The following is a 72089-nucleotide window of genomic DNA, read 5'->3' as shown; positions in this document are numbered from 1 at the left end:
TAATTTTCATCAGGCAAGTAAGTTGAGACAGCTACAGTATACGGCCAAAATTGCTATAGACAGTGTCTGGCCAAAATACTCACAAAGTCTTAGATTTTATAATATTTATATTTTACAATAGATAATTATATAGTGTGTATTTTATAACCTTTTGCAACATTTTGTTCTATTTAGAGCTACAATAATTTTGGGCTGAGGTCTTGTATTCATATCAGGAAATTTGGACCACTCCATTAAGTCTCCTCCAGCCTTTTAATTAGATTATGGTCAGGATTATGACCAGAACAACCGCTCGTTCACAACTGGAGCACCAGCAATGTTGGTATTGTTTTCCAGGAATATGCCCATGCAACCAGGAAAAAAAGAATTTGATCATTCTGATAAATTCTGATCATTTAGCACATTCAGGTAGTCAGCTGACTAAAACCTGAAAGGTTCCTAATGAAGCACAACCTGTTTGTTATCTTAACAAAATGTCAGGAGTGTTACTGTACAGTAGGTCACTGTTGTAACTATAAGTTGAGTTAAATTGTTCTCTCTTCACTATGCATTTTATAGGATATCATTTGAGCCTGGCTAGTTCCTTTATTTGCTCTCAACATGTTTAATTTAATATATAAGAGTGAGGTGACTTTGGTCAAGCAGAAGAGTTATATGACGGAATTAAGCTGAACTTATTTTGTTCAGTTTCATCAGTGTTTCATCATACTTGCACAGTTCTATTTCTGATTCTCATCCCTGTCACCTGTGCACGCTAATTAAACCCGCCAGTTGTTTTACTGACAGAGACAGAACAGTATATTGCACCTTGGTCAGTGTGGGGCAGAAGTTGTAGGTACGTATAGTAGAGGAAGTAACTGAGTTCAGGGCATCAGTGTGGCTTGTTATATTGTTACAATATGTGCCTTAATTATTCTTAGTGAATAGAAATGTTTGTTTTGTAGTATGTACTGTAGAGTGTCCAATACTGGGGTGTAATTATGCCACTTATTCCACTATGTGCATACGTCATTGATTTAACTTTTGTGTGCCGCGATCCTCTTGCTCCCTTTCACTCAAATATTTTTGCAAGGACTATCAGACCTTCATGAAAATTACTATAGCCTAAAACACACATGCATGCACACATCCTCACACACACACACATGCAATGATTCACACTTCATCTTTTTCTCTGTCTCACACAAATGCACATTGAGAGCAGGAAAATAACAAGCTTGTGCTCTGAGACAGACTCCTTTGGCCCAGTGAATGCTGAGACACCTTTCCACGTACCTAATTACTGCTGTACACAACTCAATTCACCTCTTTTAAAGCAGAACTAGTAATGGGCTATTAGAGCTAACAAAAGGAGAGAGCAACAGGACTGAGATTATAATGGTACAATGTTCCAGGCACTTACCATCATCAACATTGCAGAAGAAGCAAAAGGCTTTTTTGGATTACAAGCTGGACTTCCAACTGTATCTGACTATTGACACAGATCTTAGGACATTTATTGCGGACTTTGCATAATCATCTGCACAATAATAATCATAAACAATCATCTGCACGATCACTAGAACAATCATTTGCACAATTTGCACAAACCATTGCAGCTTTTCCATACACTTGCATAATTTGCACACTATGTAGACTGATTACAGTATTGATATTCTCATTTTATATTTTTATACTTTCATATTCTGCTTTAATTCTATGTTTGTGTGGTCAAGTGGGTAAGTTCCCGCCTATGATTTACCCCATTAGCCTATTAGAGCTTGGTACAGGTTATATAAAGGCTGCACCTAGGCTACCTGGGATGTGTCATTGCTAGCTCTGCCCCCTTGGTGTGTGGGGATCTCTGGTTAGCAGGTAGGTTTAGCCATTTGGCTAATGTTGCAGTGAGTTTGTGCATTTCAGTTATTTTTTTTTTTTTTTTTTTGGAATAGCATCTTTGCAGCTTCACAGCAGTGTGCAGGATACCAGGGACATGTCATTGTCAGCTCCGCTTTTGGGGTGTGTGGGTCCCTAATTAGCAGGTATGTGTAGCTGTTGGACAAATTATGTAGTGAGTTTGTGCATTTTAGCTAACCACGTTGTTTATTGTAGCTGGAATAGTATCTTGTTCACAACTTCAGGGTGGTGTGCAGGCTACCTGGGATGTGTTATTGCCAGCTCCACCTTTGGGGTGTGTGGGTCCTTGTCTAGCAGGTAGGTTCTAGCTGTTTGACTAATGCTGCAGTGAGCTCATGCATTTTGGCTAACCATATTTGCTTATTGTTTAGCAGCAGCAGCACCTTGTTTCCCGGCTTCGCAGTGGTGTGCAGGCTGTTTGTTTCCTGGTGGTTTGAGTCGGTCACCTTTGACTATACTGCAGAGATTTTGGCTGTGAGCAACTGTTTGTCTGGTGACTAACATCTGCAGAACAAATTGGTTCATTGGGAGCGCCTTTTTATATAGAATAGGATAACAGTGACTGTTTTCTTGCTACTCTGCCTTGCTACTTTGTTGCTACTCTGCTTTGCTATTTTGTTTTTTTTTGTTTGTGCATTTGGGTTTTGGTTGCTTTGGTTGTATGATTTCTAACGAACTTGTGCCTGAGTTGATTTAGTTCTGCTTACTGTAAAGCGGTGGCGTAATCAGCAGTAACATGTTTCTTAATGCTCTGGGTGTTCATAGTGAATGTGGACCCCTGCGTGCCCTCCGCCACAATCGATATATCTCTTTTTATACCTATTCTTTTTAAATCTATATTTGTTTTATTCTTTTTATGTATTTTTTGTTTTCCTTTATAGTGGCATTCATTCGGGGACAGCAAAGGAAGAATTTCACTGTACAGGGAAACATGTTTCTTTACTGTGCATATGAAAATAAAACTTGAAACATCTTTATTTCACCAAAAATGTGACACAGAAAATCTCATCCAAAAATGGCAGCTGTTGCACATTTTTTTTTTCTTTAATTATTTGCTGAAATTGCAAAATAAATGTATTAAGAAACCAAATATTGGATCAATTTACTTTATAACTCTATACTACAGATTATTCTGTTTTGCAAATCTGCTTTTACATGCATGATGGGTATGAGATATTCATCAGCACATACATAGTACAGTACTTAAGATAACATTGTCACATTCTTATGTGCTACATTTATTCCATCACACACAGCGGAACTGGAGTGAGTTTGTTAATACTCCATCAAGGTGCAGAGGCTTATTGATGGTAATTTATATGAAACACACAAACCATCACATCAAAATTTACACATCACATAACGTTAATGTCAAAGCTCTGCTCAGTTTTATGCCTGAGTATCTTCCCATAAGTGACAAAGATATTTTTTCCTGAATTGACTAATTACAGTGGGGCAAAAAAGTATTTAGTCCGCCACCAATTGTGCAAGTTCTCCCACTTAAAAAGATGAGAAAGGCCTGTATTTTTCAGCATAGGTATACCTCAACTATGAAAGGCAAAATAAGAAAAGAAATCTAGAAAATCACATTATAGGATTTTTAAAGAATTTATTTGCAAATTATGGTGTAAAATAAGTATTTGGTCACATACAAACAAGCACACTTTCTGGCTCTTTTTCTTTAAGAGGCTCCTCTGTCCTCCACTCATGACCTGTATTAATGGCATCTGTTATCAGTATAAAAGACACCTGTCCACAACCTCAAACAGTCATACTCCAAACTCCACTATGGACAGGACTAACAATCTGTCAAAGGTAATAGGTAAGCAGCAATAGGTAAGCAGCTTGGTGTGAAGAAATTAACTGCAGGAGCAATTATTAGAAAATAAAAGACACAAGATACAAGACCTTTGATAATCTCTCTCGATCTGGGGCTCCCACAAGCTCTCACCTCGTGAGGTCAAAAAGATCACAAGACTTGTGAGCAAAAATCCCAGAACCACATGGAGAGACCTAGTAAATGACCTGCAGAGAGCTGGGACCAAAGTAACAAAGGCTACCATCAGTAACACACTGTGCCACCAGGGACTTAAATCCTGCAGTACCACACATGTCCCCCTGCTTTAGCCAGTACATGTTCAGGCCCATCTGAAGTTTGTTAGAGAGCATTTAGATGGAGCATTTAATCCTCCAGAAAAGGATTGAGAGAATGTCATATGGTCAGATAAAACCAAAATAGAACTTCGTGTTTGGAGGAGACAGAATGCTGAGTTGCATCCAAAGAACACCATACTGTACCTACTGTAAAGCATGGGGGTGGAAACATCATGCTTTGGGTCTATTTTTCCGGAAAAGGACCAGGACAACTTAACCATGTAGAGGACAGATTGAATGGGGCCATGTATCGTAAGATTTTTGAGTAAAAACCTCCTTCCATCAGCAAGGGCATTAAAGATGAAACATGGCTGGGTATTTTAGCATGGCAATGATCCCAAACACACCGCCTGGGCAAAGAAGTAGTGGCTTCGTAAGAAGCATTTCAAGGCCCTGGAGTGGCCTCGCCAGTTTCCAGATCTCAACCCCATAGAAAATCTTTGGAGGGAGTTGAAAGTCCGTGTTTCCCATTGACAGCCACAAAACATCAACAAGATTGGGCCAAAATACCAGCAACAGTGTGTAAAAACCTCGTGAAGACTTACAGAAACTTTTGACCTTTGTCATTGCCAACAAAGGGTATATAACAAAGTATTGAAAAACAAATTTTGTTATTGACCAAATACTTATTTTCCACCATAATTTGCAAATAAATTCTTTAAAAATCCTACAACTGGATTTTCTTTTATATTTTGAATATCATAGTTGAGGTATACCTATGCTGAAAATTACAGGCCTTTCTCATCTTTTTAAGTGGAAGAACTTGCACAACTAGTGACTGACTAAATACCTTTTTGCCCCACTGTATATTAGTAACACCTTTAACACAGTGACTTCTGCTTTGTGCAGCCACACACGCTGGCAATGCATCCAGTGACTGGGAATCAAACCCATGCCCTCTGCATGGCCAGGAAGAAACGTACCATGGGACCACAAATGCAATAACCATATAGCTATAAGGAACTAGGGAAAATGAATATTATATTGTCTGAAATGGTAACGTGGCATTTCACATCATTAAAGAAAACATATATCAAGCAAGAGAATTTATTCTCATTAGGAACTACTGTAAGGAAACTACTGTAAATCCGAGGAGAAGATGGATGTTTAATCAACCCAGCATAACCCATGAAGGGTTTGCATGACCTAATTTTAAATACACTGACTTGAATCCCATTGAAGCTACGAGTCCATCAGCATACTCTCCATAACCTCAGGAAATTAATGTTCAATGGCCAAGACGAAAATTCACTCAAAATGCTGCAAAAAAAAAAGTTGCTGACCATTAAGTATGTCTCAACGCTCTAAGATTACTTATTTCTCTTGCTTGAAGCTTTTTAGAAAACATACCTTTTCATTGCTTAAAGGGGTCATACAGGCCTACATGCACTTTTTTAAGCTGTTTGGACTGAACTGTGTGTTAGGAGAGTGCGTACACAACCACTCTACGATGATAAAGAGCCGCCCAGTGATTTTCTTTTCATTTATTACAAAAACATGCCCCTTCTGAAATCAGGCCAATCGCAAATGCCTGTCACTGTGACGCCACACCACAAGAGGCCGCTCCTACACTAGTTGATTGACACTGGTGTTTTAGCAAAGACCCGCCCCAAGTGAGAAGAAGCTGTCGGCCATTGTTTTTCGCCGCTGGAGCAAAATGGCGCCTAAGCGAGTGTGGTGTACAGTTGTTGGGTGTAATAGCGAACAAAGCAGTCATCTAATCATTTTTCACCAGACTGCTTTATAAACGCGGGTCAATATAAAGCAGATTTTACTAGGAAGCTGCTCCTAAAAATGGATCTGTACTAACGCTTCGTGTTCCTGCTTCATCTTCACCAGGCTCAGTGAGTAATTCCTTTTTCTATGAATCTTTGCAGATCACCTTTTCTAATAATCACGATGAATGCGGAGTGTAAGTTAACTTATACTCTCATAGAACAGCGTTATGGCTTTTTCTCTGTGTACATCCGTCTCTATATAATCCCTAATCGCCCGTTTAAAATAAAAACAATGGATTAAGGTGATTGTCTAGTTGCAAACTGTGTACGTAGTCGGAAAACTATATTATGCTTACCTTTGTAACGTTAAATGGTTTATGACGATGTCTGTCAAAGATTAAGAAGTCATGTAAATCAGTAAACACATCGCGTCCGTATCTTTCTTAGTAAGTTTCTCCGCTTTATGTTGTTGTTGCTCGCAGCAGCGTAACAGCCCGTTAATTCATGCCCATGCAGCGATGAGAAAGACAAATCGAGTCGATGCATGTCCATTCTTTTAATTTCTGCGTTGTCAGGCGATATTACAAACTTCTGCGTAGGTTACGTACTTAAATCAAACCAAAAACTACTTAAGAAAACAGGCTCGGGCTCTATATTCCAGCGTTTTCCAGTTTGGACTGCATTACCCACAAAGCACTGCGTTGTGGGCAATGCTTTGTGGGTAATGCAGTCCAAAGCATTGCCCGCACTGGACTACACTCACGTGGCTATACCCCACGTGTGTTGTGAAGACACGCCCCACAGAACTGAGGGGCGGGCTCAGCAGAGATCATTAGCATTTAAAGGAACATGCACTGAAATAGGTTGCTGAGAACAGAGCTAGTTTTTACCAGTAAAAAAAGTAGTGTTTTTTTTACACAACCATTGAGAATTTTTTATTAAATATATTACAAACTTTTCATTAGGACCCTAAAGATCATATTAACATTTAATGAAGAATGTTTCTGGATGATCCCTTTAAGAATACATACTATTACTATTTACACTATGAGAAAAAATATACAGTACTAAAACTTGCAAATCTCAGACATGCATGTGTCAACAGGGCAAATATCCAATCACACATACTGTATTCCCAGTAGTGAAAAGGAAGTTGTGTTGTGTTTGGAAATGCATCTCTTGACAGGGAAAAACTTATTCACAGTTAAGTATTATTTCCGCTTGTATGGAAGTGGTCGTAAATGGGGACCGAGTTTAAAAAAGGTGGCCGAACAATTAAATCCCATACCCGTCACAATTCTCTGATCCAACCCCAGTTGATGCCTACTTGTGGGGAATGTTAAAGGAGAGTGTGTTCAACTGTGCAGATCCGCCTCATCAAGCAAAGAGAACATGTAATAACATTACTGGAATTTGATTTAGAAGAATTTTATTTTAAAGTAATTTAGTTTTTTTTTTTTTTTTTACTAAAAACTAAGACTAATTCCACAGACAAGAACCCAAAGGATTTGGATTAAATAGCTGTGTCACCATAAAAAAACACTTTTTAGTGAGACTAATCAGAAAAAAAAAGCATCAATTGATGAATAGATATGTATGGCATGCATAGACAAGGATGACAATGCCAAGACATGGGGCTCAAATTGAGAAAAAACGGTTCTGGGAGAATGAGGCATCATTTCCCTCCATTGGTCCCATCATCAAATCAATATCTCCGACAAAATTACCACAACTCTAGATGAAAATAAATGTTATGATTTTGTATGATGGTGAAGGTACTCAAAGCTAAAGTCAACCATATACACATCATACCTGCAGATGATATGGATTAAATCAAGGGATAAACAGAATGTGATCTTGTGAACTGTGATTTCGCTCTCACACTGCCTAATGGGCATTAAGCCCCTTTTGTACATACTGTACAGTAGTCTGATAAGAAATCTCCCAGAGAGTTTTCATGAGAGAAAATTTCTGTACCCCTGGAGATTTTCTGGAACTCCTGGCTTCTAATAGGACTCTCTTCAAACTCCCTGAGCCTCTCTTCAATCTCACCAATCACAGCAAAAAGCTACAGAGTTATTCAACATGTCAATTCTTTTCCATAAAACTTTTCACACGCACTATCCTGGAACTTGTAGACTCACTCCTCAGGTACTCATGGACACTCGCCTAAGTCACAGGGCTCTCCAGGTTCTTATAGATCTATTGGATGCAGGACGACGACATTGAGATTAAGGAGTGACTGAAGAGATTGAGAAGTAAAGTTAAGTTTATGTTCTATAAAACCATGTTCCGGTGAGAATCAGGAGAACGAGGAGTGCATTGGTGAGTGAGCTACGTATTCTGTGGGGCCATAGACACATGCATTGCTAGCATCATTCTCTTGTGCCTTGCTTGTGACACTCCTTCCAAAATTTCCTTTCAGTTGCAGTCCTTTGTCAAGCAGTCCTCACCTCTCTTTGTTCCCATACAAGCATTCCTCATTACTATTTGCAAACCATTTATATACTTGCCTAGAACTCCTAGTTCTCATCAAAACTTTCCTCAAATCCATATCCGCCTGATGTAACAGCTTTTCTAGGTGATCATTTTGTCACCAAATTGCTCTCTACAAGATTTTTCATTGGACTCTTGTATGTATGAAAGGGGATTTAGTTAAGGCAATAAAGGCAAAGTGAGGAAACTTGCCCAAAAAAGTTTAAATGTCTTGCAAAAACTCATGACTCATGTACATTACATGCTAGTTGTAAAAAATACAATGAATGAAATTGATGTCATCCTATTTTTTCCTGTAAAATTGGCCCCAGTCTGGCAAATTACATTTCAATGGTCCATTGATGAGCGTGTAATCCTAGCTATTTGCAAAATGTCTTATGTCACTTTTTTCTTAAAAGACATGCCCTAAAGAATCTAAGAACTACAGGCCACCAGCTCTCGCTTAAAACTTATGAAATGCCTAGAAATGATTCTGGCTCAGCATCTTATCAGATGTATAAGAGTAGGGCTGTAGCTACTGTATCGAATATTTTAGCGATTGAGTATTCTATCAAAAGTTTTACCGATTAACTGAGTAATTGGATAAAATGTACTTTTGCTTAATTAAACAGCAATGTAAAATGTATAAGAGAAACAAATATTAATTGGTTTTCTTTTTGGAAAAATGTACTTTTATTTAAATGCATGCAGCATTTTATCAAAAATAAACATTTGTCATTATTTACAATAGAACGAATAGCTTAAAGTTGACTGTGATGAATTAAGTGCATTATAGTACCATACATTCTTATTTTAAAGCCTTTTCTTAGATGCTAAAACTAAAAAAGGTATTTCAAATGACTAATTATAAAAAAATCTAAGGCTCACATTAAATTAAATATTTATACAAAAACACTAAATTGTGCAACTTAACTTTCAGGACTAAAAGTTTCTAAATTTACAGCTCAGGCATAACATAAGCCTTTACTGACAATTTCTGTCGTTTTCTCTTGCTGGTTACTTCTTCTCTTGGCTCGCTGATAATTTTATCGCTCCCTTCTATTTTGCAGCCCACAACAGAACGCTCCCTCAAATCAATACACAGCTAACTGTTGGTGACATAAGCGCTTCTTCTTAGTCTGTGTTTACTGCCAGCTTGCATCCGGAAGCATGCTGTGTCACGCCAAACAAATAATTGCGCAAAAACATAACGCAAGGCAAAAGATTTTGCCTTAATTATTTTTTTGTAATCGAATTACTCGAGGAATCGTTTCAGCCCTGTATAAGAGGTAAATTGAACCCCTGTACATTTGCACATATAGGGTGGGCTATGGTATGTCAGCACACTAAAACATTTAATCAATGAGCATTTAGACAGACCACAACACACATACTGTATGCAAGATCTCTCCATGGAGATTTTTCATCTGCCTTTAATACAATGCAACCAAGCATGTTACCAAATGAGATGCACAACTTTGAGACCAATCAATGTCTAATTTGTATAGCACCTTCTTGATTACCAGACACAATGTATAAAATTAAACATTTGTCTATTAGTACACTAACACTTATTCTATTGCTCTTCGGTGATGTGTTAGTTGTCCTCTTTTCAGCACATCTACAAAAATTCAGTTAATTCCTGAAGAGAGGCTGATAATATGAGGAGACAAGAGTTGACCACACAAAAAAAATCCAACTAAATAAACACTGAATTAATTTATTTATATAATATTTTGTGGACTCTTTATTTTGGGTAAGTATTAATTTATTTATTAACTTACTTAAATAAATTAAATATGTTTTAGTTAGCTTACAGGTATTTTAGACAGTTGACATTATATACATGTCGGTCTGTTTTCAGTTATCATTATGCTGAGGCACCCTGACATTACTGAGGTAAGCTTAGCTAATGTTTGTCTTCATGTTATCGCACTGTGCAGGAGTTAGGGAGCTAAACATTTATAACCGTAACTATCATTTTTCCCCACTTTGCCTTGACTTTTGACTTTTGACCCAGCAACAGCGTCCTGCTACACCGCAGAACAAGGCCGCGCAATGGCTTAACTGACAAAAGTTAAATTGTTAGGAAATAGTCTGGCTTCAGTACTCAGTAAGTTAAGGGATATAAAAAAGTCCATGTTTTTTAAAGTCGCTAATACTCATCTATTACTGTTATATCTATTAATTTATTTGTGTGAAAACAATATGCCGTTTTAACCCTTTATTAGAATTGCAGAAACATTTTTTTTCACACTGTTACATATTATAACTAGATATTCTGTGAAATTTATATATCTTTGTCTTTACAATACTTCTCTTATTCTCTTTGCCCAGAGCTCTGCTATGGAGGATTGTGGTGTTGAAGTTTTAGTAGTCCTTGAGTGCCTGGGTGACTATGCAGCAGCTTTAGGTGTGATGTTTGGACAGGTTTGTGCTCTAAACATTGAATTCCAAAAGGACTGAACAGGTGCTTTTGATTTTTTACTGGACTTGGAAAGACATACTCCCCTCAGATTTACATGTTGGGAAACAAACTCTTGTTGCCATAGACACTTTTTTGTGTCTGAGACAAAAAAAACTGTTCATCTTTGCTAGTTTTTAAAAATGGTTATGATATTGCAGTATAAAACAATCAGTAAGATACTGATAAGCAGCAGGTGTTATAAAGGTATTTTATTAACCTTTAAGCAAAATAAAAAGTGCTTCCTTTTGTTTTATGCAAACCACTGTTTTAACATTGACTAGTTTTGGAAGAATAAGGTTTTTTTTGTTTGGGTGTTGAGCCCACAACCAATCCTACTCAAGCTGACTTAAATGTTTGAATTACAAGTTAAGTCAAATTAATATTGTGAACTGGGTACTTGTTTTGTCAGCTAAACATGTGAAATATTTAGTTTGGCAAGCGAATTTCTTTACAAGTTGAATAAACTGTGCAATTTGTTACTAAACTTTTTTATGTTGAGCTAGCAGGTTTTTTTTTTTTTTTTTTTTTTTTTTTACAGTATAAGGAATATCTAACAATAAAACTGGGAAAATTATACTAATACTATTTGTAGATGCAATATTTTTATGGGCATATGCATGAAGGCTGTTTATTCGGCTGAGAGCAACAGCATATTTACTTTCTCTGTAGACTAAAATAATTTGTGCAAACAGGCAGATCTAGGTTTTATTGTATGGTTCTGTCATTCAAGGCATTTTCTATAATAAGTTTAATGTGTAGAAGATAAAGTAGCTGTACAACACAAATCAAAGCTTCTCAGATTGTGTGCTAAAATTGCAAACATTCAAGCTGCAAAAGTATTTCAAGGGGAGCATAATACAGTAAATGCCTTAGTAAATTGCTAATGATAGGTCGCACATTTTTAACTTGGAGGACTTTATAATTGAGAAGAAGATATGGAGTGCCTAAACACAACCAAAGAAAATACAAAATAATAATATTTATAATCTTTTATCCCTTAAACTCAGATATTAAATTGGTGGAGTGGTCAGAAATGTAACTTTTTTATGATGATGATGCTAACTAATATATATTTCATAATGTGTGTTGTGAATGGAGCTGCACAAGCACAAGACAAGTTTCTCAGCAATCAATCAGTTAAACGTGTTATTGTATCTTATTAAATATTACATCCATCCTTGCATCCAGGAACCTCTGTAGTCTAACTTTCATTTTAGACTTTCATTCACTTACACACTATAAATATTGTATATAATTGTAAATATTGGTATCCGGTGCACCTCAGCATCTATTTTCTCAATACACATGAGCTACTTCCGTAACAAATATTTATAGACCATTTGTATCTGCAGAAATTCATAACTCGAAAGATCGTACTGTAAGTCGGGGACTACCTGTATCATAAACTGTATTTTGCAAGATAAGTGGTTACACTATCAAAATAGTCAGTTTTACGTAAAATCTTATTTCAGACTGCCAATGAGTTTTAAAAACCAAAAAATAATTATAAATAAACAGTCACTAAACTGCTTGAGTTTATATTTAGATCAGGATCTTGGTAAAGATTTTTTTCTATGTTACATATTTTTACACAGTTAACACTGTCTCTTTTTATGTGATGCAAGCCTGTTCAGAAGTTTTTCTGCAGCCTATGGCTTCTTTCATAAGTAAACAATATATTATGTTATATTACAACTGTTATGTTATAACTATAATGTTTTAACTATTATGAATAATATAAAGACTTACCCCAAGCATATGTATAAGGGAAATGCAATTAAATTAACTGTGCATTCTATATATCTTTTACCTGTTAAAATTATTTAAGTAAGTTCCACAACTATTTTGTGTATGTGCTAGCAAAAAAGAAAGGAAGAAATAAAAGGAGGAAGAGCAGTTGCAAGGATCTATCCTGGATGTTAGGATTCAGTCCATGTCGTGACTCTGTGTGCAGGGTAAAGCCAATAAGAATAAGAAAGCCAATAAGAAAGAAGTATCATGGGATTCACAATAAAAAAAAAACTTTGCACCTTGTGGACTGGGAGTGAGAGAGAGTGGGGGAAATGGCAGAGAATACAGAATAAAATTAGGTATTGAATGCCAGCATATACTAGCTTCAGCCATAGTCGTTCAAAAGACTTCCATTTCCATATTATGAGAATTATCTGTACTGGCATTGTGTAGTCACTTTCCTATTAAACAACTCACTCTGCAAAACCACCTGACACTGGGATTTACATGAACCTTGATCTGCCAATATTGAATTTATATTAGTGTGACTAGAAAGGAGGAGATGAGAGACAGGCTTGGGACAACTCAAAAATTACTTTTACCTTTAGCAATTTTACCATACTATGCACTTATATACACATATATGCCTCTGATAGGACTCTCTCTAGTCAGGACTATGTAGACCTCATTTTGCTCATCTTTATGCTTTCCAAAACTCACTAAAACACAGAACACTTAGCAAACAAATCCCAGTTGTAGATCCTTACCAGTCACCTTTCTTCACTACACCCTCTATTAACACAGCAGTGGTCCACCTGCCCTACTGGATACCTCCACCGCCGGACTTAGGCAAGGGAGCAGTATGACCTGCCTTTGACTTCCCTATGCCCAGAGACAAAATCTCTCACCGCCACAACCTAAATTAATTAATATGAACAAATCCCGTATTTATTCTGCGGAGAGACTGGAGTGGGGCATGGCACAAACTGAGGGTCAAAGCTCATCCCACCAGACAGTATTACAGGGTGAGCCCCCTCTTGATTGTGCACTTTCATGATGGTGGCATACTTAGTCTCTCACAACAAGACCTTGCAGCTGATATACAGCACAGGGCTTTCCACCTCTTTAAGTATGGCCCCAGTTATTTGTTCAATGCATCAGAAGTCAAGAAAGGGGAAAAGAGAAGTCAAGAGAGTGTTAAAATGGTCTGCCACAGAGTGCAGCTTTTATGTGAATTAAAACTTGTTGGCATAGCAATGGGCCTTCATTTTTAGTAAGGTCAGTTAGCGGACTGGTGACATCTGACTAAATGGGCACAGATCTACAATCACGCTACCTTTAGGCTGCAATTACTGTTGTCTTACCAATTTGGGTATGCACCTAGCCATAGCTCAAAGGGAAGTCCAGATACCATACTTCCACCCATCCTATTGCACACAATTTGGATTTGCTATGCACCCTTATAAGAATTAAAATTGGAAGAACCCTGTGGAGGATTTTTCTATGGATAATAGGAGTTCCAGCCAGTTATCTACTGTAAATGGTGAACAGCCTAGTTCACAAACCTCCTAATTATCTTTTGAGAGTTCGATTAAATACTGGTATGGTTTTTAATCTAGTCAGTGAAGAGTGCGTAACATAAACATGATGTCTTGATCAGTCAGAATCTCTTTTGTGATCCTAAACCTGGAGTTTTTAGATTTACCAGCTAACGTACACAACATGACACATACAACCTAAATGTGAAAGCCTAGCCAGTACTACCTGGCCCTGAGAATGTTCAGTGTTTTGTCCTGAACTAAATGCATTGATGTCGGGTGATGGTAAGTTGCCAGAAATAGTATTTACAAAAAGGCTTTTCATGACAAATAACTGGGGCATTTTACCGTTGTTAGAGTGTTCTGCATCACATGTCTTTTATGATCGGTAAAATATCGATCTATTGATCCATCATTTACCCTTTCCCATCCTTCCTCTGTCCCTCAACCACAGAAATTGGGGCACAGAGAAAGGAAGGGAAAAACAGAAACAATTAGAATCAAGAGAAGAGGGAGGGTAAAGAGTAGGGCTTACCTGCTCCTAGATATCCTGCCAGTGGCCCTCTGCCAGCTGGGCTGCCTTTTCTGGTGATGCTGAATAGTGGCACTGGAACTGGAGTCTCAAAAGGATAATTATTGTGTCTATGTCATCCTGCAGTTCCATCTTGAAAAATGTGAAGTGCAATATGGTCACAGTAGCCACCAGGGCAGTTGGTGGACCAAAGCACATGCCAATCGTCTACCTCGGTTTGAGGGCTGCTTCTATGTCATGCAAAGCTTGAGGAAAGCATGATGTTGCATTTGATGAAGGATCTTCATGGTTGCTGTGAATGAGCAGGACTTCATTATGATGGGTCTTCCTCAATCTCCCGGCTATTAGTGTTACACTTTTAGAGCACTGACTAGAAATGAGAGAAGAGAGGCAGGCTTGGCATAATTTAGAAATCAGCTTTTTATTTCTCTTCACCATAATCTTTGCTTTCCAGCAATTTGGATGTACTCTGCCCACTTATACCTCTGTTCTGCTCATCACTCTTTCTCTCTCCCATGTTCTCTCACTCCCCCTTGGTCCTTGACTTGCCCCTCTTTATCTTCTTCACTACTCACTGAAACACAGAACACTCATTAGACAAATTTGGCACACATGTAGGTCCTTATCACTTACTGTACTTTTCCCAGCACTATCCTTCATTCACAAACTGGCACTTGACTATGTCTCCGCCTGCACAATTAGCTCTTGTGATGTTTATGTTTTTCTTACTCAGCTAATGTCACAGCACATCAATCCCAGTGCACACATAGCCTATTCATGCCATCTTATGCAACACGTAAGGGGCAGAGTTTTGTTGTGTGTGATGCATGTAAAAATTATTCTCACTCCAGCTGTAAAATTGACTTTAATTAATTTTATAAAAAACAAATAAATAAGCAAATATTTGTCCTCCCAAGGCTGCTTTTAGGAGAACAAACAGGTGAAAGTGAGTTAGAGCAAAATCTGGACTATAAGGAGAATGCTTTAATACCTCAAAACAAAGTTTTTGCAGAGTGTTGACAGTGTGTGCAGAATTGTGTAAATGTGCATTGTCATGCAAGATCACAATACCCCTGGATAGCAGTTCTCTGTGTTTAATCCAAAGTTTGGGCTTCAGCTCTTCAATAAGCATCTCACTAATGAGCACATTTGAGTGTTTAATTATGATGTTCCAATATTGGCCCTTTAAGCATATTTTTTTTTAGCTGAATGTGAAAAATATGTCATCCCTTAACTTTCCACTGTGCTGAGACCCAGGGGGTGGGGGAAAATGATATTCTTTACCATTTACCCTTCCTTTAAATGTGGTAATAGAGTGCATGCCCAACCCTTTTTTTAAATGGAGGTAAAAAAATGAAATTTTGTCACAGCTACCTGTTTTTGATACTTTGTGTGAAGATAGCCAGATTGGCTCTACCAAGCACTTGGTGACCCTGAGTAGAAGGCTGAACTATCCCTGAGAAGTGATGTTGGGCCAGTAGGATCAATGGTGTTGTCCTCTTTGGTGGCTGAGGGAAGACAGAATAAAAAATCATTTCAGATGCACAGAGGAACTTATTTGTGATAACCTGTGGTGCCCTTTTTATACTCTACCAACTTTTGCATTTGGATGAGTAGAAATAAGGCACCAGTTGTGCTTTGTTATTGTAGCCACATTTTCCAGGTTTTCCACAAATCTGGTGCTAAAACATAGCTGTTCTTTCAGCACCATGCTGGATGACAGTAGTTTCCCCTATGCCAGGGCTGAAGTCCCGCCATCACAACTCCAGTCTCTCTCTCTTTTTAGTATTGCAAAAAATATTATGATGACATTTGGTGATGTTGGATGACATTGGATCATAATTTGTGATAAAATAATAACTACAGTACTCACATGCATGGCAAACATTCATTGTATCTAATTCTCTCTGTATATATTTCTATCAATGTCATACATTAACAGCTATGATTAATATTAATTTTAATAGTAATAGTAATGTTTAAACTAATATTAATAATAGTACATTGCCTGGGTAAAAAAAGAGAAAAGGGTGCACACTAATATTCTGTTGGACTGCTTTTATCTTAAATTATGGCAGACATTAAGTGTGGTATTATTTTAACTATATTTTGCAAGAATAAAACATTGATTTCTGTCCTGAGAGGTAAATTAATAGTTCTATCAGGGAAGAAAATATATTGATGGGATTACCTGGTCATTCTTTACATTCAAGTAGTCAGCTGACTTTATTTTATTGTCACATGATTCTGCAGAGCCTAGCTATGATAAAATGAAGTAACCCAACAATAAGCCTTGAGGCTTGTACAGTGGGCACTATGCATGATGGGTGCATTGCTTTGTTTGCTTTCCTTCTCACACTGACATGCCCATTGTTCTCAAATACAGTGGGGTAAATTTTCCTTTTCCTTTGTTCGAATCTGAAGACTTTTTCTGTTTGGCCTCACTAGACCCAATCCTGTAAGTTATTATGACATTGTGTATGTGAAAAATGCTGAGATTTTACAGTCATTCTTATTTTACTGTAAATGCAATGTAAACAAGTGTTTAAGTGATGTCTATTCGATTTTTTTTATCAATATTTATTTTAAAGATAAGATCAAATATGCCCAACTGCCCAATAAATCAATGTTGTAGAAAGCATCTAATGTAAAACTAATTTTGGTGTTACTGATGTATTGATATGTTCAAATGCTTTCCGACTATAAACTTAGTTAATTGAGCAGTAGTTGGAGCTGTGACAGGTTTGACAGGTGACATGAATTTTTAGCTTGTAAGTTTTTTAAGAATTATATTTTCCATTTATACAATTATCATATTCAGTCTTTGGACTGTCTAAACTTCTTTGATGATTTTTAATGTTTAACATGTTTTACACTGGTTAAAATAAATGACATCTATATTAACCCTGCTCACCTTGGCTTAATTATCCAATTTATCTAATATGAAAATCTATGTTGGATTGCCACCAATAAGTGATCATAAGTACACCCAGCTACAGAATAAACTCACATGATGTTTAAACATGAAATGGATCAGAAAGTGACATAACTGTAGTTCAAAAAATATATATGCCACTCAAACTATGCCAACTTCACATCAAAATCAGTAAAAAGCCTATTCATTTTACTACATTTGCCCCGAATCATTCATTTATCTCCAGATAAATGAATGAATGCAATGTCTGTTTAACCATTACTAACATAAGAACAGAAACCATAATGTTTGTACCTGATCATTTAACAATTAAGCTTTTTCCATTCAAACAAAGAAACTTGCCCAAACATCTTTTGGATCTCACATATGCAGAGAATAGATTGCAAATGATTTGTGTGTCATGGTAAACACCTAGATGGTACCTACATTTTCACACTAACTAAGGATTCTCACACATACACACTTCCAAATATTTTCTTTTCTTTTCTTTCTTAAAAAAAAAAAAAAAAAAAATCTTTCATTTTTTTCTTGTGAAGCTGCTTTGGGACAATGACCATTGTTAAAAGCGCTATATAAATAAAATTGAATGGAATTGAATTGAATTCTATCAATGGATCAAATACATTATTTAGGCTAGTATTAAAGCTTGCTTTATTTGAACCTTAATAACAACTGTAACACATAATGATTACCCAAATTCATCTCAGTAGCAAGCCCAGGGGCAGACTGATATTGTATTATCAAAATGCTTAATCGTTTGCTTTACCTTCTCAAAAAGGAGGGGGGGAGGGCACCTTAATTTAAAGGGAATCTTTGTTCAAAAGTTTCATTGTCATTATTTATAAAACAACAAATTAGTATCATTTATCTTAACATAAAAATAATGCATGGCTTCAGTAAAATGTTTGAGGGCATTGACATTAGACTCATAAGCATTTTTCCACCCACACACAGAAAGCAAGCAGTCTGTGCACACACATATTCTCTCAAACACATTGCATCTACTTTCCCAAGCGTTCTGGATTTGCCTCACAAATAGAGTCACGGAGGATTTTTTTAAGAACAAAAGCGAGACTGTAATGGAGGATTAGTAGAAAGGACTGAAATTGAACTCAGGCATACGTAAATCATGTGCATTCGTTTACCGTGCAAAGCAAGTTATCAGTTCATAATGCATGATTATTATAAAGACAGAAGAAGAATTAGAATAGAGGAAAACTACTCAATCAATCAGTCAGAGCTGAATGTTTGAATGCTACTGAGGAGCTGCAACTGCACTTGTTGTTTCACTTTTCTCTGTTCTTACCTAGAGAATTTAGAGGACAGAGGAGAAAGTGAACTGAAGACTTGCCAAGAACAAAGGAAATAAAAACAGCACAATCATTGCAGCAGCACTTTTAAGTACTTTGAGGGAAAATGAGCACAAACAAACATGACCCACAATTGTCTCTGGCTTTTCAGAAGACCACTAATTGCCTTGTCAAGCTCTTTAGGTATTCCAGAAGACTAAAGGCACAGTTCTGGTTTCCACATTAACCAGCAAAGAAGCATACATACTCTATGTACATTCTTGGAAAATGTGATGTCATTTGTTTTCATGATTTGTAGAACAAATATGTGCCATATGATTTAATTAAGAAGGAAAAAATTAGTGTGATCTTACAAGGTAGATTGAGTTATTTATTCATGCTTAGCTACGGTTTTAGCGCAGCAACAGTGCCCCCTACACCATATTCAAGGTATTACACAGAGAAGCATATTAGAAGCTGCAGAGCAGGTGTATTGGAACATGCTTTATTTTTCCCCGAAATCCTCTTTATGAACCATGTTAAATCCTTAATAAGATTTTTTTTTTTTTTTTTTTGCTATTACAACCAATCGGATGCAACTGTAATAATGTTTAATTAAAAATTCAGTGATGAAAATGTCATTGCAACTCTGTGTGGGGTCTCAATACGTGCTTTTTCACATTCCCGTCCATCTCCCATAAACATGGTGGACTGACTAAAATAAATTGCCCATTGTTGCGAATGAGTGTGTGAATGTGTAATTGCCATGTTAAGTAATAGATCCAATTTAGGGTGTGTAGCCTACCTTACTGCCACTGTTCCTGCAGTAGTGTCTGAATTGTCATGCCTCTTTTGGTCATCAAGGCATAAAATGGAGGATTTAATATATGATATTATATATATATATATATACTCAGCAAAATAAGAAACGTCCTCTGACTTTCAACTGTTTTAACTTTCAGTAAACTTAATGTGTAAATATTTGTATGAACACTAAAAGAGTCAAAATCAAAAGTACCAGTCAGTATCTGGTGTGGCCACCAGCTGCTTGAAGTACTACAGTGCATCTCCTCCTAATGGACTGCCTATTGCGAACAGTCTGAGCACTGATGGAGGGATTGTGAGTTCCTGGTGTGACTCGGGCAGTTGTTGTGGCCATCCTGTACCTGTCACGCAGGTGTGATATTCGGATGTACAGGTGCAGGTGTTATTACACGTGCTTATCCACTGCGAGGATGATCATCTGTCCTTCCTGTCTCCCTGTAGCGCCGTCTTAGGCGTCTAACAGCGCGGACATGGCAATTTATTGCCCTAGCCACATCAGCAGTCCTCATGCCTCCCTGCAGCATGCCTAATGCACGTTCACGCAGATGAGCAGGGACCCTGGGCATCTTTCTTTGGGTGTTTTTCACTGTCGGTAGACAAGTCTCTTTAGTGTCCTGCGTTTTTAGAACTGTGACCTTAAATGCCTACTTTCTGTAAGCTGTTAAGGTCTTAACGACCATTCCACAGGTGCATATTAATTAATTGATTATGGTTAATTGAACATGCATGGAAAACATTGTTTAAACCCTTTACAATGAAAATCTGTAAAGTTATTTGGATTTTTACAACATTATTGTTGAAATACACAGTCATGAAAAAGGGACGTTTCTTTTTTGCTGAGTATATATATATATATATAAAATATCAGCTGGCCTTACATAATGAGGTCTGGAAGTTTAATGCTTTCCATACCTGCCACTAACACACCTCAGCTCTCCTGTTGAGGCCTGTTTTAGCTCACCATGTCTATTGCTCTGATAGAGGAGTGTGTGAAGTGCTTCAAGTGCCAGAAACAGGTGTTGGGCAGAGAGATAGAGCCAGTAAGCTTTAGCCTCTGCCAGTCGCAACTTTGCAGTGCATGGAACTGAGGACAGGTAATAAATGGCTACAAACTATACTCATCTGGCTATACATACATTTACACATTTATCAGGCATTCTTACTGTACATGACTTAATAATCTTAATTTTTTATGAACATTTTACCACTGATTTATGTATTCTGAGTTTCAGGAAGAGTGTGTAAAATCTTAGGACTAATCCCGGATATATTTAACCCTACTCTGTCAGTGGAGGCAGAGGTCAGGAGATCCTAAACCCTCTGAAAATGTATGGCCTGTATCTGGAAGCAGTAAATGACTACATTAATGAGTCCTATGGGGAGGATGTTTGGAGGCTGATCGAGGCCCGGGCGGAGATTCCTCACCTCAAGTTTGTACGTCACCAAATGTATAAGTAAGTCTCAGTCAGTCTCAGTAGAGTGAGAATAACAATTTTAAGCATTTGTATTATATGCAAGTGTGGGTAAAAGCTGTGAAATGATACAAGGCAAAGTGAAGAATAAATGTATGACATGTCAGGTTGCAATAAGGATCCTTCTTTATTGACTAGAAACATTATGTCAAAACATTAAGAAATGGGGGAAAATGTAGATATGTAATCTAGTACATTGCATAAACACATTTAGACTTGATTTTGACTATAACATAAAAGATGTTTCTAATCTCTTTTGAATCCTTTGAGCATTTTTTTATCCTTTCAGCTGGAATCTTTGGGCTTTAAATCTTTCTTTTTTAAATAAGATTTTATATTTTAATCTGCATTCAAATCATAAAGCTTTTTTGTTGATATGATTTGGAATTTATCTTATAGCAGGATGCAAGCACACTTTTTTTATCATGTTGGACTTGTACCTGTTTTACTGTGCAAAATAAAAGGAAATATTTCACCAGAAACTAGTTTGGCTACATGACCTACAGTATACGTACAGTATGTGTGCATGTATTTGTGTTTGATACAAGATGTTTTAATTGAGGAGTGAGACTTTATTTCTCAGGTTTTTTACAACTTACAATATAAACACAGAGTAATATATTCATTGGTTATTACACATTGTTAAAGAGAAACACTTCAATATATTTTCTAGTGATAATTTGATCCTTCGTCTGGCTAAAGCAGCTGGGGAGGTTTTGGGAAAGACCCATGATGAGCTGATGTATGCCTTTGGAGTCTATATGGTGAAACGAATAGGAAACTATGGCTATGAAAGGATTCTCAAGGTGAATGTAAAGCAATCAACAGATTAAAACCTCCAAATTAAATAATCTTTTACGTCATTCATAATTAAATAGAAATAGGCAAATCTTCACATTTATAGCTCAAGCAACAAAAAATGTACTCAAATATTCATATTATACATTAGACAAGTCCCAACCTACCCCCTTCTTTCACCTGTGCAACTGTTTCTACATGGTATAGGTGTTGGGTCGTAATGTACGAGACTTCATCAACGAGCTGGATAACTTGCATGAGTATTTCCGCTTTTCATTCCCCAAAGTGCAACCACCCAGCTTCTGTGTTGAAGAAGAATGTGAGACAAGTCTGACACTGCATTATCGCTCCACCAGAAAGGGCTTTACTCAGTTTGTCAAAGGTAATCATACACTCAAGCCTAAGCCGGGTGTGAAAGTTAATGCAATATCTCTGCAGATTGCATGGAACACATTTTTTTTTGTAATCAGTGACTGAAAAACAGAAGCATGTAATGAGATGCAAGGTGGGTATGATTAAAGTAAAGATGTTGATGATTCTTTACATTGTTTCTACTATTAGTCAGATTTTTTTGTCATGCATTTCTGTAGGGCAACTCTCTCAAGTGGGCCGTCAATTTTACAACACAGATATCGAAGTGGAGATTTTGTCTAAAGAGGAAACAGAGAAAATGACATATGTAGTAAGTGTCTTTAAGGGGAAATCAGCCTTTGATCAAACATGCATAGGATCTGCAATAGCTAAAAACATTTCAAATGAAAAATTCCTTTTTAATTTAATTGGTCTAACAGTGTTCACCTCAATACTTCTGCAGGTGTACAAGATGAACTTTGACAATGCTGCATTTAAGCACCGCATGCCCCAGCAGAAAACAGCACCAGGTTACGAAAAGCTTCCTATGAAAAGGGGAATATTCTTTGACATGTTCCCCTTTAGTGTGATCTTCCGTAGAGACATGACTATGTATCGCATTGGAGATGGCCTGAAGGAAGTGTTCTCAGATCTGCAAGGTAAAAAGGTCAACGAGGAGTTCACTCTGGTGCGGCCCATGTTGGAATTTAGCTGGGACAATGTAAGTAGGTCAGGCAGTTATGTGTGTTTTAGCTGAGTAGATACTTTCTATTAAATAATGTAAAATGTGCTAAAGTGACATTTAGTAATTTATGAAGTCTCGGCTACTTAGTTTATGTACAGATTTGAGAGGCTGAGCAATAAAATAAAACATAACTGATCCATTCAAAACATTTAAAAGATTATAAACAATGTACATTATGAAGAGAAGACATTTAGTTAGAATGTCGATGCAAAAAGATACTTAGCCACTTAAGTCAGACACCACTATAACCTTTATTTATTGATCATGTCCAAAGAAATTGGAGGAATTGAATTTACCATCTATCTCCCATCTTCCTCTGTCACAAATCACCAACATTGAAAGAGATAGATAGGTAAAACCTTGCCATATAACAGTTAACAGATGACTACATTGTCTGTTAGATTACAAGAGAACCCCCTGAAGGCTAGAGACGTGTGTAGATTACAGGATGTGTTTTATCAAACACCATTTTGTATCTGTAGTGAGCGGCAAAATACACACTGTGCGTTCTCTTTCAGATCTGCACTCACCTCAACAATGTGTTTGAGCTGCTGTCAAAAGCAGTTGTAGAGAGCAAGCAGAAGGTCAACATCCCTAAACTCAGCAAAGAAGAGCCGGAGGAAAAAGAGGAGAGTCAGAAGCCAAAAAAGGAAGAAAGAGGTACAGATTTGCTGTCAGTTTTGCTTTAATCTGACTGAAGTATGATGAATATTTTAGTACAATTGACAATATTTTCACACTTCATCACACTAGTTCTAAATTGTTCATGGTAAGAAGTAATAAAGTCCACTACAAAGTAGAGTTTTTAAAAAAACTTTTTTATATGTTCAATATTTTACAATATTTAAAAGCTGTGAGACTTGCTTAATGAATAACCCATTTGCTCAATATTTCACATTATATTAATACCGTATAGTTCCTTCAAATGTTGATACATTTCTATCTTATACACATAGGGCAAGTTATGACCTTTTAATGACCAATATCCAAGATATTGGCAGAGGCCAATGGTGACCATTGTAGGCCAGACACACTCTGGGCAATTTGGGAATGACAAATAGCCTTTGGCCTGTGAGAGTAACCCAGAGTACCTCCACTCACACAGACCCCGAGGCGGAAATTGAACCTGGACCCTGGAAGTGCAAGGCAACATTGCTAACCACTACACCACCATGTTGCTATACATAGCTGTATACAGGGTCGTGGGTAGCCTGGAGCCTATCTCAGAAGACCTAGGGCATGAGGCGGGGTACACTCTGGACAGACTACATAAGTTGCAACTACACAGTATTTGAGAGAACAGTTCGAAAGGAATTCAGACAAGTAGCCTATACACAGAATACACTATAAACTATAAACATGTGCTATAAACTGTATTACAAATATATCATAATAACCATTACGAATCATACATAAACACTGGCAAACTTCCAGCTACTGACTAATAATAAATTAATGTGCTAATGTGCTCCTTCAGACATTAAGGCAATGGATGAGTTAAAAGGAGCTAATCAGGAGTACAGCAGTGCTCTGACCCAGTACAACAGCTCAGCAAACTCTGTAGGAGAAGACATTGAACTGCTTGCCTTCCAGACCGTCACAGGTTAGATGTGATATTTACAGATCCACTCACAGTCACTCTTATCAGTACAAATTAATAGAGGAATAAAGGATTGTCTTCCTAATATTTTTTTACAGATTCAAATGTATTACTAGATGCGATACATAAACAAAGTTTTAATAATAATACCCCAAATAATGACACCTTTAATTTTGTTTAACTAACACTAGTGTCAGGTCATCATGTTTAAAAAAAAAAATTATATTCTGACTACTTAGAAGCGATTTTGACTGACTCAGTTACTCTTCTATTTCATATTTAGGCAAGTGCAGTGAAACTATATTTGAGGACATGCGAGAGCCACCTAAAAAGCCTCTTCATCTGAAGGGTCAGATGAAATATGTGCCCCAGTGGGATTCACTCATCTTCCTTGGCACACCCATGTAAGCTTTAAATATATATACTGTATCATGCTTGTAGTATAGCAACATAGCTTGGCCAATATTCTTGAAGTAATTTAGAGCAGTCAGTAGCCTGTCAACAGTCAATAGTCAGATCAAATTAGAAACCAGCACTAAAGCTTTAATATCACTTGGTTTATCTTTATAGATGTCCAATTTAATTATCTAGACTTGTCTGATCAAACACAATATAAGGTCAAACCTAAACAAGCATCAATCAAACATTCATAAAAATCATTTACTCCATATTAAAACTTCTCCAATTTCCTATTTTTAGCATTGAGACGGTGGAGGACATGATTAAAATGGGCGTTTATGTCAATGACCTAAACCTGCATGACTCTAGCAGAGAGCTCATCCTGGCAGGAACTCAGCAATCAGCCGAGCTGCAGCTGGCTCTGGACCAGGTACACACAGCATGTTCTCAAAAGTAGTGGCACTTAGCATTTCCTGCCAATACTCTACAAAACATTATATATTAGCAAATAAATGATATGCGAACTAATAAAAATATTTTATACACATTTCTAAGTGTATAATATTTTATACACACACTAAATGCTTTAAATCATGTTAGATTATTGGGAGATTATTTTCCTTATTCCAAGAAATAAACTTTAAGCATTAGCTCCCAAAAAGCAGAACAATGTAAGAGGGAAAATAAGAAAAATTACTTAATAAAATTTGAGCTATTGTCCCAGGAGAATGTCTGCTGTCTATACAGGAGCAACAGAAATATGGTCAGCTACAAGAGATCATTAAGAAACTGGATGAGGAGAAGAAGAGAGGAGACTCTCTGCTGTACGCTATGATACCAAAAGCTGTGGCTGACCGACTGCGCAAAGGCATCACAGCACTAGAGACCTGTCAAGTAGCATGCACATGCGCACACACACACATACACACACACACACATGCACACACAAACACACACACACACACACACACACACACACAATGCCTGTCAGGCTAATTAGCTGGCTAACCTTTGCATAATTTACATAACAGTCTTTGTCCCTTGCCAGCACAATGTGCTCATCAGATACTCTGTCTAAATAATCTTCATTTCCTGATAAACAATAAATGTGCATCTCAGTATAATCCTGCTATTTGTAGTTCATGGCTGATTGATTTTTTTTCTGTGGCTCTGTTATCCAGGTTTTCCCAGATGTGACCATCCTATTTAGTGACGTGGTCAAATTTAATGAAATCTGTATCCACATCACTCCCATGCAAGTGGTGGACATGCTCAATGAGATATACATCGTCTTCGATACCCTCAGTGAAAAACACAATGTGTATAAGGTAAAAAAAAAAAAAAAAGTTTGTAAATGAAGACAAGGCACCTCTTTATTGTTTCTGGTCAATTTAGAGTATCTTGGCATCACCGATCAACAAACCAATCAACAGTTATTGGCAAACCATAATTGTATCTTTACCCAACCGTTTTATACAGGTGGCTCAGCAGGAAGTGTTGATCCCTCACAGCTACAGGGTTTAGGGAGCAATACTAAGCTCAGTATACTCTCTGTTTAGAGTTTCAGATTGTATTAGTATGTCTACATGAGTTCCCTCTAAGTTTCCTCTTTTTTTCTAAAACACATAAGTAAATAAATTGGTGACTCTTCATTAGTATGTATATGGGCGACCCTGAAAAAAATAATAGTGTGTGGGTGAGATGCTAATATGGACAAAAATCCCTTTAAGGGTGCAGTCCTGCCTTTCATGACTCATGAGCCACCATTATTTTGCAGAAAAATAGCAGGAATATAAAAGTTGAATGAATGTTAATTATTCTTGGGTTTATGAGAATAACCAGGGCACTTTGATGTACATTATTACTAGGTGGAGACTATAAGAGATGCGTACATGGTGGTGGCTGGAGTGCCTAATAAGACAACATTTCATGCTCATCATATTTGTGACATGGCTCTGGACATGCTGAGCTCCATTGATCACCTCAAAGACCCTTCTACCGGGGATAACATTCAGATTCGTGTTGGTAGGTATACGATATATATATCAATTTACAAAATGCGAAGTAAGCGTACAGAAGAAGAATCACAATCAAATTAATATTTGGTGTGACTACATTTTGGCTAGCATCAATTCTTACACTTGTCCACTTGCTTAACGGATTTTGTAGGATCAGAGTCAGATGTATGATTAACAAATTATATCAAGCATAATTTGTAGAAATATATCCATTAACTGAAACAGAAACAGCTGTATAGGAGGAATAAAATTAGGTGAGCTAGGCTCTGCTACTAAGGTAAGGTTACGAAAGACTTTTGTCTTAAAAGTTTTATGTCACAGGTCACATGGCAAGATTAAGCACAGCAACAAGACACAAGGTAAGTTACCCTGCCTCAGCAAGGTCTCTCCCACGCAATGATTTCAAAGAAGACTGAGGTTTCAAGATGTGCTGTTCAAGCTATTTTGAAGAAGCACAAAGAAATGGGCGAAGTTGAGGACACCAAATTTATTCTGAGTAATAGCAGCAGGAACCACTAGAACCACAGAGCCTCGATCTCAACACCACTGAGTCTGCTGGGATTACATAAAGAGACAGAAGGATTTGAGGTAGCCTATATCAACAGAAGATCGTGGATAGCTATCAGTCAAAAGTTTGGACACATGTTTAGGGTTATTTTCTACATTCTAGAACAATACTTGAATTTTTTTTTTCAAAACTATGATATAACACATATGGCATTATGTAATTAAGTAACAACATTAAGGCACAAAGGTCAGCTGAAATAGTTCTTGCAAGAACAGTATTGTCAAGAGCATTTGCAAAACCCAACAAGCATTATAATAAAACTGGCTCTCATGCAGACCTTTTCAGGCACACGAGACCAAAACATACCCATACTGCAGATGAGAAGTTTGTTCAGAGTCACCAGCCTCAAAAATCACCAACTTTAAGCACCTTAGGAGTCGTTATGCAAGCTTTAAAGAGCATAAGTAGCAGATACAGCTTAATATCAACTGTTCAAAGGAGATTGTTGCATATGTTGGATGCCTTTAGCATTGTTTTACAATGTAGAAAAAAATAGACCATTGAATGAGAAGGTGTATCCAAAACTGTATGACTGGTAGTGGTAGTCATGTATCAATGTTCTATTCATCTGTTATTCATTAGTCATTTAATTGGTCTCTCTTTCAAGGTCATGTTCAAATTTGCAGCATAGTTTTAAAAATATACTTTCTTAAAAGAAATTAGAAATTATCAATGAGAGGTTGATTGACTGCATCTCTGGTGTCCCTCAAAGGAATCCACTCTGGTATGGTGGTTGCAGGGGTAGTGGGACTGAAGATGCCACGCTACTGTCTGTTTGGGGACACAGTGAACACTGCCTCTCGCATGGAGTCCAATGGTGTGGTAAGAGGTTATATAAAGGTGTATGTGGTACCATAAGTATTTATTCATTTATAAATTACAAGACAAGCCAGCAGGAAGCAACGTAGCAGGCCCCAGGACAAACAAAGGATTAAGAATGTTAATCATGTTAATTTGAACCGGGAGTTATAAATGGGTGTTTTGTTTATCAGTGTCTTCCTATGTGATTAGGGGATGCAAATCCACATTAGCCAAACCACCAAGGACCATTTGGAGCATGAGCCATATATCATTGAAGAAAGAGGCAAGATTTTTGTAAAGGTATATATTACTCTACACTCCCATTCAGTCAACGCAACAAAGAATAAATTCCTAATGTATATAAAGTATGTGTCTTTCACGCAGTATTACATTTACATTTAGGCATTTGGCAGACGCTCTTATCCAAAGCAACTTACAAAAAGTGCTTTAATGTTTACATAATTGGATACATACTTACACTGGGTTAACTAGGTTAATAACTAAGCCTAGTAACTAGGTATTACCATTGAATATGTTTAAATTTCAAATACACCAGACACTATTTATTATTAAAGTAGCTTGAAAATTTGTATTTGTTATGAATATATAAACTCACAAATAATAATTATGATTAAGGGAAAGGGCTACATGAAGACATATTGGTTGAAAGGGAAGAAGGACCTGTCATTTAAAACCCCAGCTGAGCTTCGGTACAGTAGTGAACAGAAAGACTTAGAGGATCAAAGCTCTAATGGGTAAGTATACAATGCAGTAATTAATAGAATCATTACAATAATCATAACAAAGACAGCAAACTCAGTTGCACAATTGTATTACCACAGGTTACTTTTTGTTTCCTGTAACAATGTACATTTCCCGTCTCTTTCCTTTTTACCGGTGGTTCAGTTCAACTTGTACCAATACCAAGCATTCTAACTCTAACCTAAACATACCCAACGAGGAGCATGCAGAGGGGAACCCCACCCCTATGGACCTGCAACCTGACACACTCCCAACATTAGGGGGCACCACAGAGTCCACTGTGGCCACTAATAAGCCTCAGGACAATGAGAAGTTTAAAAAGACAAAGAACAACAAAGACGGCCAGGGAGAAAATGCTCCAGATAATTCACAGGAGAGTTCTCCCCCTGCTGGTAGCCAGATGAAGGAAGCCCCTGCACTCAATAACAAAAAGCATAGCTTCAGGAAGAAGTGTGCACGGCTACCAGCAAGTCTGCCCATGCGCAGTGCAGCTTGCACCCTTCTGTGAGATGCAAGCAATCCTTCGATCTGTAGTTTATACCAGACTGATCTTCTAAAAGCCTTGCCACACTGAGAGAACAAACTCTAGAACCAGCTTAACTCAAGTTTTGAAATTCTTTAATTTTTTTAACATAAATTAGGAGAACTGAACTACAGAATAAGATATATGATGTTTCTATATAGCAGTAGGAGAAGGAAAACTGGCTTTTGTGGGATTTATGGTGCACTTTTAAAGAAGTATGTTAGCATACCAACTGTTTTCATGGCATGACAGACACCTGAATTCACAATAAAGATAAAGCATTTATAGATGGAAAGTAAGATGGAATTAAGTTTTATGCTCGTACAAATATGGAGTTAGTGGTTGGTGGAAATTAATAAGATGAACAAATACAGTATATTAAAATCTTATAGATGCGTAATTAAATCCACAGTATACTCAGACGGCAAGCTGTGTTACATTTACATAATAAATGTTAAAGAGAGCCATATGCTGCTATTGTTATGAGAAGAGAGGTGCTTTCTTTTAGCTAGGGTTTCAGACATTTAGCATTGTGCTTTCAAGGCCGATACATTGAGCCTTGATACCATGATTTCCTTCCCATAAGCTCTCATGGTAGAATGGTAAGGCACATGTCAAGGTCTGAAAAATGTATTTTTGTATACTGTGCACTCCTTGGATTCCAGTGCATTATTCTAATCAGCTTATGTGTACAGTATGTACATTTACATGTTTTCAGATTAATTTATGTCTATATGAAAATACAGTAATAAGTAATGTAATAGCTGTGGTATGGTAAACTTGCATCAAACCTCCATTGCATTTGTTTTGTCTTTGCTTTATCCTATGTAAAAGAGTGTGTTGCGATTGTTCAGCTGCTTTTAAGTATGGATATTTGTGAACAACATTGTTTATAATTTTTAATCACTATAACATTTTATGCCTTTTGCTGTTTGATGAATTAATAAAATCTGAAAAACCTGAAGTTGTATCTACAAGTGTATACAATCGTGTGTACAATCATCCCATAAAGTATATATAAATGTTTTAGATTATAAACGTGTGCACACACAAACACACACAAACAGAAAAATTATCTTTGTAATTGTGGGAAATATGGTACTGGCAAAAAAAATCAAACATATATAATTCATTTGCAACTCAACAACACAAAATAAATATGATGACGTCTCTTGGTTGGCCTTGGTTACCTAGATTGTACGAGTGCTTCCTCTCTTGGCAGTTCAGGTAAATTGAAAACATGCCGAGGTAAGCAAAACATGGGCCTCGATCAAGTCATATCTCTTTCACTAAGAACACATACATGTAGTCATGTCAGATGTCACTCTTTGATAAAGAGGAAGTCATCAGGAAACCAAGTAAGCAACACTTCCTGTCTGTTGTCATGGAGAAAAACCTAATTCCGCAGTTACCCTGACTCTCCCTGCACTACTGTTCTGTTTCATAGTCAGAGAATTATTCTTATCTCAAATAAGCATTAAACAAGAATCATCTTGTTGCTTATGCATTATAAAAAAAAACAACATTTAATTTATATTATATATTTAATTAAAAATATATATATATTTCCAAAGAAATAACAAATAACATATTTTTAGGCTACCCTGGTCTGAATTAAATTGGACTATTATGATATCACTTCTTTTAATCTCTTAAACTAATTCCAAAATATATTTATATATATATAACATCTTAGATAGATTTTATTTTACATCTCATATACATTTGCAGTTATGATATATAACAGTTGACTGTCCACTAGCAGAAATATAGTCTAAACTGAACCAACGTTTCAGATTTGAGAACTGTCTGCAGTTGTGTAGCACTGATTTGATAATTAGAGTTGTGTTTAAGTTGACCCCAAGTCTGCAAACAATTTCTGGCTAATGACCAAATCCAACCAGATTGATTCTAGTCCAGATGGCAGTAATTCAGATACAGATAGATAAGCATTCGTCTTTGGACTTTGTCTAAGCTGTACCACTTTGCACACACGTACGTTTTTTTTTTTTTCTAAATAAGGGAGATTAAACTGGGCATTTTAGTAGCACTTATTGATACTGACATTTTAATAATAATTATACATAGTATATTTGAGGTGTGGTATAATTTGAGGCCAGGTTATAAATATATATATATATATAATGAGCAACAAGGACAACAATGACTGAACCCATGTCATTTACGTTAACATTTCTCTATAAAAGTATTGAGTTTTTACAGTTGCACTGTATCACATTCACTCAGCCAGTTCTCAGGGGACATGACTTTAGTCAGAGTGCAGAGTGGCTTTATTCCAATAATAGTAACACCCCAACCAAACCCTCCCTCCCCCCTATACCCCCCCACCCCTTAGAAAAAAGTTAAAAAAAAAGAGAGAGAGAGAGAGAGAGAGAGAGAGAGAGAGAGAATAAACCCCTCCTTATTGCAATGGCCCGCATCCCAGGATTACTGCTAAATTCTTTACAGGGGTTTCACTTGTTAGGACATGCTGGTGCTCTGTCAGCAGCTAGCAGAGTGAGAAAGAAGGGCGGTCTGTGTGTCTGCGTGAGTATCTGTATGTGCGTGTGGAGAGCAAGAGAGAGCGAGAGAGCGAGAGAGACAGAAGCAGACAGAAACATGCACACTTAGGGGTGTGTCTTAGACAATTAGTTCCTCAAGGAAGTACAACTCAGTTTATCTTGAAACAGAGTGTCGAGCAGATCAGAGAGTATCTCTGAAAGTATTTTGCATCCTTTCATAAGGAGAATATTATTAACAAATAAAAACTGGATGTTGATCACCTGAGCTGCACACACAAGGAGGACAGAGACTTGACAGAGAGGAGGGAGGGAAAGAAAAGAAAAAGCAGGTAAGAGACTTCTTTTACTGACCTATGCCCTCAGCTCGACACACTCTCTACAGCTCTAGAGACAAGCATGAGATTGCGGAATCAGCAAACTAACCATAAAGAAATAGAATACAAGCACAAATCTCTGTAATTATTTTTTCAAATATAAAAAAGAAAACATGCTTTTTTTTAGCAGCTGAAGCAGCTGCATCTTGTACAAGTTGTTGGCTCTATCTTTCCCGCCTCATTGAATAAGCAGAAGTATGGAGGGAATTTATCCTGAGTTCAAGCTGAAACATGTATCATGTCCTGGGTCCTATGTCAGGGGGCTGATTAAAAAAGATAAAGCCACTTGCTGCAATTACACAGGCAGATTTTAACTACTGGAGTTTCCCTCACTAACACTGACCTAATTAAGCAGAGATGATCACCGCAACGTTAGATTTAAGAGTAGCTGTTGCCTGAAAAACTAAAGGGGATCAGAACTGACTCACTGTCTTGTGAAATTGCGAAAAAGCAAATGATTGGCAACTCTTTGCTGCTGCCTAACAGAACAGAGTTTCACTTCCTTTATGAACAACCACGTACATTCCTCAGTCATCTTATGAAAAACAACTGTAGTGCTAAACAGGGCGTAAAGAATATGACACATGCACTATGAGACATTAAGTCTGTTCTTGCTGTGGCACAAAGCAAACATTCCACACAAAACTAATGTGAGGTGTCACTTGTACTTACCTGGGAAGACCTTGTCAGTTGAGAATCTGTTATTGATAGTGCACATTAGGAAAATATTTCACTGGTGCTCTCATTCATTTCTCACTCACATCATCAAGAAATCACCTAACAAATCATATTTTTGTCAGGATAATCACTGTGATATCTATGGCTGTAAAAAGATACTTAGCAAATATATACTCTTATAGTTATTTACATAACAGCTCCTTGAAAGGTTATCAAGTCATAATCATATGCGTGTCACAACAGTGAATAAAGCAAGCTGTTAAGCATATGTGTGTACTATGTTATAGTTATTGTGAAAGGCATGGCAGCTTGCCTGCTCTGTTTGAATCAGAAAATTTGTTGGTGACATTACCGTAATCACCAGCCAACAGTTCTTCAGCAGGTTATGACCTGTCATTTAGCTGCTTTCTAATGACATGGTTAGTGCTTCTGCCTTCTACACAAAACAATAGGACACTTTACATCCTATAACAGCTATAGGCCTTCTCTCTTTAGATGCCCCTTCAGCCCTAGGCTACATGCTATAGTCATCTGAAGAATGATAAATATTTACCATGCTTGTAGATAGTTCTCCAATCACAGTTATCCCTACCTCATGGGTCTTGTTTTTCTTATCTAAGAAACTAAGGCTTAGTGCTAACTATTCTAATAAATTCTGGCAAAGAGGCAAAACCTTTTAATGGCATCGGATTGAGAATATGCTCATTGTACAACACAGCAGTAACATTCTTTAATGCTAAACATCACGTAGTCTACAGTTTAATACAGGTCTGTTATTACGCAAAAAATACACTATTAGAAATGCTATCAGAACAGGATTAAGATGATGATACATTCTGTAGTCATAAGTATAATCCACAAAACTGGAAAAAGCAACTTGTTATACAGAAATTCAAAATTAAAATGCAGTTATTCAAATATAGTGAGGCTGTTATATACATATATTTATGTGTTCCCACAGACAGTGCATTATTAATATATAATTCTTTAGCATGACAAAGACTTAGTTAATTAGGTGTATGACCAGCATGTTAAAAAAAGTTTAATGTCACAATAAGAGATTCCTACTGTGTACAATGAATTAAATAGGATTTAATTCATTTGCTTAAAATACAATAGGGAGTCAAAAACAGGAAAACATAGTAGTTGATTTTGTTCCTCCTGTTTCTGAGAGCTGCTCGACTATGAGCAGTTTTAGGCTCTGGTGTTCCTGTTTTTATGGCCCAATTTGGAGATGCATGTGGAAACTTGCAAGCTATGCAATCACCTTTTCCTTCATACCTGCCTTTGCATGCTCAGTGAGTTGCATGTAGCTAAAATACCAGAACAGGAAGTGTATTTTGCTTGTGCCTACCTATTTAGATATTATTTTGTATACTAATCCATGGCAATTTATCTGAATTATATATATTTTTTAAAACTACGGTTTTGGTATTAAGAAAGATAAATCTAGAGAGATCTAGGCTGACATACTCTTTAGTTTGTTTACATGACATGCTAGTGCTCATGAACTCCTTTAGGATACAATTTCCACCCCCTCAAGGTTACTTTTTCTACAACATGGCCCTAAGGGTGTATCCCAAAAGACTGAAAATCTCACGAACACAATACACAAACAAAGACAAGAAAGAAGAGGATGTGGTATCGGAGACCGCATATAACACGCACAAATAACACGTGTTTTGTTGGTTTAAAAAGTATATTTTGTGCAGATCCAAATTTGCATTGTAATAAAAATGTTCTCATGTATAAACTTAAACCACATATGTGTAACATAGCTATTTATATGAAAGTATCAACTTTAAAGATTTTTCTTTAATAAAAGTTTTTCAGACTTGTATCTCTTTCTTTGTACCTCTCTTCCTCTTTACAAGAAAATGGAGAACTTCAGCTCCAGAGACTTGGCAATGAGAGCCCAGAAGAAGATTCTGAGCAAAATGGCCAACAAGTCAGTAGTGCAGATGTTCATTGATGACACCAGCAGTGAGATCCTGGATGAGCTGTACCGGGTTTCAAAGGAGTACACAGGGAACCGCACAGAGGCCCAGAAAGTAATTAAGGACCTGGTTAAAATCGTTGTGAAGACCGCTGTGCTTTTTAAGAACAACCGTTTCAGTGAGGAGGAGCTCAGCTTAGCCCAGACCTTCAAAAAGAAATTACACCAGGGAGCCATGACAGCCATCAGTTTCCATGAGGTAAGCCTTACATATTCAGAGACATGGGCCAGATATCATATGCATAATATCATATTTGCATCAATATTTCACAACTGTAAAAAGAGCATTAACACTGCATTACCTAAATTCCTTAATGACAAAAAAGGCAAAATAGAAATTAATTATTATTTTTAAAAAGATTTTGGAAAAAGTTAAAATAGCTAAAAAAAAAAGTACCATAATGCATTACTAACACTTAGTCATCAGTACTTAGAAGTCTAGCCTACTGAGGGAACGCATAAGAGCAATACACCTTCTGAAGTACAGTACAAACTGAAACATATTTAACTCACTTACATCCAGGTGAGATTAGACGTAACAGATGGCACTGATCGGAAACCACATGAGACATTTATCTACGTTCGTTCATATGGTGCAGGGGGGAAAAAACGTTGGTTTGTTTTACATTCTGTGGTTATTTCATTGTGTGCCTTTTCTAGAGAAAAAGAAACAGAATCTATCCAAATGCAAGTTGTAATGTACAAATTTGTTTTACTACTAATGGTCTCTGAAGTCAGATATTTTTTTTCCCTCTCTCTCTTCCATTTACTTTCCAAAAATCCCTGCATGCATTGTAATTATGTAAGCTTGTGTCTAACAGATTAGCACGTGAGTAGTTTATGGTAAGAATACAGGTTTACAATGAATTTACAAGAATACAGGTTATGGTAAGGTTTACCTTTTCATCATTATGTATGACAAAATAACCAGAGCATTGACAAAAAAGGATACTGTGCACAGAAAAAACTGTTAACAGTTCCTTAGCTGACAGTATTGGCAATGGTATTAAAATGTGCAGTTATTCCACACAAACACGTTCATGTAACACCACCAAATTGGGCTGGTAACAGATTTTCATGATGCTTTTCAATATTAATTCAGCAGGTTAATTCACAACAGATTTGTAGAGAATTTAAATTCTACAAAATTCTATAAAAAGTTTATTCATTCTTTCATATTCCACATGTTTACTGTATAATGTTACTCTCAAAATATTATTGAGACATGTTTTACCAAGCTACTTTTTCCCTCTGATCAGTGTAACCACAAAGAGGAAGAACATAAACGCTAACTCTAACAGACATCTACATGCACAAAAATGTTTGAATAAATACATTCACAAAAATAGTGGATTTAAGCAGAAAGAAACTTCAAAGGAGACCTAATGAAAGCAAATACAACACAAGAAAGTTACTCATATGGCCAATTAATAAAATGGTGTTATTCCATGTGTGTAGGATTCAGGCATAGTGTCAAAACCATTCATCTTTGTGCTAAATGCTGTGTGAACACATTTAAAAGAACAGTTATTAAAGTAGCTTGACAAGATCTTAGTTCGAAACCTTTGAAATGTGTATCTTAAGAGAAGTTAATAAAGAAATAATACCCAAATATACTTTGGATCTGTAGTTTTTGGGTCTAGCTAACCATGCTATTAAAAAAAATAACAGTGGCTAACAATTAGCATGATTCAAATCGCATGATTCAGCCATACTTGTATCAAACTGTCATATAGTTAGCAACACTGAACCTCATAGCTTTGCTTTTGAATTAAAACAAATCTCACATAGTCTCACATATTTGTTGTAAACCATCTTATTGACTAAACTATTGTTTAAGCATATTTTCATTATGCTATGTACTAGTGGTTAATGGTACATTTACAAGGACATTTACACTTACCAATTATAGCTTTGTACAGATACTGTGCATGATTTCAACTGATTGTTATTAATATTTACATCTGCAGTAAACCATTACCTATTATACACGATTTTCAGATTTGATTAATCTAGCACAGCTTATGTTTCAGTCTACAGAGGACAAAAGGTCACTGGGCATATTTATTATTCTCATTGATTTTTTATTTATTTTTTTTACTGTAAACAGTATGTTCACTTTAGCAGAACAGATGTGCAACAGTCATATGACAAAAGCTCTGACAAACATACATTTTCTTACCTCTCTGTTTTGTCTGCTTCAGGTAGAGTTCACCTTTGACAAAGGAGTGATGTCAGAGATCCTTACGTCATGTAGAGACATGATGCTCAAGCTTGTAGATGCTCATCTAACCCCAAAATCTCATGGACGCGTCAACCATGTCTTCAACCATTACTCCGACCCTGATCTTCTTACCCAGCTTTACAATCCAAATGGTCCTTTAAAGCCCCATCTAAGTAAAATCTGCAATGGACTCAACAAACTAATCGAAGAGGGTAAATTATGAGAGTATGGTGCCCATTGGACTCTGAACAGTATTTTTTTGAAGAGACAGACAAAGTGCTGGACATGGCAAGAATTGTAAGCTCAGCACATACAGTGATTAACTCACTGATGGCAGTCTCTTTGTTCAGCATTTTGTATATTATAGTTCATCACTGTTCTCTGCCCATTATAAGAAAATCACATTTCATGTCTTTGCTGGTAGCACACACAAAGACTGATCACTTTTAAATTCTTGATCATCATCAACAAGTGAGTCATATTGGCAAAATTGTTTTGATGTGAAAGATTTATGGATGACTTACTTTTATCAATGAGCCCTATATTCACATCCTCTTTTTCAAGTACCTTTTTTTTAAAGTATACTTACCAAAAAAGCTTTGTGAACATGCAAGTTATGAACAGTGAAGAAAAAAGTTTAATCATTTTTACAATCATTAATAGCCCTAAAGTATTATTGTTGTTGTTGCTGTGGTTAATAAATAATAATAATAATACTGTAAAACATAATACATTACTGAATTTCCTAACATTTTTTCAACTGAAGGAGACAAATAAATCTCTAAATATTCAACAGTTAATGATGAAATAATGAATGAAAAGCTGAAATGCTGCCAGAATTTTTTTCTGTCCACAATCAGGTGAAACAATCAGGTAGAATGTTGGTAAAATTATGCTGAAAAACATATAAATTTAAATCCCAGTTCCACAAATTCTTTTCAGTGCCCTCTGGTGTATCATTGGAGCATCTGAACACCTTGCTTGTCAATGGCGTACTATTGCTCATAGTATTGCTTACTATTGCGTACTAGTCATTTATTATATTCTTTAGTTGCCCCAATTTTAGATGGCCATATAGGCTACCTATTAAATTAAAAAAATGTATGATAACTCCATATTACTTGAAAGAAACTTGAATATTTAAAATAAGCAGCTTGCAACATTAAGCAAATTGATTATTTAAATAAGCTGAAAGTTTCTACAAAACATTTCAAACCACTTTAGAATTTTAATCTCTGGGCATACATATACTGTACACTGTTAAAAAAAAGAATACTGGTTGTAAATAAACCATGTGCTTTTATAGTTTGATTATGTACCTTATTTCGTATGGGGCTATTGGATCACAAATTATGCACATGAACAAAATATAAAAATTTACATTGTTGTATACAAGAAAGTATTTATTTTTCCAAGTCCTCATTTGTGTCTTTTATCCATTTGTTATAAATATTGTTCACATTTGTTTATAGTACAACATGCAACATGCTCATATGACAAAGAATGAAGATAATTTTGGCAGTTAGCAGGTCATCAGCTTGTATAGTACAAACCTGGGATGTAACAATATGTCTCCATTGTTTAATTAGATAAAGTGCTTTAAATGCAGTTTAATTCAGACATGAATAAGAGGCACACTATTTTGTTTCTGTTTGTTTGTTTGTTTGTTTGTTTGTTTTGCCAGAAAGGGTTATGGGCAGCTTGTCAAAAATGTGTGCATCAGAATCCAGCTGAACACAATTTTTTTTAAAGCTGCTTTTTTTTCTTGTAATTTTATTTTTTTTATGCTCATGTGGGTGCGAGTGGGCACTCATATGAAACTCAAATAAAGACCACATTCATGAACAAGAACATGCTGCCATCTTTACTAATTGTCTAGTCACGCTTAACATGCTTTAAATTTTGTTTATAATAATAAGGAAAATACACTGCTGGGACAAAAGAAAAACTATTTCCTGCAAAACCTCGATCCAGCAACTAAGACACTGTTGGAATTCTTGGCATTGGTTCAAGACCACCTTGTTAATACCTTTAAAGACATGGGTAAATCGTCAACTTTGCGAAAGAAATGTGGTTATGAGAAACACAATAAATAACCATGATTGGAAATTTCTGAAACACTTGGTAAAGTTTTGTAGTTTTTTTAGAAGTAGAAATCACAAGCATATTTAATAGTAAAACTAAGAGCATTTAAACATGTACAACTCAAAGGATTGCAACTAACAGCTATGTACCCATAGGAAAACCACTTCTTAGTGAGACAAATCAGAAAAAAGCTTCAGATTGACCCAATACCAGAGAACTGGGCATGTCAAGGTAGAAAGGGAATTACTGAATTACCTCAGGTTCAAGTCAAAATACAGAAACAATTGTTTTGGGTACTACACAGATATAGCTTTACCACTGGGTTTACACCCCTATTACATTCACTTTACCTGGGCTGATGGCACTGCTGATCACTCTTAACTACATATTTAAAACAAAGGTAAAAAAAATAAATAAAAATTGCCTGAATAGCATGCCATTTCTACTGAAGAAAAACAGAAGCCATTGCATATAACCTACCAAGTGGCTGACTCACAGTGACAAAGAAGGCAGAAGTATTGCATTTAGGCTATGTTTTGTTATGTAACTCATAATGCCTTTAAGGAGGTGTTTTAAATATGATTATTTAATAATCTGGGAATACAGTCCTACTGAACACTTTTTCTTTTGGCATAAACCTGGTTAATTAAGCAAATCTTGCTAAGTGAAATATTCCCTTACAGTGTAACAGCTATGTGACTAAATCTAAAATATGCCCTATCACATAAAATATGAGAACAAAATCAAGGTAACCTTGTAAACTCATCAGATGTATAGACTTGGTTAAGGGACATTAATATTTTGGCTAGACCAAATATATAGCTTATCTTTTCCTTGATATCTAAATAAAGTTTCAATTGGGATTTGCACCACATTTGCATACTGGTGATTACTCAGCAATATGTACTCTGTCAACAATGCACCTCAACCCAAAAACATGTCCAGTGTTTCATTTTCACTCTGTAAACAATTAGGCTAGAATGCCAACATGGCCCATTGCCCCAAGGTCATATTAGCACATCCAGGTGGCAGTGAACATCAATTCCACAACACATTGTTCACCAAGTGATTAAAGATCCTTGCAGCCTGAATAAATCAGTCCTTCTCTCAGTGAAATCAGTTCCCAGTCCACACAGCCTTTGCATTTCATTTTCTCCTGAGTAAACACGTCACACTAATCACCCAGTTGTGTTAAACAGTCAGCATCAGAGCTGAAAAATCTCATCCTCTCTGTCCTTCAGTTTCTTGGTATGTTTGGTGATGGTGAGTGGCACAGAGCCCAACACGGCCTGCTGACAATTGCGGAAGTCCTGACTGCTGTACCGGACATGTTCGGTTAAAAAAAACCTAAAAAAAAAAAAAAAAAAAACATAAAATATAACTCATGTTTAGATCAATGTCTAACACAACAATTATATATTAGCTTATTAAATGTGTGTGATGTAAATATTTTAGGCCTGAAGTTATCTCAGTTGTGTCCTACTCCACTAACAACCAAGATTTACTGTTTATCTTAGACTCAATAAGTATGATAAGGCGTCGAATTTGATAAATTGTAAACAGAGAATTTTAGCACAAACATAGCTAACTAAACAATTTCCATGAACATCGTACAGCATAAAAATTCTAAGTCAAAAATGATCCATGAATGGCATAACATCATGGGTAACATGTTATGAAAATGACAAGCATTATATTTCAACGTGTGGCTAGGGGTTATCCAACACATTTATAGGCAGTCACTTTTTGCAGATACATTATATGGCAAAAAGTTTTTCGGCAATTGAGCATCACAACCATGTACAGGCCTTTATCAAACTTTACCAAACCAGGTGAAGCCTAACCTAAACCTGTTGCTGCACTACAATGCCCCTGAGCACAAAGCGAGACCCATGCAGACATTGTTGCCAAGGCTGGACTGGATAAACTTGAGTGTCCTGGACAAAGCCCTGACCTCTAGGGGAAAGCCTTAGTGGAAAAAGTGGAAGCGGATAAGAGCAAAGGGCAGACAACCTTCAGAAAGGGATGTTTAAAAATTACATACAAGTGTGACTGTCAGGTGTGCACATACTTTTTGCCAAACAGTCTGTCTGCATACCTTTAATACATAATGAACAACTTAACACAATTAGACATTTACTAAAATGTTTGTTCATCATCCCATAATTTAAACATTGCCAAATGGTGATGATATGACAATGACAGAGAAACAAAAAAGCATCTTCCTTTCAGAAAGTTATAAATACAGTTCATTTTAATAACGTATGTACATGCTCACAGTTTGCTTGCATAACAGCATGCAACATATTTTGTATCTTGTGCAGAGCTGCTGGATGCTCTTAGTTGTAATATCCCCCACACACATAACCTAATATTCCCGATACATCTTTTAAAAAATTGCCAAACTGCTTGCCCAAATGTTTGATGACTATTTGCAATGCATATTACCTTCTTCTTTAGATCAGATCTGGACATGAAGAGAATCATGGCACAACAGTTTTCACATTTACTTACTTTTTGTCTCCTTCTTGGCATGTCTTTATGGCCGCTTGTTTAGACTGATTAATCAAGCTATCCATCCTTTTCAAATAGTCTGATGGAGAAATATCTGGAGTCACTTCCTGACTTTCTGACTCTGTTTTGCCATTCTCAACACGGACCTGATGATTTTGATCACTTGAGTCTTCTTCATACAGTTCCTTGTCATTAGTAAATGATAGTGACTCAGTTAGGACAGGGATGAAGAGGACATTCTTTAAGAAAATCGAATCATTGGTGTACAGTCTGTTTGCCCTTTTGATTTGCTCCATCTGAAAAGACAATTTGGAAGTCAGGTCAAGAGTAAACCATTAACCTAATTACAATAAAATGGCATGTACTGATTTAACTTACAGACACGCCGTATTTTAGCGACAATCCTTGTAAAGTTTCTCCAGGCTGGACTTTGTGCTTGAGTCGTTTCTGCCGTACTGGGGACACAGAGGAGCTAACCAAGCTGCCGTAGGACTTAGCGCGCTGTCCGCAGAGGAGCCCGTTTGCTCCAGTCGCCTGGGACAGAGTCTGGTCTGCGGACATGATAGCTCAAAAATGGCTAACACTGACTGATAGTTTGCTGTGTACAGCGTATGATAAATACGTTGCGATAAATGAAGGTGCTAGCTTGCACTTCCGAAACAGCACTAAAAAGATAGCTAAATTAGCTCTAGCTACGTGACAGTTAATTACAGCACTTGTATAACCATAGCTTATGTAACTGTTGTAGTTTCATGACATGTTTATCAGCTGACACTAAAACAAGCACAGCACTGCTATTCACTCTCATGTTACATACAGACGCTAAGTTACAAACTCCCACCCTCTCGCTGTAGGTAAGTTACTCGGCTAATCTAAACAAACATACAAGCTCAGCTTACGTTGGAAGTCACATCCATTGACAAAAAAAAAAACTAAACCAGAATTCTCAGTTTCTAAATTGCATTTACCAACAGCTAGCTAAATATCAACTAATGTCCGATGGGACAAACAAAAGAGTTAAACTAACTCAGCTGATCTTCCTGTGTTGCCATAGCACCCTGTTGGCTGGTTCAAGAGCCACCCACTGTCCCATAATTCCGTTTTACAAACAGGAAGTGCTTCGAGGATGACGCTAGCTCAAACATGTCTTTCAAAAGAGAAGGTGATGACCACAGTCAGCTAAATGTCTTAAAGGTAAATAAATACGCTAATTTTAAAACAATACAACGCTGTGGTATGTGAATAAATAATAATTAACATTATTAAGATTATTATTATTTAGACATTTCATTTTAGCTAACAGTTTTACTGAAGCTAGTTTTACTCGTTAATGTCGAGTCCAGTTATGGATGAGACGATATGGATTACAAATTATAAGAGGTTTTGTTATGGATATGGTTATGGTGGTAGAAACGGCGTGTTGCAGACTTGCTGTCCAACTACATTCCAGAAGACGAAGCTACTCTGATGAAAAATGGAAGGTAATCTTACTACTGAATATCCAGGATGTGCAGGCATGATTACATATACTGATAAAACGCTATCTTGTAGCCTACGTGATGCTGCTTGTTTACCTAAGATCTAATTGCTCTGGCCTCTACAATGCCAGTCTTATCTTCCATAAAGCTCAGAAATGAAGGTACTTTTGTGTAAGAATCGTATTGTAAAGTAATTTTTTTGATGATCTCAATCATTTATTTTACACAAAGATAACCCAAGTAAATACAAAATAAAAATTTTAAATGATGATTTCATTTATTAAATGAGAAAAGATGCCCACACCTACCTTGGACTTTGTGAAAACGTAATTGCACTTAAACTTAATAACTTAATAACTGATTGTCTCATCCTTGGCAGCAACAACTTCAATCAAACGTTTGTGATGAGTCTTTTACATGGCTGTGGAAGAAGTTTGGCCCCTTCTTGTGTGCAGAATTCATGGTTCCATCAATTATGGAAGGCCGTTCAGGTCCTGAAGCTGCAAAAAAAAAAAAAAAAAAAATCACACTAGCATTACCATGTTTGATTTGTGGTATGATGATGATCTTTTTATGCAACACTACATTAGTTTTATGCCACATGTACCAGGGTGTAACTTTTGTCTTATAAGTCCACCTTCTGTATAAGTCTTGGTGATAGCCCAAAAGATTTTTGAAACGAGCCTTTGTGTTGTTGTTTTTTTTTTTTTGTTCAGCGGTGGCTTTCACCTTGGCACTCTCCCATGCATGCCGTGCATCCCAGGCAATTACTTTTTCACATATGGCCAGTTAGGTTTGGACAGCTTTTTTTTTCTCTTAATAAATTAAATCATTATTTAAGAAATGCAATTGGCATTAACTGAGGTTATCTTTGTGTAATGATTTAAGTGGGACCAATATGCAAAAAAAAAGAAAGAATGAAAAATTCAGGACGTATGTTTTTCTTAAAATATTTTTTCATGGCACTATATAAAGCCTCGCATAGATCCTTCATTAGACAACTTTATGTACAGCTAGTTTTGCAGCTAGTTCAAATATGAAATACTCACATGACTGTAAGTAAGTAACCTAAAAGATTAGTCTCCAGTATTCAGTTTTTGGATAGCTGACCATCACACTCATATGTGGTTCTTTTCTAAACTACTGCCACAAAGTTAAAAGTGCTAAGTTGTATTGGATGTTTTTGTATAGGATGATTTATCACTAAGATGTGCTTTTACTCAAAGATTATGTAGTATGCTTGTAGAGATTTGCCCATTCAGCAACAAGAGCATAAGTGAGGTCAGGTATTGACGTCAAACGAGGAGGCCTGGAGTGCCATGAGTGTTCCAAAGCTATTCAGGATGTTTAGATCTGGGCTTTGTAGTATATCGAAGTTTAAAGGTAAGTAACAATATTTTAATATATTATGTTGTATAGTTTGTGGTTGCATTAAATGGCACATTGCTTTTGTTAATAGGTGCCACATAGATGCCTCACCCACGCTCTCTCCGTCTTTGCCTAAGCATTAACCCGCTGTTTATGACTCCTGCCTTTTGTTATGCTAGTGTCTGAACATTCGCATAGATTTCAGCCTACTTTTATTTAATACAGGCTGTTTATTTGACATATTATTAGTATTTTTGTGTTGCAGCAGGTTTCTAACAGACAGTGAGACTCAGTCTTGGCATTTTATTTTTATCACTGTATAAAAGTGCTTGTTACACATGTTGCATTGACTTACAACTGAATGCTTAGCTCACTTTGTAGTGATATATATCAAGCATCAATATTCAACCTAAAAATACGTTTGGCAGATGCTTTTTTATGTTTAATCTCATTACGCATATGAGCAGATGATGCTGAGGTTTGAACCTGGGTCCTTTTGATCTGTAGTCCAACGCCTTTACCAAGCTACCCCTGCACCATGCAAGCTTCATGCACCTTACATTGTGCATAGGGATGTTTAAGCCCCTTAGTTTTAAAAAAAGAGAAATTGCAATTGCATCATACACAGGCATCCTAAACTGTTATGTCTTTCAAAAACTTTGTGGCAACAGTTTCTAAAAGACTTACACTTTGATGTAAAGGTCTGATGTCCACATATTTTTGCCCATTTAGTATATGTTGTTTAGTTTATGTACAAGTGAGTTTGTTCACATCTGTTTTTTCCACCCATGGATTGTGTAGGTATTGCTGTTTGGTGTGTTCACATCGTCCTGTTTTTGACACAGTCGATATGCTGACAGTCCACAGAAAAGGGAAGCGGCATCTCGAAGGTGATATTTGGTCTTTATTTTGTTTGATTTTGCAGTTGTGTATCAGAGCAGGGTTGTAGTTGTTGTTCCTGTTGCTAAATTTCCTCTGGTTGTCTAATGTCCAGGTCTAAAATGGTTTTATGGGAAGAAATCTCAGCTACAAAAGGAAATTGATAAGAGGCGGCATCAAGAATATGTTAATGAAGAAGATGACCGGCAGGTAAATACAAACGTATTTTTATGTTTTAACGATTACAAACATATTTTTAACAAGTTTTATTTTAATAGGACATATTTATAGCTTTATATTATATTTATTATAGGCTATTTATATTTATTCTGAGTTGGTGTAAACTTGACATACAGTTCTGTGGTCACAGGAAACGGCCAGCTGTGCTCCATTACTAACGCAGACACGAAAAATTACCCACCATGTCCTGCTGAGATCTACACCTTATAACAGCTGTCATAAAAAGGCCAGGTAATGACTTAAGTGTTAACTTTCATTTCTAGCATTAAAAATCTAATTCTGATGAAATTTTACAGTATTAAGGATAGAGTACTGTATTATATCCTTTTAATCATCACATTTTCCCATGTCTCCAGCATTTTAGATACTTAAGCTGACATTTCTTTTTTCCCTTTGAAAATGTCTTGAATATATGTTAATTGTTTAGTTTGAGTGGTTTAACATTTTTGTGTTTACTTTTTATATTTTAAAGTGAAAGGTCTGAAATGCCAGCAACACAGTTGAATCCATACTGCAGCAGCAACCCCGATGTTGATCAGATCATTATTCCCACAGCTATGGTCAAAACCAACACAGGTGCCACAACTGATTGTGGTAAGTCTGATATATAAATGTGTGTTTGTCTGTCTGTCTGTCTGTCTTTTTTTTTTTTTTTTTTCATTTGTGTGTTGTTTAACAGATGCAAGCAACTATCAGATTCAGACACAAATGAAGAAAAAGAAGGCTGCTAATCCTGCTGAGTCTGAGCCTGTCACAGAGCAGAGACGCAATGAACTTGAACACTACCTGAAATTAAAGAGGTACAGTATGATGTAATTAATTTTATTATGACATTTTATCTTGGAAGCACTTAAGCAGTGTTTAGCAGCATTTACATCAAGTATTGTATGTAATTGTGTGCCTGTTAAAGAACCACTACAAATAGGGAAGAGACTATATTATTGAGGAAAAAATATCACGATAACAAAATGTATGCATAGTATAGGTTCATGATACAGTATGTATAATGTGGTTGTCTTTGCACCAGCAACTTTGTTTTTTGCAGACACATACAGTACATGCATGCACACACACACTGAACTCTATGTTGTATTTATGCAGTAGTTCCTCAATGATTTAGTCCAAGCTGAAGAAATAAATTCAGGAGTTGGGAATTTACTAAGTAGCATGACTCAAAAACATATATAAAGTTACAGAGAGATACATCAATCAGCTATAACATTAAAGCCAAAAATAAAGTGTGTGTATGTGTAATATATATATATATATATATATATATATATATATATATATATATATATATATATATATATATATATATATATGGAATCATGTTTTTGGGGAGTATTATTTGCACTGTGCTGCATATATGGTTCTTATTTACGTATTAACTTATGCCAGAGTCAGAAAAGGGACAAGGTCATATCATGATCATGAATCATGAATATCGTATCCTATTATAAACAACATATCGTGTAAATCTAGTTGAGAAACAAAATAACATATTGTCCCACCCAACTTTCAGTTCATTAAATCCTAATCATTTCAAATCATCTAAAATCTTTTGCCCTGGGTTAACGCCTTTTCCCCCCATTAGCAATGGATGGCTCCAGGACCCCAGTGGTAAATGGGTAAAAGATGAAAATGTCGAGTTTGACTCAGATGAGGAAGAACCACTTCCACTCTTCACAACGAAAAAGAATTTGTAGACTATGCTGGAAGGTTCTGGCCAACCTATATACTTTCTGTACTTCTCCCTGCTTCCTCAAAAAGACTTCCTGTTTTGCGGTAAAGCTACCAGCACAGATGATGCAGAAAAGCAAAAGAGGGACCGCAGAATGAGCTGCTGATCAGTGAGAACGCTAGTTTCCCCCACAAAGCCAAGTTGTTTTTTTCACTGTGTCAAGAATGTGTCTTGGCATCTTGCTAAAAAGACTGTTTTAATTTTTATTATTATTATTATTATTAAAAAAGACAACATTGACACTAAAGAAAAGCGTGACTTGATATATTTTTCTTATTTGTATCTCTGCATTACACTGTTAGTAATTAGACTTGCAACAGAAAAAAGGTCACAGATACAGAACAGAGTCACAAATGAAATTAGATTTTTGTCTAAGTCACAAAACTAAATCCTGTTTCAAAATATCAAAGTGGGAGTGTTCGTGTTATGCCCCTGCTGTCCTCCTGTTCAGTTTATGATGACCTCTTTGAAAAATAAAAACTGCACATATTTAAAAAAAAAATAATAATAATAATTTGATTGATTTATTTTGCAAGTAACAATTTATTTTTACAAAGCTTTAAGTCAGAATGTTCTTGGAACATTGGAAGTTCCTCACTTAGTGGTTTGTGTTTTTAAAGAGAATGGCTAAGTCTACAGCTATAGGTCAATAAAAAAAAACTAAGAGATCAGCAGCTGCTCTGAAGGTGGGACATCAGTTTCCAGCATATGCCCCTTCCCTCTTGACCTAGTATGGCACTATATTTGGAGCTGTGTAACTAAATCACTGTGGACTGACTTTCCTAGGTATAAATAGGCAGATGGCAGAGGATAAACTAGTGGTACGGTGGGAAATTGAAAAGATCCGAGTCTTCGGAGGTCAAAGGATTCAACAGTAATTAGTTCTAAATGAATCGCACATTGGTTTACCACACTGAACTGCACTAACAGTGGTAACATAATACTGACTATGAAAGCTGTTTTGTTAATCATGTGACTCAACTGAAATCTAAAACAATTTTGTCATTATATTCATAATCAACATTAATTGATAAAATAAAAGTAAAAAACCCTGAGTACTTCTGATGAGTATCATCATTGTGGCTAAGTGACCGGCATAAGCAACTAGATTCACTGCAGTGCCATTTATACAAGATAAATTATGCATGTTAGATAAATAAATCACATTATACAGTGTTGATGATAGTAATACATTTAATAACTAAATGCACCAGACTTACTAATTTGCACTCTAATTTATGTAAATGCATAGGTGATGCAGAAAATTAATCAAATTAGGAAATAATTAGGGTAAGCATTGCCTTTTTAACCGTCTTCTGAGACAGTTGGTGATGCAAAGTTTTATGATCTCAATTTAACAAAACTGAAACCTGATTAGACAATGAAAAACATAATGTTTTATTTAAAATATGTACAGATCTTTTTTGTTAGAAGCACCATATTTCAAAGAAAAAAAAAATCATGGCTCAGGAATTGATCAAGTAGTGTCTTTTTACAAGTTTACAAACTCTCATATATTGGAAGCACATGGTTTTTATTAAGTGAGAACACCTTTGGCTTGATGAAGCCCAGTGTTTACAAACACAAAAGGACTGGTGTTAATGATATCCACAATGAGTTAATAAATGTTTAAAGCATAGCAGGCTAGTATATGTCATCATCCTGAGTCTTCTTAGCAGTGCTCCTAGAGAGGCCATGTTAGCCTTCATCTCATCTTATCCTCTGCTGGCGGACTAAATACGGAAAGAATGAAAAAAATTAATGAATACATCAATGATTTCATTTTAGAAAAAAAGTTATCTTATTCTTGACTTGATACAAATGTATCAATACAACCACAAGCAGAATAATGTAATAATTTCATTTCATGCTCTGCTGTGACCACTGTTGTGCCTCTGTGTGTGTGATTCTGTACTCACAATAGTCATTGTTTCTGGTGATGGCCATAGCTGCTCTGGCACGAGGGCCCTGCTGGGTGAAGTGGTAGCCAATTTTTAGGATGCTTGGGTTACGCTCCAACATAGCGGCAATTTCCATCTCTACTGAATCTCCCAGTTTTTGCCTCTGTATAAGGGCAATCAAAGCAACAATTAAAATCTTCAAAAAGCACACAAAGTATTTTTTCATGCATAAGATATAAGCAGGTTGAGCCTTGTTACCTGGTTGTCAATCTTGATTTCAGCTAGGGTGGTGTTTCCAGACATTGCTTTAATGATAGCCATCATTCCATCAGCAGTGATGAAGTTAGACTCGATGTTTAGGCTTTCCAGTGTAGAGTTCTCTGCTAACATCTCTGCTATGGCCTGGCCAATTGTGACAGAAAGATTAGCTTGAGATAAAACATCCCAAATATTTCATTGATCTTCTCCTTTTGCAAATTAGTTTGATTAGTTAGAATTCCAGCATTTAAAGAGTGGAGAAGGTAAAGCTGTCATTCCAAGTCCACTGTATCACAGGAGCATCTTGGGCATTTTGACATGTGATAAACTGAAATGATTAGGTTTATGTTCATTTTGCTATGGCACATCGGTATCCAGCAATTCAATCAGAGTGTGATACTTATTGTGTGAGGAAAGGTTTTAGAGATTTTTAGGCAGTTTTTGCAATATGTATTTTCGAGAGTAAAGATCAAGTTAAAGTACATTGTAGGGCAGAAAATCCCATTTTTAATATAAACTTCTTATTTCAGTTTTTTATTTGGCTGTTCAAATAAAAAAAATTATTCACAAATGTCCAGTTAACAATTTCATCACAAATGCTACTTGGAATACTCACGTGAGCCACAGGATCATTACTGCGTGTTGCAGCAATGCTTAAGCTCAGTACGTGAGTATTATTCTTCATACTGTGGAAGATATCCTTCAGTGTTGGGATGGGAATGTCCTAGAAAAAAAGCAAGACAAGAAGCAATTAAAACTAGAAAATACAAAAGGTATTAAATTATATTATTTATTATTTATAAATTATTACTAATATTATGTACTGCAAGACCAAAGACCTGCAGATATTGCTTATTTACGTTCCCAAATTGCCCATAGTGTGTGAATGAGTGTATGTGTGCGCCCTGCAAGGGATTGGTACCCTGGCCAGGGTGTACCCCGCCTTGTGCCCTGAGTCTCCTGGCACAGGCCCCCCGTGACCTTGAATACAGGATAAAGCTGTATAGCGGGTGAGTGAGTGTATGAGTATAGTATAAGAAAGCATTTAAAAAAAATACACCAAGGCATAAAATTTAGGAAATGTATTTGTGATATTAAATGTAATTTGTATTTAATATGACAAACATTTGAAATTTTAGATTTGTTTTATTTAAAACTTATTATACTTCATAAAACTTGCTAATCCTTCATTAATGTGCCTTAAATAAAATGTTTTTTTTTTTAATGTAGTACACTGTTATATGCAAAGTCATTTGATGTATTAAGATCAAGTGTTATGCTATGTACATTTAATAGTCTTATACATACAACAGTTAACAACAACAACGACATAGTAGTTTCAATAAATTGAAATGCCCATCTTAGGACTGCTTGAAATATAAGTTAAATAAGTTGAAAACTATTATTAAAAAAAGATTAAAAAATTATTGGTTTATTTGTTCTATACACCAACTTATGGTATCAATTTCCATCATGATGTAAATTACCGGGATGTTGTTGAAGTTGACATCTGTCAGGCTGCTGTCGTTGTTCTGAATTCTGCGCAGTGTGTCTTCAACGTCTGTGTCATTGGGAGGTTCATCAGGGTAGATTTTATACACGTCAGGTTTTACCACACCTGCAGGGGGTTAACGGACAGATCATGGTAAAGAATTAAGAAAAGCAGGGAATAATCACATATAATGCTGCAAAAATTAATGTGATTTAGAGACATACTATTGATGCCTTCTGTGTTGGCAATTCTACCAGTGGCACCAAGAGCATCGTAGTACTGCTTATTGCTCATCAGTGTGTACATTCCCAGGATTGCTGCAAAGATACAAATACGACTATTTAAAACACACAAATGCATTTTTTTTGTTTTTAATTTCATAGACTCTCAGCAACATACTATGATGTTTTTAAGGCAAGCACTGGTAAAGTCAGCATGGGTACTGATAGGAAAATATGTCAGCGATGACTATGTTGCATGTCATCACCAACAGGTGGAAGCATTTTCTAAGAAAACCATGTCCACACTCCACTCTGCAGCTGAGTGATAAATGTGTTTCCAGCTGATGTGCTGCATGATTCTGCATTTCCCACCCTGCTGTGCTTATGATATATTTGTATGCGGAGGGGGGACAATGGTGGTAGATGAAATTTGGAAAGGTTACAGTATGGTTTGTACAGCAACTCTGCACTGAAACTGGGACAGAAAGACCTTTTCAGGCATATTGGAAGACAGAAAGACAGCTGCATATGAGCACATTTCTCTGCCTTGACACTATGTCTTACGCTCACTATATTAATAATCCCATAAACAAAGCACTACTAGTATCAAAGTTGACTGGACTGGTTGTGTTTTCTATCAAACAGCATCCACCAGTATGCTACCCATTGGTAAATGTAAATTTTAATTTAAAAACACAACAGACAATGGAATGGTGAGTTTTAATCCCAATTTGGATGAGCTCCAGATGAATGCCTGAATTACAATAAGCTTCACCCAGAGAACTGCTAAAAACATTATCTAGCACCACAGCACAGGGTTGTACACTTTTCCCCAACTTACCTTAAGTAAATGGTTCAAAGAGAGACAATGTAGAATTAGATTTCCACAACTTTTAAACATTTTTCCATTCCTCAAATATTCCTTTCCCACTGAATTTATGTAAGTTAATATGACCACAGTTCAGTTTAGAGTGAGTATAATGATTTCAGAATGCAGTTTTCTTAATGCTAATTAATGTAGATGTTAGCTTTTTAGTTACTCTACTAAAAGCTTCTTTCTGCTGCTTCAAATAGTAAAAGTCACATGTAAGGATGTTGCTTTCCCATATGGTTGTATGAAGTGGTGGCCAAAAGTTAAGAAAAATTATTTCATTAATTAGTTCTAGCCTATCTGGCATCCACAGTACAACAAACATCTTTTTAACACCATGCCCAACAATATCCAACACGTTTTGAAGAATAACGAACTTCATACACTTCATTGTTGTATAGAAATTTGTTTGCATAAAATAACAACTTATTATTTTCTTAATTATTGTCATTTGTAAAAAAAAAAAAAAAAAAAAAGAGAGAATGCATTAGAACATTAAATTTTACTTTTGTCTAAATACTTTTGGCCACCACTCCCAGTATCTTCAGCCTACGGCTCCCCTACAAACCCAACCCACTTCCACTCCCCCATTCTACATGTGTCAATGCTAACCCGGTGGCCCTTGCCCAGTTTATTTTGGTGATCTGCTGAGATATGGGAATCAGATACTGTGCCCCAAGCTCAATAACATCTGTAAGGCACAAGCCATAAGACTATCAATGGTGTTTTTTTTTTTTTAACTCTGTTATTATTTCTCCCACTTTTTAAGTAATCTTAGGCCATTTAAATTACAGAAATATAGGCATGATAGGTGGTTTAATGTGCCACTTAAATATCTGCCATGTAAGCAGCATTTATTGTAATAAGATAATTTAATATGCTAGTTCTTAGACTGTCGAATTTCATTGCTATAGTCCTTTTAAAAACAATAGCAAATGAGGACATATTTTTCTGGTTGAATACCAGGTGGCTCACTGTGCTTTGTGACTTGCTGTATTTTAAGTAACTGTAGCTAAGACTGTGAATTTCTTCTGCGGGCAGGCACAGTGGATTTTCAATGAAGGTTAAGTAAAGGCCAAGGATGGTCAAGATTAAATATAGGTACAGCCATGGTCAATCTTCCAACAGAATAAAGTGACTTTTGCTAAGACTTGCTAAGACGAATGCGGTTTCACCAACCTGCAAGATCACACATTTCTGCATCTGTGGCATTTTTCAGAGCCTCTTCCAGCTCTGGCTCCAGAGTAATCTGCTCCTCTTCTGGGATCCTTCCTGATCCAGGTTTTGGAGTAAATTTTTTCCCTACAAAGACACTGATATTCAGTTTGAAAAAAAAAAACATTCTGAATTACCCCTTCCCTTTGACTGAGGTAGTTGCTACCTCTCTTCTCCCCAGTGAAGGGCACTAAGTCTTCTCGATCTTCATGCTCCAGAGCCTGTTTCTCTAGGTGACTGAGCAAAGCAGTGCGATCAAATGGACCTGTTGGACTTTTCTTGGTCTGATCACGTTGACGGAGGCCAGCTGGGAGCATTGCATTCTGAAACATACACAAAGACAATCCACAGTATTTGTTGTATCAAATTAAGTATACAATTTAGATTTTCCAAAACTTTATATGCTGACACACCTGAATATTTAATAATTTGTGTTATACAAATTTCTCTTTTTTCTTTTGTAAACTGTGCAGTAATGTAAGCATTTGTGTGGGTTGGAAACACTTAGCTGGGCTAGACGGTGAACGATTATTTTGTTGCTGTATGTTCTTTACCTCTGGGTCCATGTCCTGCAGCTCACATTCGAGCTGCTCCAGCTCCTCTGCACTAAGCCCCTTGAGGATAGCATCCTCATCTATATCCCGGGGGTCCTTCTTTGACATCCTGGCTGCTTGATCTAACTCCTACAGAATAGCCCCAGCCCAAAGACAGAGAGCTCTGGCAAGAGAAAGAAAGGTTGTTCAGTATCCATTTAAAGTGCAAATACATTTATTATACAGACACAAGCATAGTAGCTAACACAACAGATGGCAGGCAGCGCTAAAACCCATCAAAGTGAAGGAATACTTGACTGATGAATGGTCTGTGTCTCTTTAGAATTTTGAGTCATTCATTGTCTGAGCAACCATGTCAATGAGGAGACCACTTTGTTTTTCCAGGATTTACAATGACAGGACAAAAAGCTAGTATGCAGAGAGCAAAGGCAAGAACTGTATTCATGTTTTAAATGCAATAAAACCAATAAATGCAATAAATAAATAATAACTTGGTTTGCATAACTGCATGACTGGCCACATGAACAATATTTTGATTATTTAGAGAATATGCATTATACAAAGTGATAACTTTCCACTGTAGAGAATTTAATTGCTATTTATATAAAGTTTTCAAAGCTTTAAAATACATTTCAAAGCTTTTTGGAAAAAAAATGTAGGCTTTTGATTAAATTAAGGAAAAGGGAGAGGGAGAGAGCACCATGGTTGCACATGGTGGTAGGGTTGCTGGTTGCTGTGTCAGAGCCCCAGCATCCCTGTTTCAAGTTCATGTTACTGTTACTTCATGAGTTACTGTGCATGTTTTCTTTCTTTGAAATCCATGTTTGTGAATTGGCTAGGATTGGCTAACTTTTGTGTGGGTGTGTGCAGGTGGCCATGCATGTGCTTGTGTGTGTTACACATGCACATGATGCCCTATTATGGGCTGGTGACCCATCCAGGGCATTTCCACTTCATATCATGTTTTCTTTAGATCCACCATGACCCTGACCAGATTAAAGCAGTTACTGTATGGAAGTGAGGAAGAGACAAGAAATTTTTTAAGTTGATGTTCTGACATTTCAACAATGACCATTTCAATATTTGGCAATACTGTAAATATTGAATTGAACTGTGAAAGGGGAGAGAAGAGAGAGAGATCTTTGCTATTCTTAGTGCCAGATCGGCAGGCCTGAGTTTTGAGTTACAGTGGTGAAGAGGGGAGAGAGCGATGTTTCCACATTTATCAGCAGCTTACATTCACATCTACGCAGCCCTCAACCCAGTGCTGAGCAGAACTGCAGTACTGATATGAAAACATTATACAAAGCCACAGTTTCACATCACCACACCCAAAAATATACAGCAACATGTGGCACCATGTAAATATATAATGGAGTCTGTTTAAAGGTTTTGCATGGGTGCACCTCTTCCTGAGCCCAGACTCACATTACACACTTTGGCTTTTATGAAAAAATATAATGGTTCTATGTAAGAAAAAGGAAACAAAATATGTCTGCAGTATATGTGACAGTTTATACAACACTTTTTTAGTAAGTCGCCCTATCCAAATTTAATCCTGCAACATCAGAAAATGTGAAAGAGCCATTTAAGCTCTAATAAGATTATTATATTCATTTGTACACATCATTTGATCCATCTTGCAGAGCTATTAAATCGGTCACGTTCAAGTAACATATGTAAGTGCTCTGTCTCTTCAAACATGGCAACTGGTTAACACCGTGGTTCCCTTTCAGCACAATCATTTAATATAACAAGACTGAAAAATTGCTTTGGTGTTTGGAGGAGGGCGTTTTCTGAGATCATTGATGATAAGGTATGTGTATAAAGTTTTTTTTTTTTTTCAGCAGTATAGAACAAATTAAATTTGATATGCCAATATTTGTAATACTGCAAACGCAACTTAGCGAATTGAAGCAACTATAAAAGTACATTTGAATGGTTTTAATGGTTGGATTTTGTAGAGGGAGAAAACATGCAGTTTTACACATTTTGTTCTTTTCTATCTTGCAGAAAACAATGAATTCCAATAATTAACATCTTACACATTTGATCAGTTACTTTTTAGTTAATGAGATACGTGGTTATTACTGTATGTATCAGCGATTTATAGACTTATAGGCGATTTATAGGTTTTTGATTACATCAGTATAAAAATCTGTTATAAGTTATTTGCTGTTATTAACAAACTAACTTTCCTAAACATTTGAAAGCATCTGAAATAGCATAGGGACTAATAGATTTAGAATAGACTTATATTCTATTTTACAATTTAAACATGCTTAGTACCAGTGGTCAGGTGACATATTTATGAGTCCTTTACATTTCCAAAGCAAGATGCCTGTTTCATGCACCTGTCTGTAGAGCTTCTCTTTAGACAATGTAAAAGCATGACAGAACAGCATGTGCCACCTGTTCAGCCAGCTGGTAATGAAGCAATTTAAATGAGATCTTTCCACAAGGAATCTCTGCAATTCAAAGCACCCATAATATATCTCATTCATTCAATGTGTGATGTGATCTGCATCTTGATAACACAAAGGTAAGAAATTCTGAACCCTGTGGTCTTAAACTCAGTGCTGGATTTTACATGAGCCATGGGCCTTAAGACCTCCTGAATGTTAGAGACAGTTATGTTTAGGGGTAATGCATGAGTTTGGGTTTATTAAATTGTCAGGACAAACACTTTACATGCTATAAACATACTATGTTTATGCTATAAACATACAAAGCATTAAATGTCCCAAGAAGAAGTCATTTATAATTACGTTCAATCTATCAATGATAGATAAATATTAGGCTGAATCCCATTATAGGCGTTTATTTAATAACTAAATAAGCAGAGCAACTGTCTTATTAAAAAAAAGCAAACAAGGGCATAATCTTACAGCGTTGAATCTCAGAAACCCAAAACTGCTTGCCTGCTGTTACATGAGTGATGTCAAGATACTGAATAACCAAGTCAAGATGAAGCCAAGAATAAAGTCTAGTCTGAAGGGACTTACAAACAATTTTAAAACAGACAATTGATTAACAGTTCATCTTAAAGGTTTAAGAAAAAAATACTTTTTAAAGTTATGCAATCTTTGAGAGAGTGCGCTTGTACGTGTAAAAGTAATGGGGCTCTGCTGCAGGAGAGCCATCAAAACAGATTTCACATTATTTGTGGGTCAGCTCTTTCACGACTCACCACCCAAGTGTAAAATTCCAAATCAACCCCAGCTTAATTTTAGCTTCATAAGTCAGCTCCTTCCAGTGTAACATTGTAAATCTCACTGCCAACCTTTACTTCAGCCTCTTGCTAATTCCAGTATCCGTAAGGAGAAGTACACTAATTCAAGGCTGACAATAAATATATATATATAAGTTTTGAAATAGCCTAACAAGAAAAAGAAATGAAAGATAAATATGATTTCATGTGGTAAATAAATCCCATTTGCTACAAATCCTTAAAATCAAGTTAATCCAGCTATTTCTTAGCTGACTGAATTGAGGGATGTTATGTGTTATGTTTCCCAATGGCCACAATAAAACTAATCACTCCAATCTTCATTAAGTGCTAGATGCAATAATCATAAAAAGTAATGTATTACACTGCTATAAAAGTTTATTACCATACAAGATAAATAATTAAAAGGGCACATCCAGGGACAGAAATAAATCCTATACAAGTATTACGGTAGGATAGTGTATAATAGTACATTACACAGAATTAATTGATAGAAAGTAGAAGTTATGACTGGTAGTGCAGAAATCCTAGCCAATGGGAAGCATAAATGAGTAAACACTACACTCTAGGCATAAACACACACATATATTATAGAAAGCATAGGCCTCAGTCAGTGCAAAGTGAAAAAGTTGTCTGCTACTTACCTGCAATGAGACTCAGTGCTGGATTCTGCGGAGCACAGGCAGCACTGGAAACCAGAAACCTACAATACATTTCCCCCCTTTTTCCCACCCCCGGTGTTGCCCACCCAACCCCTTTTCTCTGTCTCTGCCTTGTGCCTGATTTCTAGGTAATGCTGAAACAGGCACAGTGGAACACAGATTATTGTATGAGTATTTATATTATTATTATTATTATTATTTGTATAAAGTGTGCTTATATACGTGTGTGTGTGTGTGTGTGTGTGTGTAAGAGAAAAAGAGAGAGAGAGAGAGAGAGAGAGCATGTGTCTACCCATCAACCAAACTTGGGGTGACATTTTAAAACAAGCAATCACACTCTCTAGTGGTGGAACTGTGTAACTCATTCTTTGATCGACAAGACCACTAGTTGAAAGATAGATATGCACAGGGTAGAACAAAAATTGAATGCATAGGCAAACTAGCAAATGCTGTAAAATTCAACAGTAACTTTTTCATGTAAAGAGGAATCATGTTCTATTCGAGTTCTATTCAGTTTAACATTGTTGACCTTAAAGCCTTCTTGGCCCTGAAATAAAAATGAAAAATATAGAATTTCAAAGGAAAAACTTTGAAGTCTTGTCTGTATGTGAACTAATATTGTGTAAATCCCCCTTGTTGCCACGAAAACATTTCTAACCTGTGGAGTCATGAACGTCACATGACCTCTGAAGGTGTGTTGTGGTATCAGGCACTAAGACTGCACTAAGCAACAGATCCTTTCAATCCTATAAGTTGCGAGGTGGGGCCTCCATGTAACTCTTTTGTCCGATTAGATTGAGATCTGGGGAATTTGGAGACCAAATCAACACCCTGTATGTTGTCTGCAACAATGGTTATGTTGGGTGTATGTGGGAAAGTAACATTCACAAAGATGCCAAGACCCAAGGATTCCCAGCAAAATCCTGGTGTCACACACCAGGATTTTGCTGGGAATTTTTTTTCCTGGGTAAGTGACGCACATGTATCTGGATATTCAAATGACACTGATTCAAATGACATTGTCCCATGGTTCAGTACTGATTTCCTCTTGCATATTGTAGTCATGCATGTATGTATGTATGAAGGTACGTAGGTAGGTAGGTAGGTAGGTAGGTAGGTATGTATGCATGCATGCATGCATGTGTGCATGCATGCAGGTAGGTAGGTAGGTAGGTAGCTAAACAGCTGTGTGGCCATAATAAAATTGCTTTTTAATTAGGTTAATCAGAAAAAAGGCTTCAATTTGTTAGGGAGCATAAAGATTGGACTCCATAGCAATGGAAAAAGGTCATGTGGTCTGATGAGTCCAGCCCTATTCCAGAATGATGGGTGCATCAAGGAAAAAAAGAACATGTAGCATGCACCAAGCATAGTGCCTACTGTACAAGCCTCTGGAGGCAGTGTTATGACCTATTGGGATATCAGCTAGTCAGATCTAGGCTCAGCAAGATTATTTGCCAAAAAAATGAAGTCAGTTGATGACCTGAATGTACTGAATGACCAAGGTGTCACATCAGTGATGTGAATAAAGTCAGTGAATTACAGGGGAGCAGTGAACTACTAAATTAAGCTGCATATGCAAATGTAAGAGACTCTCAATCAAATGGTCACTTAATAATTTTTTATTATTTGGTAGCATACAATAATGCTGTGACTTGCACAAGGAAGGTAATATAATTATTTGTCCTTATTCCTAAACATTAATAGAGCAAACATGGAACATAATGATTGCTGCCCCAGTGGACCCCTATCAGCTCTTGTTATCGTTCCCATTTTCTTAATAACAGCTCTGTGGAGCTCAATGGGGAGCTCAACACACTGCCCATTTGAATCAGTAAAATTCCGAGAGGCATGCTACACCACTGGCAGTTAGCTGAGGACTTAACTACCCTACACAGCCAGCCCAAATTTTCCAGGTTGATTAACCTGGACTGCCTGCACCTGTAAGCCTGTTGTTACAGCATTGCAAAGGGCTAACCAGTATAGTATATCAGGTTGTCAGTTCGTAAAATTAAGAAATTGAAAATGCAAATTTCACGCCATTTTACAACACCAAAGAACTATTAAACTTTGCTTTGTAACTTTGTATCCTTGTTGCAGTACTACTTTAAAGTTAATTTAACATAGATAAATAATGTAATGTTAGCTAATATAGGAATAATGGAAGCTGTGGAACTTTAGCACCTGAGAGATTCTTTGTAGCAGAAAGAAAGCAGTCAAAAGCTTAAAATAACCTATAAGCAAAACCTATAATTATTTTAAATTATTTTGGTTGGTTCTTTTAACCCTTGTGTTGTCTTTACATTCTGTATACCCCCATTGTCTTAGAACTCATAAACGTCCTGTCTTCATTAGGCCTTTAGGATAATAAATCTATTTTGCATGAAGAAAAACTTTTTTCGTAGTGTTTCTAGTTCAGAAAGACTTTTTTAATCAGTCTTTTTTTTTTTAAGTACTTGAAAGCAATACTTTTATTTAAAAAATAAAAGTAAAAAGGTGGGTAGTTGAAATTTTTATTATAAACTTTATTGTGCCTTCCTTATAGTAAAGCAACATAAAATGCTTACATAAAATGCTATAATACAGTATTTGATTTTACTTATTGCCGAAACTAAATATATATGCAGCTTGGTTTTGTGTGATATTGTTTGTTGACATGGCGCTGAAATAGTGCATTGTGTTTGTATTAGTAAAAAAAATGTAAACCATAGTAAAACCCTGTTTTATAGCATTTAATAATATACCATTAACATTTAAACACTGGCCATTTAACAAAATAAAGGTTGGATGCTAATTTATGAAAGCAAATTAATGTCAATGTCAAAGTCAAATTTATTTATATAGCACATTAAAACAAAATACAGTAGAACAAAGTGCTGTATGGGAAATATTGTATGCAACAATGTTTGCAATGTTTAAGGAGTACATACATATATAACACTCTACGTCAGACAAAAGAAAAATGCAGATATGTAATTATGGTATATTGTGTGTGTATTTTTTTTAGCTATGTAATTATGCTTATTTTATATGTATCTTTTGTCATAATGTATCCTTTGTCCAGTGGCAATCAGATTGGGATCTGGGGAATTTGGAGACCAAATCAACACCCTGTATGTTGTCTGCACCAATGGTTACGTTGGGTGCCACATGGATTACAAGACCCAAGGATTTCCCAGCAAAACTTGAAAGAGCATCACACATGCCTCCACTGGCTTGTCATAGTGTAGAGTGCATCCCAGTGTCACAATTTTCTTCCTGGGTAAGTGACGCACATGTATCTGGATATCCAAATGACACTGATTTAAATGACATTGTCCCATGGTTCAGTTCTGATTCCCTGCATGTTCCCGTATATTGTATATGTATCTTTTGTAGCTATGTAAATACGCTTATTGTATATGTATATTTTGGTACACTATATATTTTATCCAGTACCAATCAGATTGAAATCTGAGGAATTTGGAGGCCGAATCAACACCTTGTATGTTGTCTGCATCAATGGCTATGTAGGGTGTATGTGGGGAAAGTAACATCCATGCTTAAGAAAAGGTGTCTTTGTGCTTAAGGAAAAATACACAAAATGTTAGACTTACTTGAAAATTACACTGGGTAAGTAAAATTATAAATAGTTTAAAGTTCATAATTATATTCTATGAACTCATATTTTTATTATAAGTAAATTCTTATGTACTTATATTTTAGTCAGTCTATGGTGTTTTTACTGATTGGCAGCACTTTTTTTTTTTTTTTTTTTGCTGTTTTTTTGCTGGTTAGGAAACAGGCTGGTATCTAGCCAGGCTGTTAAGCTGGTTTCTTGTTACATGCTGCAAGCTGTTTTTTTTAGCTACATGCTGTTAAGCATTCAAGTATCCTGCTGGTCTTTTTTCTTTCCTTTTTTCCCAGCATGGTAACACAGAACAGTACGGTACAGTGCGTTGGCAAGAAGAGTAAGAAGTACTAATAAACAAAATTACCTGTTTTTTTTTTCTTTTTTGAGCAATTGTGTTGTGTATTATAGAAACAGAATAAACGTGCATAGTATATATTAGAAGTAATTATCATAATCATTTATGCTTTGACTTTTGTGTTTTTGGTTTTGCAGCATTTTTCGTTTTGTGTGTGCTTTGACTTCTGCATGTGTTTTTGTATTTGCAGCACGCCTCTGTAATGTTTGTGCTTTGACATTTGTATGCACTTTGTCCCTAGGGGCCACTGTAAAACCAAGTCTTGCTTATGGCTCACACACACACACACCTACACACACACACACACACACCTACACACACAAACACACGCACACACACACACACACACTCACATACACAAATGCAGATGCAGATGCAAATAAAATGCTGTTCTGCTTCTTGGTCAGCAGGGGGAGACATATGCTTGGTGCGCAACCACATACTGCAGTACACAACAGTGTTAAATACAGGAAGTGAACAAAAGTAACCCTGTTCCGGGAATAAACTTCCTGCTTTATACGTGGCTCAAAGGCGTATGTAGTTCATCAAAAAACTAAACTCTCAAATGTATTACAACTTCCTTTTTCATTCTTGTGCAGTTTCAAATTCTGTGTATAATAATTTACACCTTAATTCTTATCCTGAATGTCATGTTTTATATAGCAACACCTGAGTGGTGAATTTAGAGAATGTTACCAAGTAGGATTCCTTGGTCACCATTAAAACCTAGAAGAGTCAAATATTTTCCCCATTCATAGCTTAAATTTTTTATATATATATATTTTTTAAACCCTATCAGTTCCTTGGTGCAGCGTCAGACACATAAAGGTACTCTGGACTTTTAAACATGTGGAGTAAGTTGATGAAGTGACCAGTGATGGGGAAATGTTTTTTTTTTTTTAAGTATTTAAAAAAACAAAAAAATTTGGTGCTTTTGATGGACTCAAAAAGAAATTAAATGCTGTCACGTTGTTAAGAGAAATCCCCTTGACATGCCTTTTCTGAAACACCTATTTCGTTCAGGCTGTGGGCATTTTCTATAAATACAGTGCAAATCTGGGGCATTTTATGGTCATGTTATGATCTTTTAAGGCCAACAAGAAGTTGTCCAAGTAGTTGGCTAACTACTACTATTTAACTCAGTTTTCTATTAAGCGGGTAGAACGCAATGAACGTTGCAAATGAAAACTGCATAGACAAAAAATATTCATTCATTAAGCATTTAGCTAGTTTGCCTTATTTACTCTGCTCTTAAAATTATTTAAAAGTGAGCTACTTTATCTCTAAAGGAATTTGAACTCTTATGATGCAGGTATGCGTGGGCGTAAGGTGTGTGGTTATTACACAGATGAATAAAGAGGCCGTTGTGACTCATGTTTCCTTCTAGTTTGTATTTAGAACAATGATGGCTGCCAAGTAACAGAACAATAGATCCAACTAAAAAGTCCGCTTCTAGCTCATCTTATTAATGTCGATAATTGACTTATTTGTATCATGATCTTTGTACACATCTGAAATTCTATTTTGTTTCATGCTGTGCCAGGAGAATTAGCCAAGGTCTTAGTGGCAGAATGAAGGTCTGATGTGGTTAGTTTCAGAGTACTTTGTCCTCAGAGAGGTATTTGATTGCTTATCTCTTTGAAGTCTGCTTCACATTCTTTCTCCCTCCTCCCCTCATTACCAATCTCCCAGGAAAACCTCCAACATGTACAAGACATATAACTTTTCACTTAACTTGAACTAAAATGAAAAATATTTTGTTGAAAAGTTTAAAAAGAAAGAGTTTTTTTTTTTTTTTTTTTTTGCCCTCCGATGGATTGGCACCCTGTCCAGGGTGTACCCTGCCTCGTGCTTTAAGTGTCCTGGAATAGGCTCCAGGTCCCCGCGAACCTGAATACAGGATAAAGCGGTATAGAAGACGAGTGAGTGAGTGAGTGAGTGAGCTGTTTTTTGATTCTGAGAGGCGGCTAAAGCTGTGGGTTTTGAGTAACTATTTAAGCCCCTTACACTGACTGAGCCATTGTTTTGAGGCAGTGTGGGCGATGATCTCACTGGTCGGGTATGTGTTGTTGCTGCTGATGTCAAGACTGCAATCTTCCCACCACCACCCACTTCCTTCCAGCAGCTTAGTCTGGAATCCAGACCACACGCCACAGAGGGACATTGTACATGAGGGAGCATGTCTTTTAGCTTCATATTTTTGATAGCCTTGTTACCAACAGATTAATATTCTATTTGATAAAAATTTATAGAACATTGATATAAAGTTATAACAAACATATATCACATGTGATGATGATATATGGCTGATCACTTCGTATAGTTTATATCAATCAGCCATAACATTAACATATTAGCATTTCTTATCAATTATATACCAGTAAACTGACGACAGGATCATGGGCACTCAGAAATCTTTTATGTTAGTGTAGACCAAATGATGCACATCACGCAAAGCAGGCCACTGACCTGGCCCCCGAATTCCCAAGATCCAAATTTGATCAAGCGCCCATGAGAAGCACAAATCAATATGATGCACAGAGGCCCTACCTTCAGCAACCGAAGGATCTACTGCCAATGTCCTGGTTCCAGACACCCCCATAGGTTTTGTGAAGTCGTGCCCTCAGGGGCCAGAGCTGCCCAGGTTGTATAAGGGGAGCCTACACAATAATTGGCATGTTTTGCATGGTAATCTTATGGCAGATATGTTTATAATACACCAGATATTCTGATTTCCTTCTATCTTCCAAAGCTAACTACCTTCTGGAAGATGAACTGGTGTGAATTTACATGTATGTGATGCTCTGCAATGTAATTGTGTCCACCTCACATACTGTGTTCCTTGGTTAGGCTCTGGATCCAATGTGACCCTGATCAACACATTTGTAACTAAAAATACTGGAATTATTGTGAAGTTAATTTTATACAATCTTTTACAAGCATAGAACAAAATATGTGTTTACCATCTCGTGGAAAAGTTTAGCCCATTGTACTTGTAAATTAGTTAAAGAAAACAGATCTTCTGTATGTAGAAAGCTCTCAAAATGTACTAGTTTCATATATTTTTGTGAAAGGGTCTACTTAAAAAGTCTTTTAGCGACTATAAAAAAAAAATGGTAACAGTAGAACACATTTTATTGAACCTTTCCTAAAAATATAAATCAAGAATTACAGAAAAGTCAGGCTGCATCCTTTGTGAGAAGTGTGATAGGTCACATTCAGAGTTTTCAAGCAAATGTGGTAATCTTAATCATGTGTTTTTTTTCCTTCTTCTTCTTTTTCTTGTTATTTTTATTCTTGGGATTGTAGTGTCTATATATAAAACATACCTGATAGCATAATGGAGGTTGTTTTAGTGCTGTAGAGATGTATTACTTTCAATCATCCGTTGAGCAGTTACCGAACACATATAGCACTAAAATGATCACAGTGTGTTCTTATGATAAATTATGATTCAATATAACACTAGATTTAGATCTTACAAAAGAATAGAAGGACACATTTCTACTGTGTCATGTGATCAGCTGATCTGTTTTGTACACTGCTTTAGACCCAGTGTACATTTATTTAAAGCCAAAGCCTGAAAGTATTTTTTTTTAACTAAAAGACATTCAGATTATTGTTATTAACATGTAGAATACCCTAGGCTTTCATTTGGTTTTGGAAAATAGTTTTGAACAATCTTTGTCATCAGTATCCATGTCAAAATGATTAAATTATTATGTTACGTAAGGCAAGAGTACATGCTAGAACATGCTTGAGTGTTTCCCTCAGAACATTCTGTTCCTGGAGAAACACTGACGCATGCGTCCTTAGAAAGAAAAAAACTTGGGCTGGTTACAAACTGCTGTTTGGATATTCTGCTCTTCTTTGTTATAAATTTGTTTATCTGAAAAAATAATATGTCTTGGAATGTATGGTCAAAGAAAACACTATTATTATTATTGGTATTTCTGGTATTTATATACTAAGACACTCAGAAGACATGAATGGCTCCATTGATTGGTATCTGAAAGTACCAAGCTCTCCTTTGTTATTTCTCAAAACATAGTTTTTTTGCATATAAAAGCAATGGAACATGGAATTTATGGCTAAACAGAACAATAGATCATATTATTTACTATTATTAATGTTTCTAGTATTTATATGCAGAGAAGCTCATGAAGGCTTTTTTCATAAAAAAAAGGAATTTTTTTCATATGGATATGAGACATGTCATATTGTTTAAACTAATACCAGGTCTATCGTGTTGACAGAAAAAAAATATTTATATATTATTTTATATATAAAAAATGCTTATTACTGTAAAACAAAAAAGTTCAACAGCATGTTGTGTATTGCATACTGTGCATTACAGTGTGTAATGCCGAGGACCGTAAAATAAACAGTAGCGGTAGTGTGGTGGGAAAAAAATTATCAAAAAGCTGAGCATTCAATTTGGCATGCAGGTGTTTCATTATCACCTGAGAAATCTCACATACGCATTTGGATGTGTACGACAAGCACAGCTCTTTTACCATCATCTCAGTACACTGTTCTCATAGCATAAACAAGGAATCTTACATGATAACAGAATGTCAGAGGGAATTACTGCAAATCCATTTCTCATGTTTACCATAAGTATTTTCACCCATTGAAGTTTAATTGCAAGCTGTTCAGTCATCTGAATATACTGTAGGTGTGTGCTCCATTTTTATGGGCTGGCAAGCCTAAATTAGTTTAGTGGGTGTGTTGCACAGCAGATACTACTTAAATTTTGTTGTTAAGGTTTGGACTTTATTCTTATGTGCTTTCTCTTCCACAAGTGTGACACAGGGTAGCACCGAGAGTCTAATTATGATATTACTTTACATCATTTATGTCAAAACAGATAATATGCACAAAAGCTTGTAAATCAAATCAAATTAAAATTTTATTTGTCACATACACAGTCATACACAATACGAAATGTAGTGAAATGCTTATACGACTGCCAGTGACCATAAAACCTTATGTTTATGTTTGCATGTTGTTTTGTCACCAGGTCTTATTTAGTGATCTCAGTAATACAAATCACAAATGTTCCACAAACTTATAGTCTAACCATTTACAGTGTTACAGTGTTTTTTTCTTTGCTGTTGTGCATTTTTATAATGACAATTATGTGAAAATGATAGCTAATTATTTTATTCTTACTTCTGTAAATTTGATTAGACAAAAAAAAAGTCCCATTTATTTCACCTACTCTCCACAACACAAAAAAAAGTACCTACAGTATTTTCTAGACACAAAATACCCTGATTAAAAACGAGATAAAGAGTTTCAGTTTGTGTTGTAAGTTAAATTGTCACTAATTCTTACTCAGATATGGTCATAACAGAAACCTGACACTCTTTTTCTGGAAGGTGCGTGGGAAATATGTGAGGTGTATCAGGGTAATGTGACAAACAACACAAGCTCCATCATGTACACTGGTTATGAAGCTGACATCATAATCATTAGGAGCTGAGGCTGTCAACATGAATTCACATCTTAAGTGAGATCAAACATGGTGTGTCACACCAGTGGCCAGACAGTGTTATTTGTCTTTATTTCACATAAAATATAAGTACAAGACAAGAGTATATGGTATTTTAGTCCATCAGAAGTACTCTTTTTCTATTCCGTTGTTTGACGAGCCACTGTATATTTGCTCAACATGCTGAAAGCACACTGATAAAGTGTTGACAGAGTTTACATGAAAGCTGAGCTTTAAAAAGGTCATTATGACCTTTGGCCTGAAACATGACAAGTAAAATTACACCATATCAAAATTAGGGCTTATGTAATGATGACCATTAACTTTAATTATTTCATTTTCTGTATGTATGGACAAAGTCAAAAGATGTATAATTTTCATTACCTTTTGAAACTCCCTTTAATCAACCATAATATTAAAATCATAGACAGGTAAAGTGGTCACCATTGTTTATATGGTTACAATAGCATTTTTAAAGGGGTTGAAAATATGCAGGTGAACACTCAGTTCTTTAAGTTGATGTACTGGGTACAAGACAAATAGCAGGCAGAAGCATCTGAGCAACTCTGACAAGGACCAACCTGCCTTCACAGTGTTGTGTGTAGTCCTGTGTATAGGGCTGCATAGCTGCAGACCAGTCAGTTTGCCCATCCTGATCCCAGTCCATTTACAGAAGTGCCTACTATAAATATGCATCAGAACTGGAACATGAGCAAAGCAATCTTAAAATATTTTAATAAATAAATTTTAATATAATAAATATTTTTTATATACACTTTAATAAATATTCCATATTTAATTAAATATTTTATTACAGCATACATTCACCATGGTATTGTTTCAACAGAGTTATTCAACATCATTACAGAATTAATCATAATAATAATACATTTTATTTATAATGCACTTTATATTTGAAGCAAATCTCAAAGTGCTACAAATTAATTCGACTCGAAATCTCTGATAAAAAGATAAGTTTTAAGACCAGATTTAAAAGCATCAACAGTCTGTGGCCACCTCAGAGAGAGCATTACACAGTCTAGGTGCAGCTGAGAAAAAGGCTCTATCTTCCATAGTATGAAGTTTAGTCTTAGGAGCTTTCAAAAGATGTACTGATGCAGAGCAGAGGTTGCGTGTGGATGTATGTGAGGTAATAAGTTCTTTGAGGTAGGAAGGGGCATCCCTATAAATACACTGGTGGGTAAGAAGGGCAACCTTGTAATCAATTCTAAATGAAACAGGGAGCCAGTGAAGTGATTTAAAAATGGCCGTATAATATAATCATATTTACGCCCTTTCATCAGGATCTGAGCAGCGCTGTTCTGAATATACTGCAGCTTTTAAAGTGTTCTTCCAGTCTTCAAGTCCAGCCTGGAGGAGACAAACGCATGGACCAACTTCTCTGCATAAGCAAAAGTGAGTGCTGGACGCAGTTTTGCAATATTCCTGAGGTGGAAATAAGAGTTTTACACAGATGTTTGAAATGAGCCTCATACATCAAATGAGAGTCCATTTTAATCCGTAGGTTTATAACGGATGTTGACAATGGGATATTCTGACCAGAAAAAGTAATACTGGTGATGTTATATGTCCTAACCTGGTGTGGGGTGCCTACTAAAATAGCTTCAGTCTTAGAGCTGTTCAGCTGCAGGAAATGTTTCTGTCCATGACTTTATCCATGACTTTATCTCCTGACAGATGGTCAACATGGATGATGGCAGAGTAGAGCAGGAGGTTGAATTTATTCTGAGGTAGAGCTAAGAATCATCAGCGTAGCAATAAAATAAAATACCATGCCGGCTGATGATACAGCCCAGGGGAAGCATATACAATATAAACAAAATAGGACAGAGCACAGAGCCCTGAGGAACACCAGAGGTGACATTGTGTGTAGCGGATTAAGCCTCTCCCAGGGCAACATGCTCCATTCTCAGGAAGATAGGATGAGAACCAGTTGTAAACAGAGTCAGAGAGTCCAACAGTGTGACATAATCTGTAAAGAAGAATGTTGTGATCAACAGTATCAGGGCCGAAGACAAGTCCAACAGGATAAGAAGCGATGGAAAACCAGCATCAGCCCACAACCATCCTTTTAAAATTTGGGCCTGATGCATTTTTTCATTGATCTACTGGTATAGGCCATTACAAAAGAAAATGCAATTATGGGATAACCATTATTGGCCATTTAGTGCATTCAGGTAGTCAGCTGACTTTGTTTTATTGCCACGTAATGTTACTAATCCCAGACCTGACCAACTGAAGTAAAATCAGACCTTCTAAAAGATTTTGTTTTAGTCCTGAAACTTGCTGTATAAATATTAATCATTGCAATAATTATCCAATTAAAAGCTTTTAAGTACTTGCTTATTTAAATCTAAACAGTGACTTTTTAGCCAGGCAGTGTAATATATGAGACGTTTTTGTTACTGATGGTGAAAAAGCTAATTGCCATCTGATAACATCTGCCATGTAACTAAAGCTAGATCAAGCACGTGCCTGTGATCAGATTTATCAAAACGAGACCTTGAGGCCTGTGCCAAGAGCCACAAATTTAAAGATATATTATCAGTTAAGGTTTCAGTAAAGGATCCTGCCTACACAAAACTAGCAAACACCATTAACTACACAGAGAAAGCGAAAGAATCCTTGTGTGGGTGTGTTGTTTTGTGTGCATGTAGGTGCAGGCATTAAGTGTGTGTTTGCGCAAAATTTCTAGTCAGACTTTACCGAATGTTGTAGCTGAAAGTGCTTTATATATATATATATATATATATATATATATATATATATATATATATATATATACAGCGTATGTTTATGATCTTCCAAGCACACAAGAGATGATAATATTCTTTAGAATTTAATGCCAGTCATGTGGTTTATTATTTAAAATGTGACAGTCTTCATCATATTAACATATGATAGTGTTCATCCTTCTGGTATTTTTGTTTTGCATTCCTGTTCCACCTTGCAGTCAGTTCAGGGCATGCCTGTTGAACACACCTGGCATGAGCACAGAGACCAAACATTCAAGTTTGCTATCTTTAACTTATTAACCATATCAGCTTCAAGGCTATTTTCAGGGTGATGAATTAGATTATTGTTTTTTCTATTTTATTTCTGCAATGAAACTGGTACCGGTAACTGCATTACCTCTTGTTACATCTTTATTTTTTTCAGTTGTTTTAAACTGTGGGGAAAACCTTACACTACTTTTCATATGTTAGAATATATTTTACTGAAGAAATGTCGGATCTGAGGATTAGTTAATAGAAAACCTTAATATGTATTTTTTAATATTGCAAATAGGTTTTACAAAGGTGCATCAGTTTATGTAAGAGCAAAAGGGGTTATTGAGAACAGTGGACATTTTTACTTTTGCAACTACAAGTTTACTGTACTACTTCCCTTACATACTTTTATGGTTTTGATTTGACTCATTCACATGTAATGACCTGCAATGGCGAATAGAAAAGGAAAGTCATGTTATTAGGTCATGTTATTTTTATTTTACCAGGTTGACACTAGAATATAATATATGTTAAATATCACTCTCACTAACTTATCATCTATACCACAGGGTTGTGGCGGGGCCTGGAGACTATCACAGGTGACAGGGTACCAATCCATTGCAGAGCACACACATACACACTTCAAGCAATTTGGGGATATCAATTAGTCTAACCCACCAAACACAGGGAGAACATGCAAACTACATGCACACCGCAGGAATCGAACCTGGCCAGGAATCAAACCCAGACCCTGGAGGTGCACGGTGACAGTGCTAACAAGCCACAGTGCCACCCTTATGTTAAGTAAATTAGGTATTATTAATTGTAACCTAGAAGCTGTGCACATTTGTGAATCTTTAGAATCTGCTTCTTCTTCTATTTAACTAGGGTTAAATATGAACTAAAATAAAGTAAGTTGTTATGAATAGCTATAAACACATTTTGCTTGGTAAGGCAATCATGTTATAGATAGACTGAGTGGGCTCATTTGCACTACAGAAAATCAATTTGGCTTTAAGTCTCAGCATAGTACTATGTATCTATGCCTTGAAAGAAGCTGTTGAATCCTACAGAAGGCAGGGCTCAATGTTTATTGGGTTTATTGATGCGTCCAAGGCATTTGACAGAGTAAATCATCATAAGCTTTTTACTAAACTCATGCTTAGGGGTGTGCCGGGATGCATCATACGTATACTGGTTTACTGGTATGCCAAACAAAGCATGCAGGTTAAATGGGGAAATAGCCTATCGGCACCCTTCAGTGTAAGTAATGGAGTACGGCAGGGGGGGATTTTGTCTCCAGCCCTGTTTAACTTATATATGGACAACCTTTCAAAGCAGTTGGGGAAATGTAAGACGGGTTGTATAATAGGGAATACTCTGTTAAACCACCTGATGTATGCAGACGATTTAGTTATTATGTCCCCCAGCACTGTTGGGTTCCAGCAGTTGTTGGATATATGTTCCAAGTATGGGGTTGAGTTTGATGTACAGTACAATGCAAAGAAGAG

At 36.3% G+C, this 72089-nt stretch overlaps 5 protein-coding genes and 1 long non-coding RNA gene across 7 annotated transcripts; 4 read left to right on the top strand and 2 right to left on the bottom strand.

Moving 5' to 3' along the window:
- The first annotated feature begins 1811 nt into the window (after positions 1-1811).
- On the top strand, positions 1812-2980 carry LOC128520957 (uncharacterized). Of its 2 annotated transcripts, none has more exons than XR_008357973.1 (4): positions 1812-1854; positions 1932-2021; positions 2121-2193; positions 2778-2980. It is a non-coding gene; the product is annotated as an uncharacterized LOC128520957 (long non-coding RNA). The 2 variants fall into 2 exon arrangements; XR_008357974.1 differs by having other exon boundaries at positions 2092-2193.
- Positions 2981-20886: 17906 nt separating this feature from the next.
- On the top strand, positions 20887-29582 carry LOC128520077 (soluble guanylate cyclase 88E-like). The gene is made up of 16 exons (XM_053494099.1): positions 20887-20990; positions 21706-21838; positions 22038-22212; positions 22421-22512; positions 22645-22902; positions 23445-23586; positions 24404-24529; positions 24810-24930; positions 25226-25355; positions 25673-25819; positions 26107-26253; positions 26794-26950; positions 28224-28333; positions 28523-28612; positions 28949-29067; positions 29219-29582. The coding sequence occupies exons 1-16, from the start codon at positions 20887-20889 to the stop codon at positions 29580-29582; spliced, it is 2415 nt and encodes an 804-aa protein (XP_053350074.1).
- Positions 29583-32182: 2600 nt separating this feature from the next.
- Positions 32183-39242, top strand: tnfaip8l2b (tumor necrosis factor, alpha-induced protein 8-like 2b). The gene is made up of 3 exons (XM_053493556.1): positions 32183-32448; positions 35046-35366; positions 37372-39242. Exons 2-3 carry the CDS (start codon positions 35049-35051, stop codon positions 37612-37614), a joined length of 561 nt encoding a protein of 186 aa, XP_053349531.1. The 5' UTR covers positions 32183-32448; positions 35046-35048; the 3' UTR covers positions 37615-39242.
- lysmd1 (LysM, putative peptidoglycan-binding, domain containing 1) lies at positions 39221-43059 on the bottom strand. Its single transcript, XM_053493555.1, has 3 exons — positions 42369-43059; positions 41991-42286; positions 39221-40823 (listed from the first exon to the last, which is right to left on the bottom strand). The coding sequence occupies exons 1-3, from the start codon at positions 42549-42551 to the stop codon at positions 40682-40684; spliced, it is 621 nt and encodes a 206-aa protein (XP_053349530.1). The 5' UTR covers positions 42552-43059; the 3' UTR covers positions 39221-40681.
- Positions 43060-43083: 24 nt separating this feature from the next.
- Positions 43084-48791, top strand: scnm1 (sodium channel modifier 1). Its single transcript, XM_053493554.1, has 8 exons — positions 43084-43184; positions 43401-43471; positions 45638-45726; positions 45831-45925; positions 46086-46186; positions 46428-46549; positions 46635-46755; positions 47553-48791. Exons 1-8 carry the CDS (start codon positions 43134-43136, stop codon positions 47662-47664), a joined length of 762 nt encoding a protein of 253 aa, XP_053349529.1. The 5' UTR covers positions 43084-43133; the 3' UTR covers positions 47665-48791.
- A 421-nt stretch (positions 48792-49212) lies between these two features.
- Positions 49213-58168, bottom strand: tmod4 (tropomodulin 4 (muscle)). Its single transcript, XM_053493552.1, has 10 exons — positions 58085-58168; positions 54212-54374; positions 53824-53980; positions 53622-53744; positions 51575-51667; positions 51346-51476; positions 50475-50582; positions 49859-50002; positions 49619-49763; positions 49213-49432 (listed from the first exon to the last, which is right to left on the bottom strand). Exons 2-10 carry the CDS (start codon positions 54317-54319, stop codon positions 49410-49412), a joined length of 1032 nt encoding a protein of 343 aa, XP_053349527.1. The 5' UTR covers positions 54320-54374; positions 58085-58168; the 3' UTR covers positions 49213-49409.
- Positions 58169-72089: the final 13921 nt, after the last annotated feature.

The sequence above is a fragment of the Clarias gariepinus genome, chromosome 4 (assembly GCF_024256425.1).
Source record: "Clarias gariepinus isolate MV-2021 ecotype Netherlands chromosome 4, CGAR_prim_01v2, whole genome shotgun sequence".
Classification (NCBI taxonomy): domain Eukaryota; kingdom Metazoa; phylum Chordata; class Actinopteri; order Siluriformes; family Clariidae; genus Clarias; species Clarias gariepinus.
This window is presented reverse-complemented; position numbering and strand designations above follow the sequence as displayed.

Coding starts and splice junctions, on each gene's coding strand:
- LOC128520077 (XM_053494099.1), top strand. CDS start 20,887: ATGTATGGCCTGTATCTGGAAGCAGTAAATGACTACATTAATGAGTCC. Junction 22,213..22,420: donor CTTTACTCAGTTTGTCAAAG/GTAATCATACAC, acceptor GCATTTCTGTAG/GGCAACTCTCTCAAGTGGGC. Junction 24,931..25,225: donor ATCTTCCTTGGCACACCCAT/GTAAGCTTTAAA, acceptor TCCTATTTTTAG/CATTGAGACGGTGGAGGACA.
- tnfaip8l2b (XM_053493556.1), top strand. CDS start 35,049: ATGGAGAACTTCAGCTCCAGAGACTTGGCAATGAGAGCCCAGAAGAAG. Junction 35,367..37,371: donor CAGCCATCAGTTTCCATGAG/GTAAGCCTTACA, acceptor TGTCTGCTTCAG/GTAGAGTTCACCTTTGACAA.
- lysmd1 (XM_053493555.1), bottom strand. CDS start 42,551: ATGTCCGCAGACCAGACTCTGTCCCAGGCGACTGGAGCAAACGGGCTC. Junction 42,287..42,368: donor CGCTAAAATACGGCGTGTCT/GTAAGTTAAATC, acceptor TTGTCTTTTCAG/ATGGAGCAAATCAAAAGGGC. Junction 40,824..41,990: donor TGCCAAGAAGGAGACAAAAA/GTAAGTAAATGT, acceptor TTTTTTTTTTAG/GTTTTTTTTAACCGAACATG.
- scnm1 (XM_053493554.1), top strand. CDS start 43,134: ATGTCTTTCAAAAGAGAAGGTGATGACCACAGTCAGCTAAATGTCTTA. Junction 43,472..45,637: donor ACTCTGATGAAAAATGGAAG/GTAATCTTACTA, acceptor TGGATTGTGTAG/GTATTGCTGTTTGGTGTGTT. Junction 46,550..46,634: donor AGGTGCCACAACTGATTGTG/GTAAGTCTGATA, acceptor GTTGTTTAACAG/ATGCAAGCAACTATCAGATT.
- tmod4 (XM_053493552.1), bottom strand. CDS start 54,319: ATGTCAAAGAAGGACCCCCGGGATATAGATGAGGATGCTATCCTCAAG. Junction 49,764..49,858: donor AAATCAAGATTGACAACCAG/GTAACAAGGCTC, acceptor GCCCTTATACAG/AGGCAAAAACTGGGAGATTC. Junction 49,433..49,618: donor CACCAGAAACAATGACTATT/GTGAGTACAGAA, acceptor TTCCGTATTTAG/TCCGCCAGCAGAGGATAAGA.